The sequence below is a fragment of the Nerophis lumbriciformis genome, linkage group LG31 (genome assembly GCF_033978685.3).
Source record: "Nerophis lumbriciformis linkage group LG31, RoL_Nlum_v2.1, whole genome shotgun sequence".
In the NCBI taxonomy this organism is placed as follows: domain Eukaryota; kingdom Metazoa; phylum Chordata; class Actinopteri; order Syngnathiformes; family Syngnathidae; genus Nerophis; species Nerophis lumbriciformis.
The window spans coordinates 24,535,593-24,592,207 of NC_084578.2; the positions used below are offsets into that span (position 1 = coordinate 24,535,593).

General features: G+C 40.1%; 2 protein-coding genes across 2 annotated transcripts; both read right to left on the reverse strand.

Annotated features, from left to right (window-relative positions):
* Nucleotides 1-1,730: 1,730 nt before the first annotated feature.
* Nucleotides 1,731-36,545, reverse strand: cops8 (COP9 signalosome subunit 8). The gene is made up of 7 exons (XM_061926372.2): nucleotides 36,393-36,545; nucleotides 35,461-35,531; nucleotides 35,047-35,095; nucleotides 24,853-24,985; nucleotides 2,837-2,944; nucleotides 2,708-2,770; nucleotides 1,731-2,063 (listed from the first exon to the last, which is right to left on the reverse strand). The coding sequence occupies exons 1-7, from the start codon at nucleotides 36,462-36,464 to the stop codon at nucleotides 1,984-1,986; spliced, it is 576 nt and encodes a 191-aa protein (XP_061782356.1). The 5' UTR covers nucleotides 36,465-36,545; the 3' UTR covers nucleotides 1,731-1,983.
* trim63b (tripartite motif containing 63b) lies at nucleotides 15,381-18,121 on the reverse strand. Its single transcript, XM_061926371.2, has one exon. The coding sequence runs from the start codon at nucleotides 17,014-17,016 to the stop codon at nucleotides 15,973-15,975; it is 1,044 nt and encodes a 347-aa protein (XP_061782355.1). The 5' UTR covers nucleotides 17,017-18,121; the 3' UTR covers nucleotides 15,381-15,972.
* Nucleotides 36,546-56,615: the final 20,070 nt, after the last annotated feature.

Consider the following 56,615-nt stretch of genomic DNA (forward strand, 5'->3'; position numbering starts at 1 on the left):
ATTCAACATTAAAATGTATTTCAAAATAAACATTGTATAAATAATAGGAGTGTGTCTCAATAAACATTAAACAATAATAGGACTGTGCTGGGACAAGCGGAAGTCATTATTGAAATATGTCGGAATTTACATCAAACCTTATATTATACATCTTACTTTTATTCTTCATGGCATGCAGAGGATGTAAAGTTTGCAACTTGCTGTGGACCATTTCACTTGTGAAATATTCCACATTTTGTGGTAATGCATTAGGCATCCAACCTTTTTTCTTCTGAGGGCTACTTTTGCAAAATAAAAATGGCTGAGATCTTCACTCAAACAGTCTTTATGCTTTATTGTCTTCATGCTATTTTGTTATTTTTGTTATCAAATAGGTCTGAATTGAAAATTATAAAAATACTTGAGCGTTATTGCAATTATTTGACCCTTTGGTGAGCTACTGAAAATCAGCTCACAAGCTACTGGCCGGAGTCACAGGAACACCACGAAAGTGTACATTTATAAATACAGAAATGAGTAACAAAAATATGTAAAAGTAGAACATTTATGAAGAATTTACGTGAATTTCAAGGTCACTTCTCATTTTAGGAGCTGGCCAACAAATGTTACCTTTCCAATGTTCAAAGAAGATGAGTACCGTATTTTCCGCACTATAAGGCGCACCGGATTATTAGCCGCACCTTCAATGAATGGCATATTTCATAACTTTGTCCACCAATAAGCCGCCCCGGACTATAAGCCGCGCCTACGCTGCGCTAAAGGGAATGTCAAAAAAACAGTCAGATAGGTCAGTCAAACTTTAATAATATATTAAAAACCAGCGTTATAACAACTCTGTTCACTCCCAAAATGTACGCAAATGTGCAATCACAAACGTAGTAAAATTCAAAATAGTGCAGAGCAATAGCAACATAATGTTGCTCGAACGTTAATGTCACAACACACAAAATAAACATAGCGCTCACTTTCTGAAGTTATTCTTCATTCGTAAATCCTTCGTCTTCGGTGTCCGAAGTGAAAAGTTGGGCAAATTTACGATCCACTGGCAGATGTTGGCGTCGTCTGGCGCTGCCTCCTCGTCTTAGTGAAGGTGTGTTCGCCTTCTGTCATCCATTGTTCCCACGCAGTTAGCAGTCTAGCTTCGAATGCCCTGTTGACACCAATATCTAGCGGCTGGAGGTCTTTTGTCAATCCACCCGGAATGACGGCGAGTATTGAATTAAGCGCGTAAGCGTGTCTCTCAATGTGCTGTTATGAGCTAGCAAACATAACAACTACACTACCCAGCATGCAACGATAGTTACGAGCATGCGCGGTAGCCCTGAGAAGCGTTGTTGTATGCTGGGAGTTAGAATGTGGTTATGAGCACGCTGTGAGTAAACGTTGAGAACTCAGTTAACACGCCTCGTCTGCATTATTTATAATTAGACAGACAACACACTTAATAGGAGCCATTTTGGGGTCTTTACATAAACACACAAATGGAAATGAAACGTCACATATCCCAGCATGCACCGCGCGCTTCTTCTACGGGGGAAAAAGATGGCGGCTGTTTACCGTAGTTGCGAGACCTAAACTTTATGAAAATGAATCTTAATATTTATCCATATATAAAGCGCACCGGGTTATAAGGCGCACTGTCAGCTTTTGAGAAAATTTGTGGTTTTTAGGTGCGCCTTATAGTGCGGAAAATACGGTATTTTAAATTGTATTTATTAAATGCAATCAGGTTTGCTTGATAAGTGTTTATTATTTTACAGTTGATTTTACGATGCATGTATACATTGACTTCCTGGGTATGCACATATCACATTGTGCAGAATGTTCCTGATGCTAATGACGAGTTTGTTTAATAAAAGTACTGATGGAGTTTGATATAAATACAAAGGTGTTAAAAGCTCAGGAAGAAGCACAAGAAGTGTTATTGCTGTGAAAAGACATACTTTAGTGGCGTGCAGATGAAAAAGGTGACAATGGAGCTCATCAGTTCTCCAGGAACGCCACGTAGTCGGTAAGTCTGGCCAGCTGCTGCTCATTTGGAACGGACGACACAGGTGGAGGTTCTGCTCACAAACGATTCCCACAGAAGACAAAGAGGAAAACTTGAGAATCAACATGTTCTTACACACAGAAAATAATTAAAAAAAATAACATTGTTTAGTTGTTAGTGACAAATTTAACAACTTTATTATTTCATGTCGTTTTCAGATTTAAAAAAAAAAATTATTCAGTAAATTAAACCTAAAAAAGGTTGTGTAAGGGGTTAAAGTTCCAAAAGAGTAGGGCATCAAATACTTCTTCCCCAGTGTACTGCTGACTCAGCTGATTACAAACATGTGGTTGAAGTGCACAGAGCTAGCAGACGAGAGGTTTCCTGTTCAACACGTTGCCAACATGTGTGTATGACTCACTGCTTGTTCTGTCACAGTACCACAACATGCCACACAGTTGTGTGTTTGCAGTAAGACCTGCTTGGAATATTGCATCATGTTGCGTTGATGTACTTGTAGACAAAATCACATCGGTGCCCAGATGGACATTTAGTATTGTTTAACACACAGCAGATGTTGACGTGCACAAAAACCTGTCATGGGTTTGCGTCTTCGTAGTCGATTTTGTCAACATGTGATGATGCAACACAATCATACTAACAAAATATGTCAACTACCAAGAAGAGTTGGTAACAAAGAACAATACCGCCACCTACCTGGCTTTTTGGGCATCACCATTCTGGTTGTGGGGTCTGCCTGCCAACCCTGACTGACTACACCTTCACAGAGACAGGAACTATGTTACTTATTCTAGAACAAATCTTGTGCTTTGTGTCAGGGCTTACCTTTCACGGCTTCCTCCACCGAGTAACCCACAAAGGCGGCAAAGTCATCTGCAGTGATTGAAGTGTATGCCTGAGCCACCAACATGTAGGCTCTTTGTCGTGTGCTCTCTGTGCAGCAAATCACACAACTGTATTACACACATGTGAGTCCAAACAAAACATCCTGAGTGACTGCATGACTTTTTCCCAAACAACAGCAGTCTACACTTTTTACAATGAGGGCTGCATACAAAAAAATAGTTTTGACAGTTTTACCTTCTCTTTACTTACTTGCTTAAACAAATTTAAAGAATAATACAACACTTCAATTCAGGTCGAAATATGAGCTCTGTGTTCTAGGTGACAGAGCAAATAAATATAGTTAATAATGCTAGTTTAATTTATCTAAAAGTACCACAATCCGGAAGCACCACCGTGGCTGTGTTAACATCTGAAGCACCGTAAATGTTGAATTGTTTTTCTTTCATTATGCTTCATTCCCTCCTTTTTTACTTTTCTTCTCTTTCTCACAATACGCCTGTGCGTCATGATAGCGCTCATGTAAACACAAACCGCTCTTTTTCTCTTTTGGAGAATCATTAGCTGCGTTTGTTTTTCTTTCTCGTTTTCCTTTCCATCTCACTTATTTCACTACTTGTCAAATCCAACACTCTCTTTTGTTTTCTTTTCTATTTATTTTATGTTTTTCCCTTTCTATTTCTCCACCTGTTACGTGTCCCCTTGTCATCGTCAGCATTTATCATCATTAATTTACACACACTCACAACTCTCTAATACATGCACAACAACTATACACATTTACTCACTTTGTACACATAAATATATGCAGGATAAACTTACATTTAGATACAGATATGCATTACTTACACATAAAGTAAACACATACATCCACACACTTAGTTACAGTCTAGTTTAGTATGTCCACTATACAGTTTGTCACATAGAATGTGTGTCAGGTCCAGGGAAAAAAATTATAACAATTCTTAATCATTTGAAGAACATGCAAGTAGACATTGCTTTACTACAAGAAACTAACATCTCCATGTCTGATTCCTCAAAACTGCAATCACCACAATACCCACACACATACAGTACTTAGCTAGTTACAACTCTATACAGAGAGGCGTAGCCATTCTCATTAGTAGAAAGGTTAATTTTACACTCTATAACTCCATTACTAACATAGAGGGCAGATACGTAATTCTTAATATTTCTGTTGATGGGATAAACGTTTGTATCGCCAACATTTATGGTGCAAATGTTGACGACCCCTCCTTTTTTCACCCTTTCTTCTCTTCACTCTCTCAAACTCGTCCTTGATTCTAAGAGGGGACCTCAATTTAGGATTTAATCCAAATATAGATCGGTCCAGCGTGACTGGGAGTCGCCGTGAGTCTCAGTCAATGTAAATACTTAAGCAATAAATGAACGATGACGGTCTTTGCAATGCCTGGCGTTCTTACCACCCCACTCTTAGGGAATACACTTGTTTTTCCTCAGTTCACCACTCATTCTCTCGCAATGACTTATTTTTAACAAGTAGCTAAATTTTATCTGACATCTCAAACATTCACGTCCAACCTATCATCATCAGTGACCATGCACCTGTCTCATTCTCCCTCACTAACAAAACTATCACTTCACCTACAAAACAATGGAGACTTAATACATCATTACTAAAGGACCCAGACTTTCTAAACTATTTCGAGAAAGAATGGACAGGTTTTTAGATTTTAATGACCAACCAAAAACCACGGCGTGAGTTCTCTGGGAGACCGTGCAAATAGTTATGCGAGGAAAAATTATTTCCTATTCATCATACAAGAAAGAAAAGGCACATTTATTAGAGCAAGAACTTGAAAATGAAATCAAACTATTAGAGATAGCTAATGCTAACTCACAAAACGAACACATTCTGAACAAATTAAGAAAACTCAAATTAGACTTTAAGAGAAATATAATAGATAAGAAAACTCAATTCCTGCTGCAGAGGTTACACTTGGAGAAGTTTGAGCATGACAATAAACCAAGCAAATGTTTGACTAACCAACTAACTAACCAAGTCACTTTAAAACTTAAAGAAAAAAGCTCTATACCATCCATTATGGATTCAGCTGGTAACATTACGCACGTTCCTGAGGAATTTAACTCCATCTTTAGAGACTTTTACAGAAACTTATATACACCCCATCTCTTTCAGATATTGAGACATTTCTTAATGATATAGACTTACCTAAATTTATATACAAGGCAGTTATTAAATTTTGATCTTGCTATTTCAATAGCTGAAAATCATAATGCTCTTCAACAGATGCCAAACAATAAAGCAACATATTGTGGTCACTGCTAGCTCCAATATTTACAAAAATGGCTTTAGAGATTAAAGAAAACTCATTCCTTCCTCCAAATATGAACTCTGCTATACTCAGTCTCTTGCTGAAACCTGATAAAGACCCAGCACTTCCATCCAGTTACTGGCCAATCTCCCTGATTGCTATAAAATTATCTGCAAAGTATTAGCTCAAAGATTAGAAAAAGTCACTCCATATATAGTACATCCTAACCAAACAAGTTTCATCAAAGGGAGACAATCGTCCAACAATGGTTGCCGTCTACTCAATCTGATAGACTATTATTCTGTTATTCATAATGTAAAAACCGCTGTTGTTTCATTAGATGCTGAAAAAGCGTTTGATAACAGTGAATTGGAATTTTCTTCGAGCTACTCTACAAAAATTTGGATTCGGAAATTAATTTAAAGCATAGATCAGGGTTCTATATCGTTTTAGTTAGAAGTAACAGCCAAATCTCTCCAAAGTTTCATTTTATAAGGTGCACTAGGCAAGGTTGTCCACCTTCTCCGTCACTTTTTGCCATATTTATTGAACCTCTTGCAACTGCAATTCGACAGCATGCAAATATTAAAGGCATCCATACTGCAACCGTCCATCCATCCATCCATTTTCTACCGCCTATTCCCTTCGGGGTTGCGGGGGAAGCTGGAGCCTATCTCAGCTACCGCCTATTCCCTTCGGGGTTGCGGGGGACGCTGGAGCCTATCTCAGCTACAATCGGGCGGAAGGCGGGGTACACCCTGGACAAGTCGCCACCTCATCGCAGGGCCAACACAGATAGACAGACAACATTCACACACCAGGGCCAATTTAGTGTTGCCAATCAACCTATCCCCAGGTGCATGTCTTTGGAGGTGGGAGGAAGCCGGAGTACCCGGAGGGAACCCACGCAGTCACGGGGAGAACATGCAAACTCCACACAGAAAGATCCCGAGCCTGGGATTGAACCCCAGACTACTCAGCACCTTCGTATTGTGAGGCAGACGCACTAACCCCTCTTCCACCGTGCTGCCCATACTGCAACCGTTCATCATTAAATCAGCTTTTATGCTGATGATGTATTACTTTTCCTACAAAATCCACATTCTTTTCTTCAAGATAGAATTTCACTCATTGATAAATTCAGTTCTATTTCAGATTACTCCAACTGGTCCAAATCTACTGTGTTACCTATTTATTTTTTTCTTTCAGAGCACCTCATTGATTCCACTGCACGAAGGGAACATTAAATAACTGGGAATCAATATTTCTTCCACATTGTCAGATCTGAATCGCTTGAATTACTCCCCAATCTTAAAATCGACTGAGGATGATCTGGCGCTTTGGAAGACACTCTCACTCACGTGAAGGGTTTCTACCGTGAAAATGATGGTCTTGCCTAGAGTTAATTATCTCTTTTCAATGATTCCCACCAAACCTTCTCAAATTTGGTTTAAATCACTAGACTCACACATCACTCAGTTACTTTGTAAAAGTAAACCAGCACGAATCAGCCTTAAAACATTACAAAAACCCAAAGAATATGGGGGTCTAGAACTCCCAAATTGTATTACTTACTTGCAAATAAACTACAATGCATATTAAAATGGATCAATCCCAACGTATTAGATATAACTTATGGTTAGATATTGAACAATCACTTAGCCAGGAGATCCCAATTTCTAACTTTCCCTTTATTAGCCAAATTCTTTGAAAACACAACTTCTTTATTAATAATTAATATACGCACAACCTTAACAGCTTTGTGGGAATTTTTTTTTTTAAACTGGGTCCTCGCTCACTCCCTGCCAAATGATGCCTATTTAGAATAATCCTGATTTTCTGCTTAACAAGAAACCATTAAACTTTCCAACATGGTATGATAAGGGAGTCAGATGCCTTGGAGATATCATCAATGGAAACATCCATCCATCCATTTTCTACCGCTTATTCCCTTCGGGGTTGCGGGGGGCGCTGGAGCCTATCTCAGCTACAATCGGGCGGAAGATGGTGTACACCCTCATCGCAGGGCCAACATAGATAGACAGACAACATTCACACATTCACACACTAGGGCCAATTTAGTGTTGCCAATCAACCTATCCCCAGGTGCATGTTTTTGGAGGTCAAGCCGGAGTACCCGGAGGGAACCCACGCAGTCACGGGGAGAACATGCAAACTCCACACAGAAAGAACCCGAGCCCGGAATTGAACCCAGGACTACTCAGGACCTTCGTCAAACAGTTGTATGTATTTTAAAGGTTTAATAACACAGTATGCAATACATCCCAACTAATTCCTAGGATTTATACAAATCAAATCTGTAATCAGCACAATATTCAACAAAACAACATGAGAAAGTAATCCCACTGCAATTAAATTCTTCAAAATAACTGCTACCAAAACTGTATCCAAATGATATGCTTTGTTATCAAGAATAGATAACACAATAGGTTTTCCTACTTCCAAATGGCACTCAGATGTATCCACACGCTGTGACCCAGAATTCTGGAAACAAATATGTCCCAAAACTTTTCGAAATTTCGTAAATTCCAAATTTACGGCTGATTCAGCTCAAAACACTTTACAGAATACATTACATCGGTCAAAGAATGTATGAAATGGGTTTGTATAGAATAACTTCGGTCATTGGCCTTAGAGATTCCTATTCCCATCTCCCCCTCACTCTGCCTGTCGGTTGATCTCTCCGCAAATGATTTTGCTACAAACAAAACATACCTCCTTATCAACGCATTAGGCATCGCCAAGAAAACTATTCTCGTGAATAGGAAATCAAGAAATAATTAATGTATAAACCTTTAGAAAAACATTTTATTAGATCATATCATTTTAGAAAGAATGTCAGCTGAATAAAAACACCAACTGACGGAATTCCGATTTCTTTGGGCATCTCAAATTAATTTCCTGACCTGACTCCCATGGGGGCCAGGGCTGTGGCTCTACCCCTAGGGGTTTCGCTGCGTGGATGGGTGGTGCTGGGTGCCGGGGGTGCCAAGTGCCGCAAGGTCGGGTGGGGATGCGGTTCCTGGATCCAGCCTGGCGAACTGATCCATAGGTGCTCTAGCGGTTGTGGGTGGATGGCCGTGCCTTGGCGAGGGTTGGGATACAGGTGGGGCTGGGGGCGGTTGCCTTGGGTGAAGTAGTCACCTGTCCCTCTCGTGGGTGGTTGGGCGGGGGGCCGCGCCGGGAGCCTGGGGGGCCTTGCCGATGTCGGGCGGGGGTCGGTCCGTGCCTTTCTGGCTTTGGGTCTCCCTGGGCTTCCTCCTTCACTTGGGGGGTGCGGAGGGGTCTGGCTTGGGCCGCCCTGCACTGCGGCGGTGCGGGCACGTCTCGTACTGGGTTGGGGGGTTGCTTGCCACCCCTGTTAGGGCGCCAGCAGTGCTGCCCAACTGCCCTGCGGTAGTACTTATTCAATGTTTTTTTAAATGTATTTATTTATTTTTTAAATGTATTTATCATTATATTTATCTATTTATTTTTTCAATACTTTATTCATTTATTTTACCTTTTTTCTTATAATTATTTATATATGTGTGTGTGATTATATGTATATATACACATACATATATATGGTGAAATCTGTGTGTATGTTTGTATGTACATAAGTGTTAATATGTGTGTGTGTGTGTGTGTGTGTGTGTGTGTGTGTGTGTGTGTGTGTGTGTGTGTGTGTGTGTGTGTGTGTGTGTGTGTGTGTATATGTGTTATGCATTTATATACAGTATATATCTATATATGGGTGTGCGTATGTGTGTGTATATGTACATGCATGTGTATATATAGGTATATGTGTGTTCGATGGATAATTATATGTATGTACAGTACATATATTTGTGTGTATATATATATATATATATATATATATATATACATACATATATACATATACATACCTGCCAACTTTTGAAATCAGAAAAACCTAGTAGCCAGGGTCCAGGGGCCGCAGGCCCCGGTAGGTCCAGGACAAAGTCCTGGTGGGGGGTTCAGGCTTCGCCCCCCGACGCAAAATGATTATTAGCATTCAGACAGGTTAAAATGTTGCTAAAACCATCACTTTTCTATCATTCACAGTGACTTTTCAAAACAAAAATATTACAGCAAAAATCATATGGGTTGATTGACATGTTTATTCTGTAAGCTAACTTCAATAGTTTGAAATTATTTTGACAGTTAATGCCAGTTATCTTGTCAACCTTTCACAAGACTTCAATTTGTTAATTGAAAGTATAAACAGTATAAACACTTTTTACAGTAAACAAATGGTAAAACAGTACTAAACAATTCCATTAAAAAAAAAATTGGTGTCATTATTAACTTTCTGTCCAAGCTTGTATAATCTACTGCCTTGTTCAATTGTATAAAATATTCTGTGCCTAAAATTCACATTTCTATCACAATTATCATACTGTAAACATGGTAAGCTAACTTCATTAAAATTAATAGTCCTGTCAATAGCATGGAATTACAATTCAAATGTAGTTTTTTTGTAAGCCTTTCAAAAGAATTCAAAATATGAAAAATTAATGAAAATTAATTTAAGCCATCAGACACTTGAAAAGTGGCACATCACATCTCTAATGTAATCATTTTAACTTTTCAACAGAAATAGCACTGCAAAAATATTAAGGACATACTTCTGTATTTTGGTAGTTATGATGTCAACATTTAACAAGATTTCTTCAACTTGGACTTGAAAGCATAAATAGTATAAACACTTTTAACAGTATAACAGTACTAAACAATTCCAATAGATAACATTGGTGTCATTACCTTTTTGTGGCTAAAATCCGAAAAACGTTGAAAGTTTTCCACTTGTATCGCTAGCAACGGCATTAGACTTGTGTTTTTTTGTCCCAACGTGGTCTTTTACATGCTAATTCCTCCGTGTCCGATCGAAAAATCTTGTCTGCACAAGGTGCAATTCGCGTAGTTTTCACCCTTTTTGGAACGGATAATTATTCCCGGATAGGCTTTTGAATATTCTTCACGGAATGACTGCAGTTTTCTTTTCGGTTTAAGACTCGTTTGCGATTTTTCTCCGGCTGATTCCATGATCGTTCGCTCGTTTGGAAACAATGGCAACAGGTGCCTCGTGCTTGGCAGCGGTGCTATAAATAGCCTCGCGCATTTTAAAAAAATATTTTTTTTTAATTAATGAAAAACCGTATTTTTTATCACTGCAACCGTAACCCGGAATAGGTTGATGAAAACCGTACTAATTACGGGAAAATCGGAGTAGTTGGCAGGTATGCATATATATATATATATATATATATATATATATATATATATATATATATATATATATATATATATATATATATATATATGTATATATGTGAATGTACAGTCCTGATCAAAAGTTTACATGCACTTGTAAAGAACATAATGTCATGCTTGTCTTGAGTTTCCAATACATTCTGCAACTCTTATTTTTTTTGTGATATTGTGATTGGAGCACATGTTTGTCACAAAAAACATTCATGAACTTTGGTTCTTTTATGAATTTATTTTGGGTCTACTGAAAATGTGATCAAATCTGCTGGGTCAAAAATATACATACAGCAATGTTAATATTTGCTTACATGTCCTTTGGCAAGTTTCACTGCAATAAGGCGCTTTTGGTAGCCATCCACAAGCTTCTGGCAAGCTCTGGTTGAATTTTTGACCACTCCTCTTGACAAAATTGGTGCAGTTCAGCTAAATTTGTTGGTTTTCTGACATGGACTTGTTTCTTCAGCATTATCCACACATCAGCACTTTGGGAACGCCGTTCTAAAACCTTAATTCTAGCCTGATTTAGCCTTTCCTTTACCACTTTTGATGTGTGTTTGGGGTCATTGTCCAGTTGGAACACCCAACTGCGCCCAAGACTCAACCTCCGGGCTGATGATATTAGGTTGTCCTGAAGAATTTGAAGGTAATCCTCCTTTTTCATTGTCCCATTTACTCTTTGTAAAGCACCAGTTCCATTGGCAGCAAAACAGGCCCAGAGCATAATACTATCACCACCATCTGACCACAGAACTTTCCTTCAGAAGGTCTTATCTTTGTCTATGTGATGTCAGATGAAACAAAAATTTAGCTGTTTGGCCACAATACCCAGCAATATGTTTGGCGGAGAAAAGGTGAGGCCTTTAATTCCAGGAACACCATTCCTACTGTCAAGCATGGTGGTGGTAGTATTATGCTCTGGGCCTGTTTTGGATGGCTACCAAAAGCGCCTTATTGCAGTGAAGCTTGCCAAGGGACATGTAACCAAATATTTACATTGCTGTATGTATACTTTTGACACAGCAGATTTGGTCACATTTTCAGTAGACCCATAATAAATTCATAAAAGAACCAAACTTCATGAATGTTTTTTGTGACCGACAAGTATGTGCTCCAATCACTCTATCACAAAAAAATAAGAGTTGTAGAAAGTATTGGAAACTCAAGACAGCCATGACATTATGTTCTTTACAAGTGAATGTAAACTTTTGACCACAAATGTATATTTGTATATGTATGAACATATGTGTATATGTGTTTGTATATGTATGCACGAGATGGTGTAGGTATGTGCATATGTATAGTCGAGGTTACTGTGGTTTATCCGTTATACGGTGCTCAATACCGGGGTAGAGCGGAATATACGTTCAGGTCAGGAAAAAACACAGAGGCTATTTCTTCCCTACAAGCCTGTTTTGCAGGTTTCCCTGCTCTTCAGGGGATTTTATTGAAGTGTCTGTGGTTGTTACATATATATATAGGGTACATTACATGGGGGTGTGGCCATTGTTACACAGTAGTGCCTTGCTTATGTGCCGGCATGATGAGACCAGTGTGTTGCGTTTGTTTAATGTGGACATGCAGGGGTGGTATATAATAAACACATTTTTTTTCAGGCACAGTTTACATCTTTTAGCTGCACTGTTTAATGGAGAGCTGGATGCAACAATTCGCCATGTAATAGCGTGATCAATTTTATTGTCCTTAAGAGTCCATATGTATCTCAGCTCTGTAAAGTTCTTGAGTTGGGGCCTATGGAATGATGCTGTGTGACTGTTATAACGGGGTTTAAAGGTGTTTTCTGTGAGTCCAATATATGACTCTGTGTTTAAGGTGTCCTTGCGGGTGACGCTTGCTTGGTAAACAACTGGTGTTTTTAAACAGTTTCCGTTAAGTGGGCAGTTAAGCCTTTGCAGTTATCTGTGGAGTTATATGTATGTATTTTCTTTTTTTAATGTATTTATGGATACCTATTTATTTTTATATGTTGTATTTGTTTAAATTTACTTTCTTTTTATATTTAACTTTTTTTTCCCTCATGTTTTGTTTGTTGTGCATATGTGTCGCTACCCCAGTGTGCATTGCTAATCGCAGCGGCGGTACCATGGCATGTGGGCGCGGGGCTGAGGCCTTATGGCTTTTTACCGGAATGGGATGCCTGGTGAGTGGTGGGGGGCCTAGACCTGAGGGATGGATTGCGGGGTTTAGTGGCACTAGGCACTGGTGGCGACAAGGCCTGTTTTTTTTTAATGAGAGGGGTTAGTGGAGTGGATGTAGGTGGGATCTACGGGCATGCTTGGGGGCGGTCAGACTGGTGGTGGATTGGCTTGGGTGCATGCTGCGCGCTGAGTTGCAGGTCATTTCATTCCTTATCAGGGGCGGCTCCATGCTGTTTGCCTCTCGGTGGCAGTCCTCGGCGCGGTCTGCAGCTATATGGGGCTCTGGGGCTGGTCGGCGGCGCGTTGGATTGTTTGGTTGGCCGGGGTGGATGTCCGATGGTTCGATTGGCTGGGCTGTAGATGGTGTTGAGGTCGGTGGGTTGGCGGCCTCGGTGGTATGCGTTGTTGCAGTTTGCGGGGTCGGTCGCACTTTTGTTTCGGTTTTGGCGGCCGCGAGTGTTTGTACGCCGGATGGCCGGTGGTGGTTGCTGTAGTGCTACCGGCAGTTGGCGTTGCTGTGTTAGGTTGGAGTGGTCAGCGAGCCGTGATTGGTGGCCGTGCGTTGATGGAATTGTAGGTTGGAGTGGTCAGGGGGCCGTGATTGGTGGCCGTGCATTGATTGAACTGTGGGGACTGGCTGACGCTGGATTGGGTGCTGACGCAGCGCTAATCTTTAATCAAACCTTTTGGAAACGATTATGAACAAAAAGAGAGGTACAATTGTGCCTCAACTTATAGTAGGTACCACTGTATTTGTGCCTCAACCTTCACTTTAGGCGGCATTGAAGAATGTGTGCAGAATGCACTACCGACCTGATAAGACATGAAAAGTCTGAAGGAGAAATAGATGACTATCTGCTCACAGATGCAACCAAGTGGTTGCACACTGCAACTAGTGCCGGATAGCCACACTCCTTAATGTTTGAGTCACACGCAGGATTCTCACAGAAATTTGGCAAAAATACAGTGGTGCCCAATGTATGAGTAACGCAACTTACCAGTAATTTGAGATACAAGCTGTTTTTTTAACCATGCCCTCCAACCACCAGAACAGAGAAAGTGAGTGCGATGGAGAGCGCAGAGAAGAAGAAGCGGACAGCACTCACAGAATCCGAGAAAGAAAACCTATTAAAAACGTGCTACCGTGGTCAATCTGGCCGCAGCACCGCCAGTTTGCATCACAAAAAACAAAAGCCAGCCTCCGCGCCATGCAGCCAAAGACAGGAAACAGCGAATATCTATCCATGAGCATATGGAGAAGCTGCTGATGATGTGTTTGAGGTATTTCAGTGTGTTTTGGATGATAAGACAATTACCTTTATGGTACACAGACATACTTATCGCTTGTTTTTAACTCTGATTGTCGGTGTGTCAGTCAAAGATGTACGTGTGCAAAATAAACAACAATAATGGTTCCTATTGTTACACTATACCGAAGCAGAGAAACCTGCATTAGTCAGCTCCCTTATTATTACATTATTTCATAAAACTACTGTAGTTGTTTGTAGTTAATTATATTATATTATTTTACAAACAATATCTATTATTTTACAAACAATATCTATTATCTAAAAGTTAGTTTATCTTTTTAAAATACATATTACATGTTAACATTGTGCTGTTTTAGAGGGACTAAGCACCAATTAAATTGATTTTAATTAAATTCCATAGGTGGTGCAGATTTGTGTTTTAAGTTACGCTCCTTTGTAGAACGAATTGAGCTCGTAAATTGAGGTACTTCTGTACAAGAAACTATTGACTTTTGTGTTTGCCAACAAAGATTTTCCCACCAAGCACTAAGTCACCTTTTGAATTGGAATCAAAAATTAATTATCACAACCTAATACAAAAAATGTTTTAACCTATATCTTTTGATAGATATTACGTCTCGCTCAAGTTAAAATAATTTATTAGGGGTGAACTTGCAATCAATAATAGTTATTTTGCCAACCTAATCATTATCCTGTAAGTTAATAATTGCCAAATGAGGTAGGTAAATATGTGCACTGATTGTGCAGAGTTTCAAAGAGAATTCAACTTGCAAATATTAATGAAGCATACATGTAGATAAAGCATGCTTGGTAAATATGAAATGCCATTGTCAGTAGATCAGTATTTCCAGCACAGACCACTGTAGACTTTAAAAAGCTGCCAGATAAATTCTCTTCAGCCTGCCACGCTGAGGTTTGTGAAGATAAGATATGTGGGATGGGGCCTCACAGCACTACTGCTTCAGCAGCATGCACATGAACATGTTTTATATCTTAGCAACAGTTTATATGTGGATCAACAGTCCACTTCAGCGAGCAGCCGTAACAATAACACTGGATGAAAAAAGACAGCTGGGAGAGAAGTTGCTTCCCCAAACTTCTTTCCTGTCTTCTCACACTACTGCTGTACTTTTGTACGACAATGTGTAGGAGAGACAACTTTACTTTGTAAAAGCTTTGTTTGCGGTCTTGGAGTTAGTGCTTAGAATATTATCAGTGGGTGTTGCACAGTGTTGACGTTGCTTAGTTAAAAGTAGAAATGTATAACACTTGAAAAAGTACAGCTGGTGTTGGAGCAGTTTTCTGGCACTGAATGAGCTGCATGTCGGACAAGTGAGCAAACCCCCAATGAAGCCAATTAGTTCATCTGAAGGGGCTTTCTGTAACCCAGCCCCCAAGCAGACATGTATTTTTGTACTCTTGCTTGACCCTTGACATGCCAGCAGCAGCAACTGCAGCAGTCATTCTTCGTCGCCCTTGTGACACTCAAATGTTGGCCTGCAACATGCGACAGAAGACGTCTGCGCGGATGACCGCGCTGTTAGAGGGCGAAACAGGACCTGGCCTGTGGTTCTCTGGCAGTCTATTCTAGGGCAGCTATCACTCCTCAACTTCTCACCTCTTAAAAATAGACTCCACTCTCTACTCAAAGGCAAAGTCGAAAGGGCATAGCGATGCTTTTATTTTTAAATCCAGTGTAAAGCCAAGTAAGAGCAGCAACATGGACACTCCAAAAAAAAAAAAAATACTTCCTATAATTTAGTTTGAAGAGTAGAGCTCACAATAAAGATTTTTAATGGCATGCATCCTTATTCATAGGTAAATATACAATAACAATAAGCAAAACACAATCTGAGACATTCTTTATATTAAACTTGACATTTTTCCTCTTGACGCCAACATTCAAGTGGTTGAGAAGTAGAAAAGTATAAAAAGGAAAGTTATGTTGCTGTGAAATATTGCACTTAAAGTACTGCATCCCTCATGACTTGACTAACATTCACAGGTCCTTGCTAAACTCCTGTCACCAAACCTTCAAAAGCACATCAGTCTTTTAATCAAGTCCACCATTACTTCCATCATTCCTCCTCTTCATCAGCATCATCAAAATCCACATCTTCATCATCACCTGACCCAAAGTCAATCTTTGCTAGAATGGCTTCGACGTGCTCCGTGGACAGGGTGAAGTGATCCATCTTTTCAAAGCCTGGCTCTGGTCGCTCTTCGCCCATTGAGCTTTTGGCTGCGTCTTTGGTCTGCGTAATGAGGCCCTTAGATGCCAACAGGAACTCGGCAGCCCCATTTTGCTCTAACGCCCTCACGGCTGAGTCTGTCAGATCGGAGCTAGCTTGAAGTCGTTCGCCGTAACGCTGAGCCAAAGCCCGTAATGCAGCCACCTTTTCATCTTGCTCTTTGCCAATCTGCTCTAGCAGTATGGTTTTTCGCTCTTCCAGGACAGCGTACAACAGGTCGAAGCGCTCAGCTAAGCCTTGTTTAGCACGCTGTGCATTTTCCTGTACAGCGCGACAAGCATCTTCCATCTGGATAAGTAGAGATTGTAGACGTGCATTGCTGGACACCAGAGTGTCAATGCCGTTGCTCAGTTCACCCTTTTGGGTCTGATAAACACTTTCTAAAGGTGCCACCTCACAGTCTTTATGCTGCCCAAACACTTTGCACATGGAACAAGTGGGGGTCTGGCAGGTTGCACAATAGATGTTAATTCTCTCGTCTTCATGTTCCTGACACATCGGCTCCTTCGACTCTTTAGGCTTCAAGGAGGTTTCTGTTTCTCTTCCATTTCCACTCACTTCCTGTTGCTGCTTGTAGATGTCGATGATATTCTCGACCAACAGGTTCCGCTGAAGCCCATGGACGCCATGGCGGTCGAGCACCACCTCAAACCTGCATGTTGGACAGCGGAAAACGCCACCAGAGAAGCGGTACGGGTTGCGCGAGTCATAGAGGTCGCTGGCACAGCTACGGCACAAGTTGTGTTGGCAGGGCAGGATAACGACTGGTTTGGTGAACATGTCCAGGCAAATTGGGCAGCTGAGCTGCTTCTCCAGGCTGTCCATGGGGCTCGGAGGGCGAACCAGCGACCCTGTCCTCTGAAGATCCATGAAGGAAGGTTGTTTTTCAGCAGCTATCAGTTAATATTCAAACTTATTGTCCTTGTCAGTTGTTTTTTTTAACAAAATAACAGAATCTGCTCTACTTTTCTTAGTCTTTCTTCTTATGATGTCATGTGCGCACTAGCTGAGAACTCACAGCCCTGTCCTTTATACACCCTTACAGCTGCTGACATTTGATCCAACCAACCAAAGCACACATTCCTGCCTGCTTGCTGGCCAGGAAGCTTTTCAGAGAAATCACCCCCACCTACCCAAAGCACCACGTGTCACATGTCCCAATATAAGCCACCAACATTTAGACTTGGTGAACTAAGACATAAACAGGGTGCATGTGACTGGTTTAAAGAAGGGCTACAATAAGATCCGTAAACAAGTAACTGTGAACATAGTGTCAAATGGACGCTTGCACAATTGTACTACACTGGGACGTCCATTTTCACTAGTAATCCGTTCCAAGAAGGTCAAACAAAAACAGAATATGAAAACCAAAGCAATTTTCACCATAAAAATTCAAGCAAATCTAGTAAATCCGTTCCAGAAACAATACACATTTTAGAGAAAAAATAATGATTTGCAGAAAACAATATGAAATACTATAATGAATGCAATGCATATATCAGGGATGTCCAAAGTGCCGCTAATTCTAAAAATGGTCTTACTAAAAAAATACAACTGGAATAAAAGAGCAAACATGTGTATTGTAAGGAGAAAATGTTGTAATGTCAAAGCTGACATGCAGGGTGTATTTTTTATTTTAAAATTTAAAAAAATAACTAATATTGTATGGGTTTTGAAAATGAAGAATATCAAAATGGCCCTTGATTGGATGTTTTAAGTGTGCGGCCGTCAATGGAAAAAGTTTGGACATAGCTGATGTTATATGTACACTCAACATCCCTTTTACTTTATGATGAGCAGAAAGGGAGGAGGGGAATAGGGTACTTTGAAATATGTATTTAATTCTTTATCAAAGTGCTGGAACTTGCAACTTTCTTTGGTTCCATGGTGTTGCAGTCATACCCAATAAAAAAAATTTTTTTTAAATTAATCAACACGTTGACTATATTTTGTGGAATGATTTGCTAGCAAACACACTAGTTTGTTATGTGCAATGTTTGCTAGTATGATAACCAAGATGGTGTACGAAAACAAGAAAATAATTTGGAGGACATTTTTCGTGGAAAACTGACTCAAAAACAAAGAAAATATCTCAATGACATTTTCACCTTCATAAAATGTACATTGCTTATAAATATATCATGTTGTTTAAAAGATTCAGTAAGTTAGTTGTTTTCCACTGAAGCAGACAAAAACTAAGAAAACAAATATTTAGTCTGTGCTACTGAATATCAAAATAATTTGCTCCAACCAAGTTATATTGCTCCTCTATTCAAAGTGTTTGACAATAAAATTATAATGTCAGGTTGTTCAGTTCTCAAGTGTCTTGTGTACTGTACGTCAACATGTCTAGCAGCGCAAACGTGATGCACATGCTATTAATAAACTCTTGTCAACACTGAATGACGCAAACATCCCAAAGCATGACTGTCAAAGCAATAGGATATCAATAAATATTTTGGGTTAAGAAACGGTTACTAAGAATGCCACAACATGCTGGACATTGTGATTTACATAGTATTCAAATAACTGCTATCTTTATTTTCCAACATGTTTTTCTTTAGGAGGAACAGCACTGCTGCCACCTGCTGCTTGCAATTATGAATGTCAATATGTGAGCCACTGAGGATAACAACAACCTCCTGTTTTGTCAATAACAAACATATTGTCAATACCTTGTAATGTAGCTCCTACAGTATTTACAACTTGCAGCTGGTATTTCATATTTTTCAATGCAGCCATTTTCTATACCATTTATCCTCATTATAGTCGCAGATAAGATGGAGTCTATCCCAGCTGATTTGTGGCGAGAGGCGTGCACATCCTAGACTGGTCGCCATCCAATCACAGGGCACATATAGACAAATAACTATTCACATCCACATTCATACCCATGGGAAATTTAGAGTCTTCAATTAACTTAACACACATATTTTTGGAATGTGGTATACCCAGAGAAAACCCTCACACGCATGGGGAGAACATGCAAACTCCACACAGACATGTCCGTACGGAGATTCGAACCCAGATGAGGATATATGGATGTAACATATTGAAAATTTCATATCGCGGTTATTGTGACCAAAAATATCACGGTATTGTTCAATGTGCTCACAAAGTACTTACCGGTATATACACACTGAAATCTTTTGACCAAGTTGTTAAAAACTAAAACAATAAACTGTTAGAAAAGCCATTATATAAAAAGTTATGTGTTTATTGTTTGTTTTAATTACTAAGCTTTTATTGTTTTAAATATAGTTTTTTACTGTAGCACTTTGAGATTTATTTAAATGAAAAGTGTGTGGTTGAATATATATATATATATATATATATATATATATATATATATATATATATATATATATCCATCCATTTTCTACCACTTGTCCCTTTCGGGGTTGCGGGGGGTGCTGGAGCCTATCTCAGCTGCATTCGGGCAAGTCGCCACCTCATCTGGACAAGTCGTCACCTCATCGCAGGGCCAACACAGATAGAAGAGACAACATTCACACTCACACTCACACACTAGGGCCAATTTAGTGTTGCCAATCAACCTATCCCCAGGTGCATGTTTTTGGCGGTGGGAGGAAGCCTGGGTACCCGGAGGGAACCCACGCAGTCACGGGGAGAACATGCAAACTCCACACAGAAAGATCCCGAGCCCGGGATTGAACTCAGGACTACCGTAATTTTCGGATTATAAATAGCAGTTTTTTTCATAGTTTGGCCGAGTGCGACTTATACTCTGGAGCGACTTATGTGTGAAATTATTAACACAATACCGTAAAATACCAAATATTATTATTTATCTCATTCACGTAAGAGAGTAGGCGTATATCAGCAATCGTCACACACACACGTCAACCAATAAAAATTTGGCGGGGGCGGGTCATGGCAGAAGTGCATTGTGAAAAAAAAGATGCTACCTGCTACTACTTCCGTACCTATGAAAATTGATCATTTCAACATTGGCGGTAACTTATAAAAACTGAGAAGGACTGAACAAAAATGGCCCCGAAAAGGAAATCATATACTGCAGGTTACAAGCTGGAAGTAGTGAAATATGCAGCAGAAAACTGCAATCGAGCAGCAGAAAGAAAGTTTGGAGTAAGCAAGAAACTTTTAAGGGACTGGCGAAAAGCGGAGGCTACTCTTACTGAAATGAATAAAACTAAAAAAGCTAATTGCGGGCTAAAAGCTAGGTGGCCACAGTTCGAGGAACAAATTCACAAATGGGTGCTTGAAAATTGCCTTTCAAATGTCTATTCTTGGTGTTAGATTTTATCAAATAAATGTCCCCCAAAAGTGCGACTTATACTCTAATGCGACTTACATACAGTATTTTTCGGACTATAAGTCGCTCCGGAGTATACGTCGCACTGGCCGAAAATGCACAATATGCCGTATTTTTCGGAGTATAAGTCGCACCAGAGTATAAGTCGCACCTGCCGAAAATGTATAATAAAGAAGGAAAAAAACATATATAAGTCGCACTGGAGCCCGGCCAAACTATGAAAAAAACTGCGACTTATAGTCCGAAAAATACCGTATACGTCGCACTGGAGTATAAGTCGCATTTTTGGGGGAAATTTATTTGATAAAATCCAACACCAAGAATAGACATTTGAAAGGCAATATAAAATAAATAAAAATTAGTGAACAACAGGCTGAATAATTGTACGCCATATGACGCAAAAAACCCCAACTAAGAACGTGGCTGGTATGTTAACGCAACACATCATGGCAAGAGTCACTCAAATAACTATAACATATAGAACATGCTATACGTTTACCAAACAATCTGTCACTCCCGATCGCTAAATCCGAATAAATCATATTCCTCTGTGTCGCCTCTGGTATGCGCCCCGCTAGCGTCCTTTCTTTCTGCTGCTCGATTGCTGTTCTCTGCAGTATATTTCACTACATCCAGCTTGTAATCTGCAGTATATGATTTCTTTTTCGGTGCCATTTTAGTTCAGTCCTTCTCAGTTTTTATAAGTTACCGCCAATGTTGATGTGATCCATTTTAATAGCTCCGGCAGTAGCGTATAGCATATAGCAGTTAGCATCCCAGGACCCACAATGCACTTCTGCCATAACCCGCCCCCGCCAAATTCTTATTGGTTGGCGTGTGAGTGACGATTGCGGACATTTTCTTCGTCGCTCACACGAATGAGATAAATAATATAATTTGATATTTTACGGTAATGTGTTAATAATTTCACACATAAGTCGTTCCGGAGTTATAAGTCGCACCCACGGCCAAACCATGAAAAAAACGTCGACTGATACGGTATGTTTTTTTCCTTCTTTATTATGCATTTTCGGCCGGTGCGATTTATATTCCGGAGCGATTTATACTCCGGAGCGATTTACAATCCGAAAAATACGGTACTCAGGACCTTCGTATTGTGAGGCACATGCACTAACTCCTGTTCCACCGTGCTGCCCCTTCTTTTTTCTCTTTTAAAATGGTAAATGGGTTATACTTGTATAGCGCTTTTCTACCTTCAAGGTACTCAAAGCGCTTTGACACTTTTTCCGGATTCACCCACACATTCCCACACCCATTCACACACTGATGGCGAGAGCTGCCATGCAAGGCCCTAACCACGACCCATCAGGAGCAAGGGTGAAGTGTCTTTCTCAAGGACACAACGGACCAGACGAGGTTGGTAGGAGGTGGGGATCGAACCAGGAACCCTCAGGTTGCTGGCACGGCCCAACCCGCACCACGCCATTTATTTACGGTATATACGGTATATATATGTATATATAAATATATATACATACGTGTATATATATATATATATATATATATATATACACATATATATATATATATATATATATATATATATATATATATATATATATATATATATATATACATACATATACACACACACACACACATATATATATATATTCATGTATATATATATATATATATTAGGGCTGCAACAACTAATCGATTAAATCGATTAATATCGATTATAAAAATAGTTGCCGATTAATTTAGTCATCGATTCTTTTGAACTATGCTATGCGCATGCGCGGAGGCTTTTTGATTTCTTTATTTAATTTTTTTATTTGATTTTTTTTTTTTTTAATAAACCTTTATTTATAAAGTGCAACATTTACAAACAGCTGAGAAACAATAATCAGAATAAGTACAAAAACAGCACAAAACAGTGCCAGGGCGGCGCTGAGGCTACGTCTCATGAGATGGCGTAAGCTAGCCAATAACGTGTCATGTGCAGCTCACGTGACGACATAGGCTTCTTTGCTGGAAATATTCGAAAAATGACGCAGGAAAACAGTACGGATAGTTCAGCGGAAAAACATCTTGAGGTTATTGCTTCAATGGAGAGAAGTGTACGACCTAAGTCGTCAAAAGTGTGAGAACACTTTACCTTAAAGACTTCAAAGAAGACCGTTTCCTGCAAAATGGCACGGAAGTACAACATTGCTTCAGGAGCACCTGAAAAGGTAACATGTTGGAGCCATGGATGAAGGGAACTCACGGTATGTAACTTATTAAGTCCATAGTGGCAACAGGCATTCATGAGTTAAGCTTTTTTGTGAGTAACGTTAACGTTATGCCTTTGTTGCAACGCGGGGCTGATAATGTGTGTCCGGCACATTTGACTCCGTTTTGAGAGAGAAAACGCACGGTTACCAATTTCAAAATAAACGTAACTGACAGAAATATCTCAGGTTCGTTTTATAATGGATCAATGTAGCCAGGCCCGATAAAGCTATATACATATATTTACATTTGAGTGACGCTTTAGTATAACTAAATGTTATGAAAGTGTTGGAATATTTCATGCTATTATTCAGAAGCAGCCTAAAATGAATCCTTTATTATTCACAACAGAAACTTGTACAATATCTGATCGAGTTCTGATCTGATGAGTTACATTTCTGTGTTATTGTTGGTTTATGCTGCATCCCCAATGTCCAGAACATGGTGCTAGTATGCTGTTTTTTTTTCAATAAAATACTGGAAAGGATAGAAATGTAGTCTGTCTCTTTTATCCGATTATTAATTATCAAATTAATCGTTAGTTGCAGCCCTAATATATATATATATATATATATATATATATATATATATATATATATATATATATATATATATATACGTATACATACAAACATATATTTATATATATATATATATATACATACTGTGTATATATATATATATATATATATATATATACCGTATTTTCCGCACCATAAGGCGCCCTGGGTTAAAAGCCGCGCCTTCAATGAACGGCATATTTCAAAACGTTGTCCACCTATAAGCCGCCCGGTGTTGTAAGCCGCATCTCACTGCGCTAAAGGAATGTCAAAAAAACAGTCAGATAGGTCAGTCAAACTTTAATAATATATTAAAAACCAGCGTTCTAACAACTCTGTTCACTCCCAAAATGTACGCAAATGTGCAATCACAAACATACGTATATCAACATGGACAGAGCTGCGTGAAAAAAGCCACCCGGCCTCTTCGCGTAAACTTAAACTTACCTTAACCACTCGCTCATCTTTTCTTCATCCATCCCTTCGAGTTAGCTTTTATGATGACGCCGGCTGGAAAGGTCTCTTTTGGCAAGGTCTTCCTTTTGAATATCACCATGGGTGGAAGTTTCATTAGCATGGCAAGCTAGAACCACAGTGAAGGATGACTTCTCATTCCCTGTGGTGCGAATATTCACCGTACGTGCTCCCGTTCCACAGTGCGGTTCACAGGAATATCAGTTGCTGTGAAATACGGTAAGTAATCCGTGTGCGGATGGAGAGATTGCGTCTTTTCATGAACCGGATCCTTGTCACTTTGTAGGAGCCATTTTGTGGTCTTTACAGATGTAAACACACAAAGGAAATGAAACGTACGGTGATATCCGCGCGCTTTTTCTTCTTCTACGCGGGCGGGTGGTTGCTTACAGTAGAAGAAGAAGCGCTTCCTGTTCTATGGGGGCGGGTGCTTACCTTGGCGGTTGCTTGCGTAGAAGAAGAAGCGCTTCCTGTTCTACCGGGAAAAAAGATGGCGGCTGTTTACCGAAGTTACGAGACCGAAACTTTATGAAAATGAATCTTAATATTTATCCATATATAAAGCGCACCGGGTTAAAAGCCGCACTGTCAGCTTTTGAGTAAATTTGTGGTTTTTAGGTGCGGCTAATAGTGCGGAAAATACGGTATATATATATATATATATATATATATATATATATATATGTGCAAGGAATTAGTTTCTACAGATGCAATGTATGCTTAGTAGTGTTTTACAAATCCCAAAACCAGCGAAGTCGGCACGTTGTGTAAATTGTAAAACAAAATAGAATACAATGATTTGCAAAGCCTTTTCAACTTATATTCAATTGAATACACTGCAAAGACAAGATATTTAATGTTCCAACTGAGAAACTTTATTATTTATTTTTTTTGCAAATAATCATTAACTTAGAATTTAATAGCAGCAACACATTGCAAAAAAGTAGGCACAGGGGTATTTTTACCACTGTGTTACATGATATTTCCTTTTAACAACACTCAGTAAACATTTGGGAACTGAGGATTGTTGTATTGTTTTTATTTACGATTTACACAACTTGCCAACTTGACTGGTTTTGGGTTTTGTACTTAGAAACACACATAGCCACAGCAAATGTGGGTTAAGGTAAGGCTTACCTTGAAGGGCCTCCATTACTGGAAGGATATTTTCTGACCACTGATACGCTGCAATGGCTGTGTAGATGCCAGGAAAATCTCGCTGCCAAATACGCTGACCAACTACCCAAATAGCTGTTAATTCAGGGTTTGCCTGCATACAAAACATGATATTCAAAACAGCTTCATTTGCATACTGATTCAAAGCTCTGGTTTTCAGCATGTATAAAGTGTTTTAGAATCAAGAGTTTTTTGGGAGGGACATTACATTTTAATTAGCATTTCTATGCATGGTACATTGACATGTAAACACACCAGACTCTAGCCAGAGGCTAACTGTGGCTATGGATTGCAAGGAGATAACATTTGATCAACTCATCTGGTATATAGTTCATGTTGAATACATGTTCACCTGAGTTTAGTGAATTGTTTGCAAATATATTGCTAATAAACAATAACTAGTTATTACTTAAACATGACAAAATGAGATTTGCATATCTTCCTTCCGTTCCAGTTCTTATCCTAACAAACTGATCATAAGCCAACAACCTTGATAGCTTTTAATGTCAGTTGTATAAACGTGGAGAAAAGATTAGGTAGTTTACAATGTCTAAGAAGCTGACCTGGAATGATTGGAATAAACAAACGAACAAATAGGTATGAAATAATATAAGAGTATTATATAGTTGTACTGCTGTAAGTGCACTACTATTAGACAAAACACCACATAGAAATTAGGGTGTGTCTACCTCATGTAATAGTATGATTTCACTAGTAAACACCTCATATGCATCTTCTTTACCCACATAAACCTCATTTGAGCCATCTTTGACACAAACTTGTCCCGAATTTTCAACTTTTTTCATTGTTGTTCCATTTAGTTTCACCTGGGGCGGGGCCGATAAAACAATATCAATATATATCGCAACAGACAAGCAATCGATATCAATATAAAATTTATATATATATATATATATATATATATATATATATATATATATATATATATATATATATATTATTATTATTTTTATTTTTTTGGTCAGAAAAAAATGGAAGTGGCAAAGCAAGGCATGGTCAAAGCATGATCAAAGGCACTCGCGCTCTGGTAATCCAACAAAACAGAAAGTGATTAGTAAGCAATGGGAAGGACACGCCAACACCCACTCAGGTAACAGTGTCAACTAAGTTGACACTGTTCAATCCCGGTTGCGCCAACTTGCCATCTTGCTGTTGATTCTCTGCATGGAGTGAGGAGAGAAACTGATATCTTAATATGACAACAGAAACTTGTCTTTAGTTTTGTTTGTTTTAATGCAGACAGTGCGGCAACATCCTGAATGTCACGGTCCAACTAGTAGCTTCCCCAAACTCCTCTGTGTAGTGCCGCGTATAGAGAGAGTATGGCCAACTCGACGAGGAGCTTTCTTTGCTCCCAATGACGTGTGCTCGCATGCAATTGCACTTTTTCCAACATTAGTTTCCTGATGAAATCAACCAAAATAATACATCTAAATATAGCTCTAAATATACTCCAGCTCATAAACTTACAATAAAACATGTTTTTTATCGCACCAAAGTATAATTTTGGGGCAATTTAGTGGCAGTATTTGATGCACTCTGCCGCTACATTCAAGCAGTGTTAAGTCACCAGCTGGCTCTCTAACTCGATCCCGCCGGCGCAATGTATATCAGAAATACACAATGACCAAAAATAAACGTTATAACCTCTTTTTGCCAAAATCCAGGCATCAATCCAGCACCCTTTGACAAAAAGAGAGGAAAACTGACCAAAAAAGAGGAACATTTCTATGGGTAGAAAGTACTGAAACACAAGTCTTGAAAGAAAATTTTGAAAATCAAGACTACATTTCCTGCAATTGGGTACATTTCTACATTTAATTCACCTTTCGATTTATTTTCATTTACCAACCACTTCTGGCTGTCTTTTTGAAACTTACAAGTCCCATATAAGGTATCACATAATTTTGGTTTGTTTAGTAGATCATGTACTAACACTATTATTGAAAATTTACTAACACTATTATAGAAAATTTACTAACACTATTAATATTAAAAATGTAATGCAAAATTATCTACTGTAACATGAATGCAAAAAACTCAAAAAACATTTCCCATTTGGCAACGCTATCCTGTAGCCACGCCCCCTCAGGTAATATACTTCCGGTGTTGTGACTTACGTCAAAAATAAACCTTCTCCCTGGCTAATAATAAATACTCTACAACTACAACTAGTTCAGAACTAACAGTGTTTGAATTATAATATTTCAAAAATTATAAGCTGCAAAGTAGACAGCCGTCAACATTATGACACGGAGCGCAAACGGAGACAACAACACACTAGCGAGCTGGTTAGTTAACTAGCGAGCTTGCTTTGGTGCTCCTGATCATCTCCTCGTTCTGCAACCTAGTGCCGCATTTAAGCAAGAAGAACAGAGAATACCTAAGGCTAAGGGGAGCGTTTGTATTTGTATTGATATTTCATTTAAAAAACACAAAAGGGAATGTTTTAAAAGGCAGATTTCCACGTTTACGTGGACATTTCACATGCCTGAAAATCCTCATCAGCTTTGGACAAACCACTCGACTTGTGAATCACAAAACAAACCAACAAGCACTTGACACGTCTAAACAAACAAATGTGTGAATCGATCAATTCAGACATTAATACATTTATCAGTGGCAGACTCACAGATAAATGTATAACTTATATTTTAATAAGGATTCCAATTAAGTTTTTACTCACAGTCCCAAGACGAGGCATGCCTTGGCAGTAGGAATGGGAATTAATAAGATTTTTCCGGTTCCGATTCTACTTTTGATTCTGCTTAACGATTCGGTTCTTTAACGGTTCTCTCATTGATTCTTATTTGGAAAAAAGAGAGCAAAAATGTAGATTACCATCAAATCTGTTTAGTTTAGAGCTTAGATGACCTTACAAAGCCAACGGTGAGGTCTTAAGAGGCACATAGCATAGAAAATAAATATAAGAAATAAATATTATTTTGTAGAATTTAACAAAATAAAACATGAAAATTCCTTAAGATGTAATATTTATATTCAATCAATCAATCAAAGTTTATTTATATAGCCCTTAATCACAAGTGTCTCAAAGAGCTGCACATGCCACACTCAGATCCCACATCAGAGCAAGAAAAAACTAAAATATTAATTATTTTAAAAATGTTTAAGAATCTTTTGTCATCTCCTAAAAAAAATGGTGACACTCAAAATATTACAATGGTTTGTTTAGATTTACAAAATGAAACTATCATATACATAAAATACAAAACAAGATATTTCAAGCCTTCTTTTGATTTAATTTAGATGATTATGGCTTAGTTTATGACAACATTGAATTGAAAATCTAAGAAAAAGTGGGGTCGTTAAAAACTGTTAGCATGATCTTAAAAATTATAATAAATACAAGCTTGACATATGTTACTTTGCATGTAATGAGGTAATATCACACATTAGTTTAACATTGGAAGTTGAACTGCTGACATGAATGTCACTTTTTCTTATAATTTCTGATCTCTCTTTCTGTGTCCAATACTTGCTGTATATATGTACCAAGTCAGACCTACACTGTTCCAATGTCATTTTCTCTGATGATGCAATTGTTGATGACTGAAGTGTTGATTCCAACTAAACTTAACCTCCATATCCCACACCCCGAATTGTAAATAATGTAAATAATTAAATGTATATACTGTGATGATTATCTTGTGTGATGACTGTATTATGAAAATAGTATATATCTGTATCATGAATCACTGTAAGTGGACCCCGACTTAAACAAGTTGAAAAACTTATTCGGGTGTTACCATTTAGTGGTCAACTGTATGGAATATGTACTTCACTGTGCAATCTACTAATAAAAGTTTCAATCAATCAATCAATGGACTTTTACACGATATTCTAATTTTATGAGTTTCACCTAAATAATAGATATAACTGGAAAACATGCAACTTTTCTCCGACTACAATTCATTTTCACTTCTTGAAAATCAGTAGCACTGTGGAAAATGGGTGCAAGCTTTAAATCACAAACTTAGTCATTGCTCGTACACTTCGTACACTGAAAGGAGACGCTATTGCGTCATTCCCAACCACTGGCATTGATAAGGGAGTCGTTTGAAAACATTGGCATGCGATTCCAAGGAATTGAATTGATACACTGAGAACCGGTTTTAGATTCCCATTGCTACAGCTTTTAAACTCCCATCTGCTTCAAACTTTCATTGGCAAGATTAGATAACCCTCCTAAACTGAAATCAACATCTGGGTTCACGAGCCACTCACTTAGAGAAAATGGTGTCAATACCGCAGCTCTGTTCAGTTCTCCATTCCGCAGCCAATGCAGCTTCTGTTCTAATGGTCGTCCGAAATCTTGTCTTTACAATTGTAAAAATAGGTCTTCAACTGTTAACCGGACGGCTTTGTTAGCCCCTAAGCAGCACACAACATGGCATTAAAAACTATTCAGATAATAGAAATGTCTTGTGAGAAAGTTGGTAGCCATCATGGCACTCTGAAGTCACATGAGTGCCTTTTGAGCAATCATTGGGATCGCCTGAAACCGGTTTGGCCAAACTCTCCCTATAGGTTGTATTCAGCGGACATCACGTCCGGCTTATTAATCATGTGAGGCTCGAAGTGGTGGGCCTGAGAGCATCTGTTGTCATAGCGTTGTGGGCGGCATTTTACCTTTCCAAAAAAAAAGCCATATGCTTGCGTTGTTTTAGGCTGTTGGAACAGTTCAAATCGCAAAAAGGACACAAGTTTCTTATGAGTTCCTTGAGAGGTAATCAAGAAGGGCAAAAGCTGTAAGATTTTATTAAGGAGGACGAGAAAAGGGGCACGCACTCCAGTCCAAAGGAGCAAAGTTGAAGAAAGCACAAGTTTGCAGTAATCACTTTGTTAAAGGTTTGATATAGTTTTAACATTTAGTATTTCCCATTTAAGTATCAACTTGATATTATTTGTATTTTATATTGTTTCAGAGTTCTTAAAACGCATTTTTGCTACAAGTGCAGTGTTTCCCCCAGAAAATGTTTGCTCATATCTGCTTTTAATAGCAAGATCTAGGCTCTTTGGTACTCAGATAGTTTGCTCTTTGTTTGCTGAACAGTAGCCATATTAGTTTGGTGGCTAACCAACTTGTAACAGAAAGTAAAAATGAGTGCTGCATAGAGCGACAAAAATGTCGACAAAACTTGAAACTCTGCTTTGCTGTTGGCTTTTGTAATCACACGTGCTAGTCAATTTTTGATGACGTCACATCCGGAAATGTCTGCTGACGCTAGCTGCTGACGCGAAAAATCTAAGTACTTTCTATCTGAGTGCTTCTAATTATTTTACAACTTTCTTTATTGACTACTAAATATCAAACATATTTAGTAGTCTTATCAAACCTGCAAAGCACCCACTCTCTGTTCCACCACCCCTCTCTCAGCTAGCTAGCTAAGCTAGTCGCGGCTCAAAGCAACTACGCTTCGAAGTCTTCTGCTCCCTCAAGCTGCTGCTACTGTTACGAAGAGAGCAAGAACTCGACTCGGTGAAAGATACAACCTAGCTAGCTGTTAAACTAATGAAGCTAAGCTTGTCTCGGTCGAAAGCAAATACGCTCCAAAGGCATCTCCTCCCTCACGCTGCTGCTACTGCCCTGAAGACAGCAAGAACTCGACTCGGTGAAAGAAACAAATTGAGTATGGCTCCCTGCTCTTCGTGCACCATTCTCATGGATAAATTGGAGGACTGTGTCCACCAGTTAGAGCAAAGTAATTTCCTAACTTTAGATGCCACGGACATATTTTCTAGCGTTAGCTGTAGCGAACTGACTAGCCCAGCTTGTAGCAGCCCTAAGCGGCCTGCAAGCCACGGTGTACCGCTTGAGACGCATAACAGATATAGCCCTTTAGCTAGTCCTACACCCAAGTCTCCATCACCCGGAACATACATCTTAGTAAACCAGCCATAATTAAGTGTATTCCCAAGGCCAGAGCACCTGACATTGAAGCTAGTCTTATTTAGCTGACTCGCAACAGGCCTAGAAACACGTACGACAGGCTAATCGCCCCACTTGCTACGCGAACATAGTTGTAAATGTCGGCTCCAAATACACTATGATGAGACAGTCGGAGGTTACAAAGAGGAACATAGATCGGTCTTGTAATTTCGCTATAAATATATCTCTGCATCGAGTACTTGTCTCTGGCTCCCCACCTGCGAGAGGCAATGATGAGAAGTATAGCAGATTAGTCTCGCTTAACAAGTGGCTCGCTCATTTTTGTAGAGAACAAGGACTAACGTTTATTGATAATTGGCACTCTTTCTGGGGCAAACCGGGCTTGCTGAGGGAGGACGGCCTTCACCCAAACCGGGAAGGCGCCATCACTCTTTCCAGAAATATAGATTACTATTTGAGTCAAGTTTGACTAACTAAGCAAGCTCGGACACAAGCAATTACAGTGTCTGTTAGTCCGAGTGAGGAGTCAGTTAAGCTAGAACTAACCAGCAGCAGGCTGGAGAATTCCTGCACTCAGTGGCCTAGTGGTTAGAGTGTCCGCCCTGAGATCGGTAGGTTGTGGGTTCAAACCCCGGCCGAGTCATACCAAAGACTATAAAAATGGGACCCATTACCTCCCTGCTTGGCACGCAGTATCAAGGGTTGGAATTGGGGGTTAAATCACCAAAAAATGATTCCCGGGCGCGGCCACCGCTGCTGCCCACTGCTCCCCTCACCTCCCAGGGGGTGATCAAGGGTGATGGGTTAAATGCAGAGAATAATTTCGCCACACCTAGTGTGTGTGTGACAATCATTGGTACTTTAACTTTAACTTTTTCTGGTAGAATAATTCATAACTCACATAACGTTTTTTTTCTGTAGTGACTGTGCCAGAGGTGGACATGCATTCGTCTGAGGGGGCAAATTATGACACGTTCAATCTATCGCAGCACCAAGCAAACAATCTCAAGATCCCCATCATATCAATTCCTAGATGTAATCAAAATTATTTAAGGCGCACAACACAAAATAAACTGAATGTTATTAATATCAGTAATACAGATAACATTAACAAAAAATCCTCTAAACAGCCCACTACCTATAATATGGGCTTTTTAAACATCAGATCATTGTCTCCCAAAACGTTATATGTTAAGTGAGGTCAGTGGAGACAACAATTTTAACATCATTAGTCTCAGCAAAACTTGGCTAAAACCAGATTAATTTTTCCCGCTTAACGAGACATCTCCTCCTATTTGAGTGCACATATTGCCCGTCCCCTTAAAAGGGGTGGAGGGGTCGCACTAATATACAATGAAAACCTCAACCTTACCCCCAAACCTAAGTAATAAATATAAATATTTTGAGGTTACTAGGTCTGTCAGACCGCTACCTCTCTATCTGGCTGTTGTCTATCACCCCTCTGGGCCCTATCCGGACTTTATCAGTGAATTTTCAGAGGATGTCGCTAATCTAGTAACGCACGCAGATAATATAATTATAATGGAGGATACTAATATCCATATAATTACCCCGTCAGACCCTCCGTGCGTGGCGCTCCAGACCATAATTGATAACTGTGGTCTTACACAAATAATAAATGAACCCATGCAGCGCAACGGTAATATGATAGACCTAGTCCTTGTTCGGGTGTCACCACCTCCGGAGTTATGATACTCCCGTACACTAAAGTAATGTCCGATCATGACCTTATATAATTTTAAGTTCTGACTCATTGTCAACAAGCTACTAATAACCAATGCTTTAGCATCCGCAATATTAATGCTATCACAGCTACGACTCTTGTTGGCCTACTTCCTTTAGTAATGGCAGCATTCCCAAATTATTTGGGCTCAATCGATAACCTCACTAACAACTTTAACAATTCTCAGTGCAATGCCATTGATAGAATAACACCACTAAAGCTAAAAAAGGCCCCTAAAAGATGAACCTACCCTGTGATTTACAGAAGAAACCAGAGCTCCTATACTATCATATAAAAAGCTGGAATGTAAAAGGTGCGCGACTAAACTTGAGGTTTTCCATCAAGCATGGAGCGATAGTTTAATAGCTTATAAACACGCGCTTACCTAAATATTTGTGCAGTACAGTAGCATCACATACCCACCAAACGACAACCCCGCCCCCCTCCCAGTAGCTACACCCACTCAACTGATGACTTTATACATTTCTTTAATAAGAACATTTCATTCATTAGAAAGGAGATTAAAGATAACGCGTCCCAGCTCCAACTGGGTTCTATTAACGCAGATACATATGTATGTACGACGGATACTGCCCTCCAAAATAATCTCTTTCTTTTTGAAGAAATAACAGAAGTATTCCTGCGACTTGTAAATGGGACAAACAAACATGTTTACTTGACCCACTTCCTGGGAAACTTATCAAGGAGCTGTTTGTAATATTAGGACCATCAGTGCTAAATATAATGATATAAATATATAATTATAATATAATATATAAATATAATAAATAAATATAATCATCACTTTTGTCTGGCACTGTTCCCATCGCTTTCAAAAAAGCGGGTATTCATCCTCTGCTCAAAAGACCTAACCTCGATCCTGACCTTATGGTAAACTACCAGTTCCACCTTCCCTTTATCACGAAAATCTTGAAAAAATAGTTGCACAGCAGCTAAATGAACACTTATTTCACGTTAAAATGTCTATCTGTGTTGGCCCTGCGATGAGGTGGCGACTTGTCCAGGGTGTACCCCGCCTTCCCCCTGATTGTAGCTGAGATAGGCTCCAGCGCCCCCCGCAACCCCGAAGGGAATAAGCGGTAGAAAATGGATGGATGGATGACCAAACATTGCTTATTTGTGGAGTTCCTTGTTCTCCCCCGCTTCCCACTCTCTCTCAAAACTCTATAGGCTACTAAACCCCTCCCATTCCTCCTTCCAAGATGGGCTTGCACGTATAAGAACATCCATGATTGAGGTTGTTTGCTGATTATCGGTCCTGCTAGACTTTGGCACCTATTTAATAATACCACCTTAACATTTGACAACCAAACAATTACACAAAGCGACTCGGTAAAGAATCTGGAAATTATCTTCGACACAACTCTCTCATTTGAGTCACACAATAAGAGTGTTACTAAAACAGCCTTCTTTCATCTCTGTGATATCGCAAAAATGTGTCCCATTTTGTCCACCACTGACTCTGAGGTCATTATTCATGCGTTTGTTACATCTCGATTACTGTAACGTATTTTTTTCGGGTCTCCCTATGTCTAGCATTAAAAGATTACAGTTGGTACAAAATGTGGCTGCTACATTTTTTACAAGAATAAGAAAGTTTGATCATATTATAACCTATACTGGCTCACCTGCACTGGCTAAGATGCGACTTTAAGGTTTTACTCCTTATGTACAAAATACTAAACAGTCTAGCTCCATCCTATCTTGCTGATTGTATTGTACCATATGGTCCGGCCAGAAATCTGCGTTCAAAGAACTCAGGCTTATTAGTGAATCCCAGACCCCAAAAAAGTCTGCGGGCTTTAGAGCGTTTTTTTTATTCGGGCTCCAGAACTCTGGAATGCCCTACTGGTAACAGTTAGAGATGCTACCTCAGTAGAAGCATTTAAGTGCCATCCTAAAACTAATTTGTATAATCTAGCCTTTAAATAGACCTTTTTAGACCAGTTGATCTGCTGTCTCTTTTCTGCTCTGCCCACCTCTCCTTCGTGCAGAGGTTACCAGGTGATCACGGATCAGCCTAGACGGATGATGCGCAAGCTGTTCAAAGTCGGGACCCGGCGTGACCACTCCTAATGCGTCAGTCTGTGACATCTCTGCGCCCCGACGTGTCTACGTGCAAGAGGATCCCCTGCTGGCCCCACTACGGACTGGAGTCTCAAATTATTAACCGTATCCATTAGGCAGCCATTGCTCTGGTCACCCAGGGGTGGATCCCCACATCTACGGTCCCTTCCAAGGTTTGTCGTTGTTCCTATTGGGTTGTGTTTTTTCTTGCCCTGATGTGGGATCTGAGCCGAGAGTGTTGTTGTGGCTTGTGCAGCCCTTATAAGTAAACTTTGATTGATTGAACTCTGCTGTAACATTCTGCTCTGTGCACACAGCGCACTATACTTGTGTGCCATCAATTTTGACCAAGCTAATATTATAATTTGTTGGATGGAAGTGTAACTCTTACCGCTTTTAATGCCTGAGGAATTCGCTTCCACAGATATCTGCCATTATTCCTAAAAAAAAAGCACATTTACATCAGACAGGGAAATGTTTGCTTGCTGAGTAAAAACAATTTCAACGGGACAATCTTTAAATCATATACATATGTAAACAAGTATTATGAAGAACAGAAACCTTTTTTAAATACCATTTAAGAACAGCAAAACATCAACACCTTGTGACTTGCTGAATATAAATGAAAAGCAAAATATGTAAAACTTACATATTGTAATGTCATATAACTAAAGTTTATTACAAGATGTAAATCTTTACATATTGTTATGTAGTATACAGCTAAAGTTTAAAAGTACAGGGTGTAAAACTTACACATCATTAAGTAGTACATGATTAAAGTTTAAAAGTACAAGATAGAACTTACATATCATTATGTAGTAGATAAAGCGCCAACAGTTGAGCATACACTTGAGGTGCTGCAATCCCTCCTGGAGACTGTTGGAACAAAACAATGAGTTCCCATGCACACAATAATGATTTGTTTCCCCCCTGACTTGCACAACCATATTTTCATAATACTGTAATATTTATCAGCCATTGTAAATAATAAATATACGATCTATATTCTATTTTCCATTACTTTATTGTAATTATTTTCCGCTTCATTAAATTGTGGGTGTCAAAGAGCTACTAAAATGAGACAAAATATCTTAAATGATTACTGTCCGTTGTCTTTTATTCTACAAATGTTGTGTATGTATTGTTCATGTATGAATACATATGAATAGTCAAATACCGTAGCCATTAGCAACATCCAAATGTTACAAACAAAATGACCTCCGACCAAAAACATCTTAAAAATGCTGCAAATTAAAAATGTTGCAAGATCAAACGCAAAATAAATTAAATAACAAAAACACACACACAACCCATATAAATACAATTCAAACTCAAATCGAAGAGAACATGTTTAGCATTTTTGGTTGATATGTACAAGTGAAAGCTGAAATTAATGTTTTTATTAGGCTAGTCTCATTTTAAAAATATTTTTGAGTAGATAAAATGTTGATGATGTTATTTATTCTCATATTGCAATGAGGTGGCGACTTGTCCAGGGTGTACCTCGCCTTCCGCCCAATTGTAGCTGAGATAGGCTCCAGCGCCCCCCGCGACCCCGAAGGGAATAAGCGGTAAAAAATGGATGGGATTGATATTACATTGACGCTTGTTTTTAGCTTACTTGTTAGCATTAGCGAGCTTGCTTGCCATACAAAGCTGTATCACCTCAGTTCTTCCCACAATACACAAAATACGCTTTATCTTTGCCTGCACATTAAATAAAATCAGTGACAATACCTCCAGTTCTTGAGCTTCACTTTGTTCGAGTAGTTTGTCGAAATTCTCTTCCATAATCACCGCAGCAGGCATGGTGACGAAGAAGATGAAGGCGGTGTTGTGGTGCCTGACTGCCTTTTTCCGCGATTGGTCTACGCATGCGCGAATATTACGTCACTTCCTGAACTCGCAATATTTTACCAGTATGTAATTTATGACGGAGCTTCTGTGACGTCAGGTGCTATGATAGTTGAATGTTTTATTAGTTTTGTCTAAAAAAATTATATTACATAGTGTATAAAAACATGCTTACGTCACGTACCACCTAAAAGAGAATATGAATATAAAAATGAACAATTTCACCCAATTTCAGTCTTTTGTCATTGTAATGAATGGCGCAAGGAGGCGCTGCTGACTGACATCGCAATTTTTTTTATTTTTTTTAAATACTGATTTTTTTCTAAACGAGGCATATCTTAAATACATATCTGCGTCCTGACAAAAAATAAACTTTTAACATTTTCAGTATTGGGAATTGATGTATTTAATGTAGATAACGTAGTAAAAAAAGACAAATCCGTACGGTTTAAAAATAAATACTGGTGTTCTTGAATAACGTTTGTTTAGTTTTTTGTCAGTAATCTTTTAATGATAATGTTATTGAAATAAAGATTTCAAAAACAGAAAACCATGGCAACCAAGAAGGCGTTCACGAACATGAGGGCCATAAAAGAAGACGACAGGAGGCGATGTCGTCTGTGCGCATGCGTGGACCGATCAGGTCTTTCCATATCGATCAAGTAAGCTATAGTATAGCTTACTTGATCGATATATCGATCAAGTAAGCTATAGTATAGCTTACTATACCATAGATATTATAAATTAATAGACACCGTCGATCATAACATTCTATTAGAACATATCAAAACACGCATTGTTATGATAGACTTGATTGATTGATTGATTGATTGATTGAAACTTTTATTAGTAGGTTGCACAGTACACATTCCGTACAATTGACCACTAAATGGTAACACCCGAATAAGTTTTTCACCTTGTTTAAGTCGGGGTCCACGTTAATCAATTCAAGGTACAAATATATACTATCAGCATAAAACAGTCAAATATAAACTATCAGCATAATACAGTCATCACACAAGTTAATCATCAGAGTATATACATTGAATTATTTACATTATTTACAATCTGGGGGGTAGGATGTGGAGGGGGTTGGGGCGGGGGGGTTAGTTTGGGTTGCTATCAGCATACTTCAGTCATCAACAATTACATCATCTGAGAAATGGACATTGTAACAGTGTAGGTCTCACTTGGTAGGATATGTACAGCGAGTGGTGAACATAATGAGCTCAGAAAGCATAAGAACAAGTATATACATTTGATTGTTTACATTTGATTATTTACAATCCGGGGAGGTGGGATGTGGCGGGGGAGGGGGTTAGGCTATGGTTGTAGCTGCCTGGAGGTGTTGTTTTAGTGCCGTTTTGAAGGAGGATAGAGATGCACTTTCTTTTACACCTGTTGGGAGTGCATTTCATATTGATGTGGCATAGAAGGAGAATGTTAGATCGGAATCTGGGTTTGACGGTTTGTGGAGCTCCCCCTGGTGTTGTGGTTATGGCGGTCATTTACGTTATGGAAGTAGTTTGACATGTACTTCGGTATCAGGGAGGTGTAGCAAATTTTATGGACAAGGTCATTGGCGTTGTTAGGCTTATTTTAGGGGCGCTGCTTTCTTTTCTTTTTTTTACAAATACATGCCGACATATTCATTATAAAGTGGCCCGAATATGAGTTTAAATAAAAAATCACATAATCTATTATTCACTCAGTTCCCCTCACTTCATAGCGTAGGGTAGAGAGCCCCTTTAGTGCGTCGGTATCCAATCCATTCCACTTGTTCATATAGAAAATGCCCACATCACTCAAAATCCAGTCCACATTTTCTCTGCGACCTTGCTTGCGGTCCTGCACGTGCGCAGCTTTGAAGCACACAGCGCTGCAGAACAAGAACGTACACGGATGCAAAATGGACATAAGAAACTTTTTAAAGAAAGTAAGTATTCATCACTGCTTGTAGTAAAATGTATTAGCTCCACTTTACACCAGGTCTGTGTTTGACAAATAAAAACCTGTCTAGCACACTATAGACAGCCTCTGTGCCCGTCGTACATGTGTTGTTTTGCAGGCAAAAGTTACATTCCCGCTTTAAAACAATGCTGCTACTTAGTTAGCTAGTTAGCCTGAAATGCATCATGAAGGTCCTGGTTATTTATAAAGTTAAATGTGCACTCTTTTTTACCATTTGCTATATTTGGGGTTACTTCCTTCTGGAGCATCAGCTGTGTTTCTCACTTTACACATGGAGGAGAACAGGAGCTGAGCTCATTCACATATGACTATTTTCAGTAGATAATAATAATAATCACTCCACAACCCCTATTGACCAGTAGGAGTCAGGGCAGAGGAGCACAGAAAGTGAGAGGGGAGAGGTCTCTACTGTAAAGGTGAGTAGGAGAATAATGATACATATAAATAAATATATATATATTTTTTTAAATGGCTTATCGATAAGCCATTTGTTTTATTTATTTCTGGGTGGATCATGTTGACTATTGGTCTCTTAATTGCCAATCATTCTGGTGATGTTATGTAAGGACATATATATATATATATATATATATATATATATATATATATATATATATATATATATATATATATACATATATATATATATATATATATATATACATATATATATATATATATATATATATACATATATATATATATATATATATATATATATATATATATATATATATATATATATGGGCCTCGCTTCATCCACTTCCTCAGGGCAGGTGAAAGCGCAGCAGCAGGAGGGAGGAACAAAGGAGTCCTGGCCACGGCAAACGACTGGGAGATGCGGGCCGACCTGAAGAAGCAGCTCAAATTCCCAGAGGAGATAGCCCACACTACCCTGAGACCTGATATTGTTCTGTGGTCTAGAGGAACCAAACAGGTGGTGCTTATCGAGCTGACAGTACCTTGGGAAGAGAGGATGGAGGAGGCGTACGAACGTAAGCTAAGGAAGTACCAAACCCTCATCCTCGAGAGCCAGCAAAATGGATGGAAGGCCTGGAACCTACCGGTGGAGGTCGGCTGTAGAGGTTTTGCGGGGCGGTCGCTCTGGAGAGCCCTCGGACTGCTAGGGATCGAAGGGCTGGCTAGGAAGCGGCTGATAGCCAACACCACTAAAAGGGCAGAGGAAGCATCACGCTGGATTTGGATACAAAGAAAGGTGCGGTGGCAGAGCCGACCTACTGAAGGACTAGGGACATAGAGTTGGGTGGCATTCGGCAGGGGTAGATCCAGGACGCTGGATCTGCCGTCGAGCCCCTTCGAAGCGTCATGGGCTTAATTCGACGAAACGTTGATGACGGGGGGTGCCCATTTGAGAACCTGCTGATGCCAACCAACTCATGTCCAGTTGAGGTATGCGGTCAAGCTTAGTCTTGGCTCAGGGAGGAGGACGTCCCTGCCATGCAGAGTCCCGCCGGTGCCTTGATGGAAGGAGAGATGAAGAGAGCGAGGCCACAGGCTCACAGATGGTGCAGGGGCGAGTACCTGTAAAGGTGAGCCAGTTGCGATACCCTTATCGTATTTTGCATATATATATATATATATATATATATATATATATATATATATATATATATATATATATATATATATATATAATTTATTTATATATATATATATATATATATATATATATATATATATATATATAATTTATTTATATAGTAGATTGTATTTGTAATCTACTTTACATTTGATTCCAAATCTCAAAGTGCTAAAGAATTACAACCATTGGCATTGTTAGGCCTATTTTGGCATTGTAATAAAAAAAAAAATGGCTTATCGATAAGCCATTTGTTTGATTTGATATATATATATGTCCTTATGTAACATCACCAGAATGATAGACAATTGGGAGGACCAATAGTCAACATGATCCACAACATCCTCTAGTATACCTTTAAGTCTTTCATATATATATATATATATATATATATATATATATATATATATATATATATATATATATATATATATATAAATACATTATATATATATATATGTATATATATATATATATATATATATATATATATATATATATATATATATATATATATGTATGAAAGACTTAATATGTATATATGTATATATATATATATATATATATATATATATATATATATATATATATATATATATATATATATATATATATATGAAAGACTTAATATGCCATCCATCCATCTTCTTCCGCTTATCCGAGGGCGGGTCGCGGGGGCAGCAGCCTAAGCAGGGAAGCCCAGACTTCCCTCTCCCCAGCCACTTTGTCCAGCTCTTCCTGTGGGACCCCGAGGCGTTCCCAGGCCAGCCGGGAGACATAGTCTTCCCAACGTGTCCTGGGTCTTCCCCGCGGCCTCCTACCGGTCGGACGTGCCCTAAACACCTCTCTAGGGAGGCGTTCGGTGGCATCTTGACCAGATGCCCGAACCACCTCATCTGGCTCCTCTCGATGTGGAGGAGCAGCGGCTTTACTTTGAGCTCCCCCCGGATGGCAGAGCTTCTCACCCTATCTCTAAGGGAGAGCCCCGCCACCCGGCGGAGGAAACTCATTTCGGCCGCTTGTACCCGTGATCTTGTCCTTTCGGTCATAACCCAAAGCTCATGACCATAGGTGAGGATGGGAACGTAGATCGACCGGTAAATTGAGAGCTTTGCCTTTCGGCTCAGCTCTTTCTTCACCACAACGGATCGATACAGCGTCCGCATTACTGAAGACGTCGCACCGATCCGCCTGTCGATCTCACGATCCACTCTTCCCTCACTCGTGTACGAGACTCCGAGGTACTTGAGCTCCTCCACTTGGGGCAAGATCTCCTCCCCAAACCGGAGATGGCACTCCACCCTTTTCCGGGCGAGAACCATGGACTCGGACTTGGAGGTGCTGATTTTAATCCCAGTCGCTTCACACTCAGCTGCGAACCGATCCAGTGAGAGCTGAAGATCCTGGCCAGATGAAGCCATCAGGACCACATCATCTGAAAAAAGCAGAGACCTAATCCTGCAGCCACCAAACCAGATCCCCTCAACGCCTTGACTGCGCCTAGAAATTCTGTCCATAAAAGTTATGAACAGAATCGGTGACAAAGGGCAGCCTTGGCGGAGTCCAACCCTCACTGGAAACGTGTCCGACTTACTGCCGGCAATGCGGACCAAGCTCTGGCACTGAGCATACAGGGAGCGGACTGCCACAATCAGACAGTCCGATACCCCATACTCTCTGAGCAATCCCCACAGGACTTCCCGAGGGACACGGTTGAATGCCTTCTCCAAGTCCACAAAACACATATAGACTGGTTGGGCAAACTCCCATGCACCCTCAAGGACCCTGCCGAGAGTATAGAGCTGGTCCACAGTTCCACGACCAGGACAAAAACCACACTGTTCCTCCTGAATCCGAGGTTCGACTATCCGGCGTAGCCTCCTCTCCAGTACACCTGAATAGACCTTACCGGGAAGGCTGAGGAGTGTGATCTCACGATAGTTAGAACACACCCTCCGGTTCCCCTTCTTAAAGAGAGGAACCACCACCCCGGTCTGCCAATCCAGAGGTACCGCCCCCGATGTCCACGCGATGCTGCAGAGTCTTGTCAACCAAGACAGCCCCAGAGCATCCAGAGCCTTAATGAACTCCGGGCGGATCTCATCCACCCCCGGGGCCTTGCCACCGAGGAGCTTTTTAACTACCTCAGCAACCTCAGCCCCAGAAATAGGAGAGCCCACCACAGACTACCCAGGCACTGCTTCCTCATAGGAAGACGTGTTGGTGGGATTGAGGAGGTCTTCGAAGTATTCCCTCCACCGATCCACAACATCCGCAGTCGAGGTCAGCAGAACACCATCCTCGCCATACACGGTGTTGATAGTGCACTGCTTCCCCTTCCTGAGGCGGAGGATGGTGGTCCAGAATTGCTTCGAAGCCGTTCGGAAGTCGTTTTCCATGGCCTCCCCGAACTCCTCCCATGTCCGAGTTTTTGCCTCTGCGACCGCTGAAGCCGCACACCGCTTGGCCTGTCGGTACCTGTCCTCTGCCTCAGGAGTCCTATGAGCCAAAAGAACCCGATAGGACTCCTTCTTCAGCTTGACGGCATCCCTCACCGCCGGTGTCCACCAACGGGTTCTAGGATTACCGCCACGACAAGCACCAACTACCTTGCAGCCACAGCTCCAATCAGCCGCCTCGACAATAGAGACGCAGAACATGATCCATTCGGACTCAATGTCCAGCACCTCCCTCGTGACATGTTCAAAGTTCTTCCGGAGGTGGGAATTGAAACTCTCTCTGACAGGAGACTCTGCCAGAGGTTCCCAGCAAACCCTCACAATGCGTTTGGGCCTGCCAGGTCTGTCCGGCATCCTCCCCCACCATCGCAGCCAACTCACCACCAGGTGGTGATCGGTAGAAAGCTCCGCCCCTCTCTTCACCCGAGTGTCCAAAACATGAGGCCGCAAATCCGATGACACAACTACAAAGTTGATCATGGAACTGCGGCCTAGGGTGTCCTGGTGCCAAGTGCACATATGGACACCCTTATGTTTGAACATGGTGTTCGTTATGGACAATCTGTGACGGGCACAAAAGTCCAATGACAAAACACGCTCGGGTTCAGATCCGGTCAGCCATTCTTCCCAATCACGCCTCTCCAGGTTTCACTGTCGCTGCCAACATGAGCATTGAAGTCCCCCAGTAGAACGAGGGAATCACCCGGGGGAGCACTCTCAAGTACTCCCTCGAGTGAATCCAAAAAGGGTGGTACTCTGAGCTGCGGTTTGTGTACTCTGAGCTGCATCCTGTGCATCTCCTGGGGGCTAAGCCACCCCCCCGTCCTTAAAAGCTAGTGACGCCCCTGGCTCGCAGTATGCTTCGCGTCTCTGACTTCCCTCTTGATCTCGCTCGTTTGCTTGTTTCCTTGTGCCCTTTTTCTTGATCCCATTTTTGTCTCTCGTTCTCTTTTGGTCTTGGTCTTGGTCTTGTCCAAGACTCTTTGAGGGTGAGACCGGGACCAGAAGGGGGACCTCCCAACAGACTATGCGTCCATCGTTAACTACGTCCCCAAGTTTTGGAGTGGGGGAATTCCAGTGTCTTCTCTTGCCATCCGGGATTCCAACACACTCTTTCCTTCATCTGCCGCCGGTTCTGGTGGCTATCCATGGCTAAAAATACCTGTGAGTTTATCCCCGCATGCAGTACTTGTGCACGTAATAAACCATCCCACAGACCACCGGCAGGACTGCTGTGTCCTCTCCCCGTCCCCAGTCGCCCATGGTCTCACATCTCTATGGATTTCATCACTGGTTTTTCCCCCGTTCCAAGGTAATACCTCCATACTCACCTTTATTGACCGATTTTCCAAAGCCGCACATTTTGTTCCTCTACCCAAACTTCCATCTTCCTCTGAAACTGCTGACCTTCTTACTACCCACATTGTTAAGCAACATGGCATTCCGGTGGACATTGTCTCGGACCGTGGCCCCCAGTTCACATCCAGGGTGTGGCAGGCCTTCTGCAAGGGAATTGGGGCCACGGCCAGTCTCACATCTGGTTATCATCCTCAGAGTAATGGTCAGGCAGAGAGAGTTAACCAGAGTGTGGAGACCATGTTGCGCTGCATTTCCGCTCACCAACCATCCTCATGGAGCAAGTTTCTGCCCTGGGTCGAGTTTGCCTATAACTCCATGAAGAGTTCAGCTACTGGGTTATCGCCATTTGAGTGTTCCCTTGGTTACCATCCCCCTATGTTTCCCCAACAGGAGATTGAAGCATCTGTGTCTTCCTCTCGTAAACACATCAAGAAGTGCCATCAGGTCTGGAAGGCAGCCCGTGCTTCACTGCTTAGATCCTCCGAAAGAATGTGCCACAGTGCCAACCGGCGACGCATTCGGGCCCCGTTTACTCCCCAGGCCAACAAGTACTACTACGAACCAAGGACCTTCACCTACAGTTACCATCCTGAAAACTTGCACCCTGCTTTGTTGGACCCTACACTATAGAGGCTATCATCAACCCAGTTGCAGTCAGATTATCTTTGCCACCCTCAGTTAAACGACACCCTGTAGTCCATGTTTCCCAGATAAAGCCTGTTGCTAGCTCTCCACTTCCATCCCCGACCCCATCCCTCCCCCTCCCAGAATTTTGGACAATGGTGATCCGGTTTGGGCGGTTAAGGAGATCCTCAGGGTCCATCGGCAGGGTAGGGGGTTAGTTTATTTGGTAGATTTGGAGGGTTATGGGCCTGAGGATAGGTCTTGGGTCCCTGCTTCCTACCTTGCTGACCCCGCCCTTCTGGAGGAGTTCAATCAGACCAACCCTGGAGCTCTTCGGCGGCCTCACATAAGGGGGAGGGCACTGTTACGGCGCATGCGCGCTCCGTGCTTCCCTCTTCTGCGGGAGCGCTCAGGGGCTCCGCTGTGAGCCCCAGACACGCCCCCTCGCACGCCAGGCAGACCGTGCCCACACTCCGCCGCAGCCGGAGGCAATCAACGACCAACGCACCTGGCTTTGATGAGAGACGACAGCATAAAGAGCCTCGCCGCTGACTTCTCTTCGTCGGAACGTAGCTCTGCTCGCAGTAAGCTTCGCGTTTTTGACTTCCCTCTTGATCTCGCTCGTTTGCTTGTTTCCTTGTGCCCTTTTTCCTGATCCCATTTTTGTCTCTCGTTCTCCCCACAGTGCCCGTGTCTCAGCTTTTGCTGTTCCCTCTTGGACTTTGTTTGCTCTCCCCGATCCTTGACCTCGTTTTGGACTTCCGGACTCGTCTCTCCTGTCTTCGACCCCCGCTCGGACCTCGGACCCCCCTTGGACTTGGACGCTGAACATTCAACACACACCTCAACAAACCTTACGATATTTTCATACGGTTAATTTCTCTCGTCCAGCCCATTAAATATGCGTGGTGGTCAAGCTTGCTCTGTTGTCAATGGATATTGGGCGGTATTTAGCCTTTCTCGAAGAAAAAATGCCCTATGCTTGTGTTGTTTTTGGCTGTACGAATCGTTAAAATTGCGAAAAGGACAAATGTATCTTCAGAGTTCTTCGAGAGGTAATCAAGAAGGGTGGAAGAGTGCAAGATTTTACAAAATGGGAAAAACAGCTCACACTCCAGTCCAAGGGAGCAGAGTCGAATAATGCATGAGTTTGCAGTAATCACTTTGTTAAAAGTTTGTTTGATATACTTTTAAAGTTTATTATTTTCCAGTTAAGTATTATCTTGATATTATTTGTATTTCTTAAACACACGTTTGTTACGAGCATTTCGAAAAGCACCAACTCTGCAAGTCTAAATAAAAGAAAGCAAATGTGAGCAAAACCTAAAAGAGTTGAGCAATCATAAATGAAGCTTTGAGCACATACCAAACGTTGACACCTATAGTTCTATTTTGATAAAGACGGGGGAAAACACGCTACTCCTAAACGGCGAGTGTAACAGCAACAAACATGGCAGTAGACGCGAAGTTAAACCATTACATGCAACCTTACCCGAGTAAAAACGATTCATATTTATCTGGGAGAGTCTTGATACCAAATTTCTTGACCCAGCCACACACATAAAAGTTGTAGACCTCCATGCTTTTCTAAGTTCATCTGCTTTGTCGTGTAGAATAGCATATTGTCTGGTAACTCGACTGATGTATAATCCTTGATATCACTCCACAAATCTTGTTTTGATAATGTATAGGGATCTATTCCATTGCATAGTTCAATTTTTTGGTCATATCTGCTGTTTGCAGGAAGATTTAAGTCTCTTTTGTACTCAGATAGTTTGCGTGCAGCTTGCTGTATCAATAGCCATCCTGGCTTGGTTGACCATCACTGGTTTTCACTTTCGGGAGGAAATCACGTTACAAAATATAAGCAATATAAATACAAAAAAAGCCTTCTAATATGGCCAACGGCAATGCATTGTGGGAAATGTAGAAAAATACAAACCGCTCTATACACAAGATTTTATTTAAAACTAGATAAGGCAATTCCTGAAGGAATTGCGTGTGAATGCTCCATTGCTAAAGTTGAACTGAAATGCTGACAGAATGTAGTCTGAATGTAAGAATAGTTTGAACGTAGGAATGGTTTGAATGTTGAAAAGTTTGAATTTCCAGGAAAACGGAATTTGCTTTGGAACTTGGGAAGTTGTTAGTTGGATGAGTGGAATGTGTTGATGTTGGAGTAGTTTGAATAGGTTGAAAAATGTGGGAATTGTGCAACTTGGAAACATGTCCCATTCATTTCAATGGGAACCTCCTGGAAATGTGGTAATTTTGGGAAAAGCGGGATTTTAAAAAAAAGGATTGAATGATGCATGATTGCATGAATGTCCTGAATAAGCTGAATGGTTGGTGTTGGAATTCTTTAAATCGGCCAAGAAATGTTGAAGTAAAAAGTGTTTTAATTGAAAAATTGTACTATGGAATTCCTGAAATCTCAGGAAAACCGGGAATTTTGCTAGTTCCTAAACCAATCTTTTTTTTGTCCTGACTAAAAAAATGTTTTGACTGTGGAACAGTTGAAATGGGATGAAAAAAGGAAAATGAGTAGTCAAATGAAAAAGGTTGGAAATAGGGTTAGAAAAAAAACAGGAATTCCTGGAAATTTTTTGAACGTGGAAAAATGGTAATTTGAATGTCAATGCCTAGTTGAATGTGTTGAAGGTGGAATGGTTTGAATCGTGTGAAAAATGTGGGAATTGTGGAAGTTTGAAAAATGGACAATTCATTTTGAATGGGGAAAATGAAAAAAAATAAAGGACTTGTGCGAAATCCGGCAATTTTTTTTTTAGAATTGTTGAAGTAGAGCACACAATTCTCAAACAGGCTGAATATTTTGAAGTTGGAACAGTTTGAATCAGATGAAAAATATGGGAATTGTGGAACTTTGAAGAATGTCCCATTGATTTAAATTGGAATTTCCCCAAAATTTGGGAATTTCGGGAAAAGCGGGAATAAAAAAAAAATGTAAAAAAAAAAATGTAAAAAAAAACCAACTTGAATGGTCTGAATGAGTTGAAATATTTGCTGTTGAAATTTTTCAAAACAGTAGAGAAATGTTGAAGTAGTAACATTTTTAATTGAGAAATGGTATTACAGAATTTCTGGAATTTCGGGAAAACCGGGACATTTTCCAGTTCAAAAAACAACTTTGCTTTTTGTACTGATTAAGAGGAATGTTTTGACAGTGGAATGGTTAAAGTGGGTTGAGAAATGTGGAAGGAGTACTCACCAGAATAAAAGGGTGGCAATAGGGCTTTGGAAAACCAGGAATCCTGGAAAATCCTGGAATTCTTTTCAACTTGGGAAAAGGGTGCTTTGAATTTCCAGAATGGTGGAATGTGTTGAAGGTGGAATGGTATGAATAGGTTGAAAATGTGGAAATGGTGAAAGTTTGAAAAATGGCCAATTAATTTTTAATGGGAAAAATGTCCCGGGAAACTGGAAATTGTGGGAAATCTGGAAATTTTTGGAACTTGTCAATGGAAAGCCCGCGATTCCCGATTAGGCTGAACAGTTTGAAGTTGGAACGGTTTGAATCGGATCAAAAATGTGGAAGGTAGAGCGCGCCAAAATCTGGAGAAGAAGAAGAAGTAGAATAATAAATAGATACATTTTGGTGTAGAAAACCATGTGTGTGTCAATGCTTTGGAGCAATCACACAAATATTGCAGGTGTCCTTGTTTTAACCGCACAGGATATTAAGCGAGCATATGAAAAACAATGTGCCAACATTCTCGATGTCTTCATTTCCACGGCGTCTACGACAATGGAATACCCGGTTGGCACATCATAGGCTTACCGTAGGTGTGCAGCTCAAAAGGGCATGACATACATTTACTTTTTACCTTTATTTACAACACATAAACACAATATTAAATGATACAAATCCTCCAAAATGTTTCCTAATATTCAATTGCTATTAATATTCATCTCTCTCACCTACAGTGTGCCATGTGCATTAACTGTATTTTAAACAAAAACGGTCAAAGGCACACTTTTTAATGAGGCTTTTTACTTAACATTTTCAATTCTTCTTATAGAAACCTAATTTGATTTGGTTCTTCTATATTTACTGTTATTATTAATAACACATTTTAGATTGTTATTTTTATGTTGTGTGCTTTCTCCCTTTTATTATTTATATTTAATTTTTATGCATTTTTCAGAAAATATTTTATTGCATTATTTTTTTACATGATGTTAATGTGTAGTTATTCCCAAGTGCGGCAATTTAAAAGTGGCGTTTTTCTTAATCCTGGGTGCCATGCCATGTTTTGTTATTGGCAATGGTGTGTGTGCACGTGTCCGTGTATTTTAAATTGGTATCCTATATTTTATTATATTAACACTATAGCCAACCATGATGTGCGATTATTGTTTGTCACCACCACCTGCTATAATTAAACTGGTATTTGTTCATGCATATAATAAGTATTATAAAGTGTTTGGATGTATTCATTAAATCAATGTGTCCTGTTTGCCAAAAAGTGACTCAAAGTAACATTGACACATCTCATCTGTGCATTAACTACTAGAATACCCCCTTAGAAGATGCACAGATGAGATGTGTCAATATCAAAATATTACTTCAAATCATTTTTTGGCAACCAAGTTGTTGTTTCGGGTTGTTTTCAGCTTTTTAAAGGGTTCTTCAACACATAAAGGGTACAGTATGTACAGTGCATCCAGAAAGTGTTCTCAGCACTTCCCTTTTTCCACATTTTGTTATTTTACAGCCTTATTCCAAAATGAACAAAATTATGTTTTCCTCTCAAAATTCTACAGACAATAGCCCATGACTATTTGAAAAGTTTTTTTTGAAAAAAACAAACTTGCAAATGTGTTAAAAAAACAAAAACAATCACATGTAAAAAGAAAAAACTACTTTGTATATATACTTTGTTGATGTACAGTAATAGTGAGAGTCCAGTTCATAGTGGATCTAACATAATATTGTGAGAGTCAAGTCCATAGTGGATCTAACATAATAGTGTGAGAGTCCAGTCCATAGTGGATCTAACATAATAGTAAGAGTCCAGTTCATAGTGGATCTAACATAATAGTGAGAGTCCAGTCCATAGTGGATCTAACATAATAGTGAGAGTCCAGTCCATAGTGGATCTAACATAATAGTGAGAGTTCAGTCCATAGTGGATCTAACATAATAGTGTGAGAGTCCAGTCCATAGTGGATCTAACATAATAGTGAGAGTCCAGTCCATAGTGGATCTAACATAATAGTGAGAGTCCAGTCCATAGTGGATCTAACATAATAGTGTGAGAGTCCAGTCCATAGTGGATCTAACATAATAGTGAGAGTCCAGTCCATAGTGGATCTAACATAATAGTGAGAGTCCAGTCCATAGTGGATCTAACATAATAGTGAGAGTTCAGTCCATAGTGGATCTAACATAATAGTGTGAGAGTCCAGTCCATAGTGGATCTAACATAATAGTGAGAGTCCAGTCCATAGTGGATCTAACATAATAGTGAGAGTCCAGTCCATAGTGGATCTAACATAATAGCGAAAGTCCAGTCCATAGTGAATCTAACATAATAGCGAGAATCCAGTTCATAGTGGATCTAACATAATAGTGAGAGTCCAGTCCATAGTGGATCTAACATAATATTGTGAGAGTCCAGTCCATAGTGGATCTAACATAATAGTGAAAGAAATCACAGCCTCAAGTCTTTTTGAATTTGATGACACAAGCTTGGCACACCTATCTTCGGGCAGTTTCCCCACTCCTCTTTGCAGCACCTTTCACGCTCCATCAGGTTGGATGGGGAGCGTTGGTTTATATCAGGGATGTCTCTGCACATTGCTGCATTCATCTTAGTCTAGTGAGGGAGGTGACCAAGAACCTGATGGTCACTCTGTCAGATCTACAGCATTCTTCTGTGGAGAGAGGAGAACTTTCCAGAAGGACAACCATCTCTGTAGCAATCCACCAATCAGGACTGGAGGGTACAGTGGCCAGACGGAAGCCATTTCTTAGTGAAAGGTTTGCCAACATGCACCTGAAAAACTGTAAGACAATGAGAAACACATTTCTCTCATCTGATGAGACAAATATTGAAGTATTTGGCGTGAATGCCTGGTGTAATGTTAGGAGGAAACCAGTCACCGCTCATCACCAGTCCAATACCATCGTGAAGCATGCTGTTGGCAGCATCGTGCTGTGGGGATGTTTTTTAATGGCAGGAACTGGGAGACTAGTCAGGATAGCGGGAAATATGAATGCAGCAATGTACAGAGACATCCTGGATGAAAACCAACGCTTCCCATCAAACTTGATGGAGCTTGAGAGAAGTTGCAAAAAGGAATGAGCAAAGAGGAATAAGCGAAACTGCCTGAAAAGCCTGTGGCATCGTAAAAGACTTGAGGCTGTAATTGCTGCCAAAGGTGTATCAAAAAAGTATTGAACAAAGGTTGCAAATAATTATGTATATGTGATTTATTTTTATTTTTTTCCATAAATTTGCTAATTTAAAAAGAAAAAAAAAACTTTTCACATTGTCATTATGGGGAATTTTTGTATAGAGTTTTGAAAACAAAAATGAATGTATTCCATTTTGGAACAAGGCTGTAACATAACATGTGGAAAAATTAAAGCGCTGTGAATACATGTAATAAGTATTATTACATACCGTATTTTCCGCACTATAAGGCGCACCGGATTATTAGCCGCACCTTCAATGAATTACATATTTCATAACTTTGTCCACCAATAAGCCGCCCCGGATTATAAGCCGCGCCTACGCTGCGCTAAAGGGAATGTCAAAAAAACAGTCAGATAGTTCAGTCAAACTTTAATAATATATTGAAAACCAGCGTTCTAACAACTCTGTCCCAAAATGTACGCAAATGTGCAATCACATAGTAAAATTCAAAATGGTGTAGAGCAATAGCAACATAATGTTGCTCGAACGTTAATGTCACAACACACAAAATAAACATAGCGCTCACCTTCTGAAGTTATTCTTCATTCGTAAATCCTTCGAATTCTTCGTCTTCGGTGTCCGAATTGAAAAGTTGCGCAAGCGTGGGATCCAAAAATGGCCGGCTCCGTCTCGTCGAAGTCATCGGATTCAGTGTCGCTGTTGTTGTGCAGCAGTTCTGTGAATCCTGCCTTTCGGAAAGCTCGGACCACAGTTGTGACCGAAATATCTGCCCAGGCATTTACGATCCACTGGCAAATGTTGGCGTATGTCGTCCGGCGCTGTCTGCCCGTCTTAGTGAAGGTGTGTTCGCCTTCGGAGCTGTGTGAAAAAAGCCACCCGGCCTCTTCGCGTAAACTTCCCTTAACCACTCGCTCATCTTTTCTTCATCCATCCATCCCTTCGAGTTAGCTTTTATGATGACGCCGGCTGGAAAGGTCTCTTTTGGCAAGGTCTTCCTTTTGAATATCACCATGGGTGGAAGTTAGCATGGCAAGCTAGAACCACAGTGAAGGATGACTTCTCATTCCCTGTGGTGCGAATATTCACCGTACGTGCTCCCGTTCCACAGTGCGGTTCACAGGAATATCAGTTGCTGTGAAATACGGTAGTAATCCGTGTGCGGATGGAGAGATTGCGTCTTTTTATGAACCGGATCCTTGTCGCTTAGTAGGAGCCATTTTGTGGTCTTTACAGATGTAAACAGGAAATGAAACGTACGGTGATATCCGCGCGTTTTTTCTTCTTCTTCCGGGGGCGGGTGGTTGCTTACAGTAGAAGAAGAAGCGCTTCCTGTTCTATGGGGGCGGGTGCTTTCCTTGGCGGTTGCTTGCGTAGAAGAAGAAGCGCTTCCTGTTCTACCGGGAAAAAAGATGGCGGCTGTTTACCGAAGTTGCGAGATCGAAACTTTATGAAAATGAATCGTAATAAAGCGCACCGGGTTATAAGGCGCACTGTCAGCTTTTGAGAAAAATTGTGGTTTTTAGGTGCGCCTTATAGTGCGGAAAATACGGTAGGTACTGTATGTATAAATAGATCATATATTTATATATACTTACAAAAAATACCTTTATTTACACATAAAGTATTAAATAAATCATAACATAATGAAAAAATAATGTATATATGTGTGGATTTGGTTGAGCTTCGGAATCCAAACAAGCAAAAAACAATTGCCAACTTCAATACAATAACATGATGATCTTTACTCATTATCTTGATGATAAAACAAAGAGCAGCTTGTTAATCACTGATATTAATTATGAATGATCTCTATTATATACAATGAAAACTCAAAATAAATAAACACATTTTATATCTTAAGTTATAACACTAAATTGGCCCCAGTGTGTGAATGTGAGTGTGAATGTTGTCTGTCTATGTGTTGGCCCTGCGATGAGGTGGCGACTTGTCCAGGGTGTACCCCGCCTTCTGCCCAAATGTAGCTGAGATAGGCGCCAGCACCCCCCCCGCGACCCCAAAAGGGACAAGCGGTAGAAAATGGATGGATGGAAGTTATAATTTCAAAGAACACACCAAGGAACATGTATATAGTGAAAAAGCTTATGAATATTGTCAAGTTCAAACACTGATGACATCTATTAAACAAGACAAGAAGCAAAGAATTAAACAGAATTCAATTTAGCTCAATTTGAGGAGAGACGCTTGGACATCTGTACCCTTGTACAGTGTCATTACGCTCTGCCAAAAGATTGTACGCCACCCCGTTTATTTGGACTTTCTCTGACCACATGACTGCTTCGCAGGAACGAGGTCGTAAACATCGCTTTTGATTACAACAGTTCAAAAGAAAAGGTCGTAAACAGTTCACAGAAAAGGTCGTAAAAGAGTTCTAAAAGAGGTCCGTAATACAGTTCAAAAAGAGGTTCGTAATACTGTACAGTTGAAAAAGGAGGTTCAACAAGAGGTCGTCTGGAACTTGGGCAGATCTTGCCATCTCTCCGCTTTGTAGTCCTTGGGTTAAAACAATATATTTCTGTTGATTACAATATATGAAAGAAAACATAAATACCTTCATGTTGCTTCCCCCCTTACACAGTGGAGTTTTACAAGCCTTCTTCTTGGCAAGTTTCCAAAGAAACCTTTTGCTTTTCACCGGGCACTCAATGTAACATAACGTTTTTGAGATAACTTAGAAACAATTATTCCAGTGTTTCCCACACATTCATTTATTTGTGGCGGCCCGCCACGAAAGAATTACGTCCGCCACAAATGGATTTTTCGGCTTTTGACTCGCTCGACCGCTCATAAAAGCAATGGGACTGTCTGTGAATGTTGGGGAAAAAAACTTAAATGGTGCCTTTTGGCGATAGTTAGCAGCTTGGTGGCTCATAGCCGGCTAGCTAACGCTTGCTAGCATGGTAGCATTGCTTCATTTTTACAGGTGTTATAGGTAGATAGTAGTGATGGGTCCGGCAACACCGATGCATCGGCGCATGCGTCGAGCTCATAGAGCGAAACCCTGTGTCGGTGCGCGTACCGCTTTTAGAAAGTCACGTGACCGATCATGAGCTGTTTTGGTCACGTGACCGATACGCGAACTGTGTCGCACTGACGCCTCCTCTGTGCCCTGTGAGCGGCTCTTTTCTACAGCCGGAGAAATAATAACTAAGAAGAGAAAGCGTCTAAAATTGAATACGTTGGAAAAACTGTTTTTTTTTAATAAAAATGTGTAAAAAAATAAATAAAATAATTTCCAGGTCCACAAGCATCCTCATTCACAACACGTTCTCTTAGATTTCCATGTTATGATACATGTTCACATTATTTATTGACTGTATCTAAAAAAGACAAAAAATATATTTTTATTTAAATGAAGTTATGAAATAATCCTAAATGAAATACAATGACTTGGTTTATATTATTGTATATACTAGGTCAGTGGTTCTCAACCTTTTTTCAGCAATGTACCCCCTGTGAATTTTTTTTTTAATTCAAGTACCGTATTTTCCGCACTATAAGGCGCACCTAAAAACCACAAATTTTCTCAAAAGCTGACAGTGCGCCTTATAACCCGGTGCGCTTTATATATGGATAAATATTAAGATTCATTTTCATAAAGTTTAGGTCTCGCAACTACGGTAAACAGCCGCCATCTTTTTTCCCCGTAGAAGAAGCGCGCGGTGCATGCTGGGATATGTGACGTTTCATTTCCATTTGTGTGTTTATGTAAAGACCCCAAAATGGCTCCTATTAAGTGTGTTGTCTGTCTAATTATAAATAATGCAGACGAGGTGTGTTAACTGAGTTCTCAACGTTTACTCACAGCGTGCTCATAACCACATTCGAACTGCCAGCATACAACAACGCTTCTCAGGGCTACCGCGCATGCTCGTAACTATCGTTGCATGCTGGGTAGTGTAGTTGTTATATTTGCTAGCTCATAACATCACATTAAGAGACACGCTTACGCGCTTAATTCAATACTCGCCGTCATTCCGGGTGGATTGACAAAAGACCTCCAGCCGCTAGATATTGGTGTCAACAGGGCAGTCGAAGCTAGACTGCTAACTGCGTGGGAACAATGGATGACAGAAGGCGAACACACCTTCACTAAGACGAGGAGGCAGCGCCAGACGACGCCAACATCTGCCAGTGGATCGTAAATTTGCCCAACTTTTCACTTCGGACACCGAAGACGAAGGATTTACGAATGAAGAATAACTTCAGAAAGTGAGCGCTATGTTTATTTTGTGTGTTGTGACATTAACGTTCGAGCAACATTATGTTGCTATTGCTCTGCACTATTTTGAATTTTACTATGTTTGTGATTGCACATTTGCGTACATTTTGGGAGTGAACAGAGTTGTTAGAACGCTGGTTTTTAATATATTATTAAAGTTTGACTGACCTATCTGACTGTTTTTTTGACATTCCCTTTAGCGCAGCGTAGGCGCGGCTTATAGTCCGGGGCGGCTTATTGGTGGACAAAGTTATGAAATATGCCATTCATTGAAGGTGCGGCTAATAATCCGGTGCGCTTATAGTGCGGAAAATACGGTACCCCCTAATCAGAGCAAAGCATTTTTGGTTGAAAAAAAAAAGATGAAGTAAAATACAGCACTATGTCATCAGTTTCTGATTTATTAAATTGTATAACAATGCAAAATATTGCTCATTTGTAGTGGTCTTTCTTGAACTATTTGGAAAAAAAGATATAAAAATAGCTAAAAACTTGTTGAAAAATAAACAAGTGATTCAATTATAAATAAAGATTTCTACACCTAAAAGTAATAATCAACTTAAAGTGCCCTCTTTGGGGATTGTATTAGAGCTCCATCTGGATTCATGAACTTAATTCTAAACATTTCTTCACAAAAAAAAAAAATCTTTAACATCAATATTCATGGAACATGTCCACAAAAAATCTAGCTGTCAACACTGAATATTGCATTGTTGCATTTCTTTTCACAGTTCTTTTTGACAGACATTTTAGTGACAAACCTGAGCTTGTGCTTCATGGAGTTTATGAACTTACATTCATATTTTGTTGAAGTATTATTCAATAAATATATTTATAAAGGAATTGTTGCTATTTTTAGAATATTTTTAAAAAATCTCACGTACCCCTTGGTATACCTTCAAGTACCCCCAGGGGTACGCGTACCCCCATTTGAGAACCACTGTACTAGGTCATAAAATCAGTGTCAGTTGAGTCGGTCCATAGGTTGCCTGTAGGGATTTTTAATGTCCAGCAGATGTCAGTATTTAGTGACACAGTATCGACACAGTATCAATACAGTTTTGCAATGTGTCGAAACGCTTCATGAGGCCTCATCAACCCATCACTAGTAGATAGGTTACAGCTGCATCGCTCGCGGCTCGTCATATATTTAACGTTAATCCGCGATTTCACCGAGCGTTTCACTGACGGTGAGCAGCCTGACGCTGCTTCATTAACACCGCCGCTGTTTGACTCGGGGGCCGGGCAGACGCATGTAGTAACAGTCACGTGTTTTCATACCGACGAGCTAACGTGTCCAGGTTATAACCCTGTTGTCAATAAACACACATGGACTGAAGCTAAATTGTCCACTGCAGCATGTGAATGCAATGAAAAGAATACAATCTGAGCCAACCAGCTGTTAAAATGTTGTCCAGGTTAATGTTTTGGCCATTAAAGGCCTTTCAT

Bases quoted from the DNA above. Each gene is read 5' to 3' on its own strand.
- cops8 (XM_061926372.2), bottom strand. From the start codon at position 36,464: ATGCCTGCTGCGGTGATTATGGAAGAGAATTTCGACAAACTACTCGAA. The intron at 2,945-24,852 runs GTAAGCCTTACC...TTTGCTGCACAG, and splicing joins AGTAATGGAGGCCCTTCAAG to AGAGCACACGACAAAGAGCC. The intron at 2,064-2,707 runs GTAGGTGGCGGT...GTTTGTGAGCAG, and splicing joins GGTGATGCCCAAAAAGCCAG to AACCTCCACCTGTGTCGTCC.
- trim63b (XM_061926371.2), bottom strand. From the start codon at position 17,016: ATGGATCTTCAGAGGACAGGGTCGCTGGTTCGCCCTCCGAGCCCCATG.